Raw genomic sequence first — 72089 nt, 5'->3', positions numbered from 1 at the left:
ACCAGATCGGAGGCATGAACATCAGAGGCAGTCACCCAAGAATTATCCTCCTGACCGTATCCCTTCCATTTGACCAGATACTGGAGTTTCCGTCTGGAAACACGGGAGTCCAAGATTTTTTCCACAACGTACTCCAACTCGCCCTCAACCAACACCGGAGCAGGAGGCTCAACGGAAGGCACAACCGGTACCTCATACCTGCGCAACAATGACCGATGAAAAACATTATGAATAGAAAAAGATGCAGGGAGGTCCAAACGGAAGGACACAGGGTTAAGAATCTCCAATATCTTGTACGGGCCGATGAACCGAGGCTTAAACTTAGGAGAAGAAACCCTCATAGGGACAAAACGAGAAGACAACCACACCAAGTCCCCGACACAAAGCCGAGGACCAACCCGACGCCGGCGGTTGGCAAAAAGCTGAGTCTTCTCCTGGGACAACTTCAAATTGTCCACCACCTGCCCCCAAATCTGATGCAACCTCTCCACCACAGCATCCACTCCAGGACAATCCGAAGATTCCACCTGACCGGAGGAAAATCGAGGATGAAACCCCGAATTACAGAAAAAAGGAGACACCAAGGTGGCAGAGCTGGCCCGATTATTGAGGGCAAACTCCGCTAAAGGCAAAAAAGCAACCCAATCATCCTGATCTGCAGACACAAAACACCTCAAATATGTCTCCAAAGTCTGATTAGTCCGCTCGGTCTGGCCATTAGTCTGAGGATGGAAAGCAGACGAGAAAGACAAATCTATGCCCATCCTAGCACAGAATGCCCGCCAAAATCTAGACACGAATTGGGTTCCTCTGTCAGAAACGATATTCTCCGGAATACCATGCAAACGAACCACATTTTGAAAAAACAGAGGAACCAACTCGGAAGAAGAAGGCAACTTAGGCAGGGGAACCAAATGGACCATCTTAGAGAAACGGTCACACACCACCCAGATGACAGACATCTTCTGAGAAACAGGAAGATCCGAAATAAAATCCATCGAGATGTGCGTCCAAGGCCTCTTCGGGATAGGCAAGGGCAACAACAATCCACTAGCCCGAGAACAACAAGGCTTGGCCCGAGCACAAACGTCACAAGACTGCACAAAGCCTCGTACATCTCGTGACAGGGAAGGCCACCAGAAGGACCTTGCCACCAAATCCCTGGTACCAAAGATTCCAGGATGACCTGCCAACGCAGAAGAATGAACCTCAGAAATGACTTTACTGGTCCAATCATCAGGAACAAACAGTCTACCAGGTGGGCAACGATCAGGTCTATCCGCCTGAAAATCCTGCAAGGCCCGCCGCAGGTCTGGAGAAACGGCAGACAATATCACTCCATCCTTAAGGATACCTGTAGGTTCAGAATTACCAGGGGAGTCAGGCTCAAAACTCCTAGAAAGGGCATCCGCCTTAACATTCTTAGAACCCGGTAGGTATGACACCACAAAATTAAACCGAGAGAAAAACAACGACCAGCGCGCCTGTCTAGGATTCAGGCGTCTGGCGGACTCAAGATAAATAAAATTTTTGTGGTCGGTCAATACCACCACCTGATGTCTAGCCCCCTCAAGCCAATGACGCCACTCCTCAAAAGCCCACTTCATGGCCAAAAGCTCCCGATTCCCAATATCATAATTCCGCTCGGCGGGCGAAAATTTACGAGAAAAAAAAGCACAAGGTTTCATCACGGAGCAGTCGGAACTTCTTTGCGACAAAACCGCCCCAGCTCCGATTTCAGAAGCGTCGACCTCAACCTGAAAAGGAAGAGCAACATCAGGCTGACGCAACACAGGGGCGGAAGAAAAGCGGCGCTTAAGCTCCCGAAAGGCCTCCACAGCAGCAGGGGACCAATCAGCAACATCAGCACCCTTCTTAGTCAAATCAGTCAATGGTTTAACAACATCAGAAAAACCAGCAATAAATCGACGATAAAAGTTAGCAAAGCCCAAAAATTTCTGAAGACTCTTAAGAGAAGAGGGTTGCGTCCAATCACCAATAGCCCGAACCTTGACAGGATCCATCTCGATGGAAGAGGGGGAAAAAATGTATCCCAAGAAGGAAATCTTTTGAACCCCAAAAACGCACTTAGAACCCTTCACACACAAGGAATTAGACCGCAAAACCTGAAAAACCCTCCTGACCTGCTGGACATGAGAGTCCCAGTCATCCGAAAAAATCAGAATATCATCCAGATACACGATCATAAATTTATCCAAATAATCACGGAAAATGTCATGCATAAAGGACTGAAAGACTGAAGGGGCATTTGAAAGGCCAAAAGGCATCACCAAATACTCAAAGTGGCCCTCGGGCGTATTAAATGCGGTTTTCCACTCATCCCCCTGCTTAATTCGCACCAAATTATACGCCCCACGGAGATCTATCTTAGAGAACCACTTGGCCCCCTTTATGCGAGCAAACAAATCAGTCAGCAGTGGCAACGGATATTGATATTTAACCGTGATTTTATTCAAAAGCCGATAATCAATACACGGCCTCAAAGAGCCATCTTTCTTAGACACAAAGAAAAAACCGGCTCCTAAGGGAGATGACGAAGGACGAATATGTCCCTTTTCCAAGGACTCCTTTATATATTCTCGCATAGCAGCATGTTCAGGCACAGACAGATTAAATAAACGACCCTTAGGGTATTTACTACCCGGAATCAAATCTATGGCACAATCGCACTCCCGGTGCGGAGGTAATGAACCAAACTTAGGTTCTTCAAAAACGTCACGATAGTCAGACAAGAATTCAGGAATCTCAGAGGGAATAGATGACGAAATGGAAACCAAAGGTACGTCCCCATGCATCCCCTTACATCCCCAGCTTAACACAGACATAGCGTTCCAGTCGAGGACTGGGTTATGAGATTGCAGCCATGGCAATCCAAGCACCAACACATCATGTAGGTTATACAGCACAAGAAAGCGAATAATCTCCTGGTGATCCGGATTAATTCGCATAGTTACTTGTGTCCAGTATTGTGGTTTATTACTAGCCAATGGGGTGGAGTCAATCCCCTTCAGAGGTATAGGAGTTTCAAGAGGCTCTAAATCATACCCACAGCGTTTGGCAAAGGACCAATCCATAAGACTCAAAGCGGCGCCAGAGTCGACATAGGCATCCGCGGTAATAGATGATAAAGAACAAATCAGGGTCACAGATAGAATAAACTTAGACTGAAAAGTGCCAATTGAAACTGACTTATCAAGCTTCTTAGTACGCTTAGAGCATGCTGATATAACATGAGTTGAATCACCACAATAAAAGCACAACCCATTTTTTCGTCTAAAATTCTGCCGTTCGCTTCTGGACAGAATTCTATCACATTGCATATTCTCTGGCGTCTTCTCAGTAGACACCGCCAAATGGTGCACAGGTTTGCGCTCCCGCAGACGTCTATCGATCTGGATAGCCATTGTCATGGACTCATTCAGACCCGCAGGCACAGGGAACCCCACCATAACATCCTTAACGGCATCAGAGAGACCCTCTCTGAAATTCGCCGCCAGGGCGCACTCATTCCACTGAGTAAGCACAGACCATTTACGGAATTTTTGGCAGTATATTTCAACTTCATCTTGCCCCTGAGATAGGGACATCAAGGCTTTTTCCGCCTGAAGCTCTAAATGAGGTTCCTCATAAAGCAACCCCAAGGCCAGAAAAAACGCATCCACATTGAGCAACGCAGGATCTCCTGGAGCCAATGCAAAAGCCCAATCTTGAGGGTCGCCCCGGAGCAAGGAAATCACAATCCTGACCTGCTGAGCAGGATCTCCAGCAGAGCGAGATTTCAGGGACAAAAACAACTTGCAATTATTTTTGAAATTTTGAAAGCAAGATCTATTCCCCGAGAAAAATTCAGGCAAAGGAATTCTAGGTTCAGATATAGGAACATGAACAACAAAATCTTGTAAATTTTGAACTTTCGTGGTGAGATTATTCAAACCTGCAGCTAAACTCTGAATATCCATTTTAAACAGGTGAACACAGAGCCATTCCAGGATTAGAAGGAGAGAGAGAGAGGAAGGCTGCAATATAGGCAGACTTGCAAGTGATTCAATTGAAAGCACACTCAGAACTGAAGGAAAAAAAAAAATAAAAAATTTTTCAGCAGACTTCTTTTTTCTCTCCTTTCTCTGCCAATTAATTTAACCCTTTGTTGGCCGGTCAAACTGTTATGGTTCTCAATGGCAAGAGAACATAGCCCAGCATACATAGGAACTAGCTCTTGGAAGGATGGAAACTTAAACTGACCATGAACTAAACCTGCCGCACAACTAACAGTAGCCGGGTAGCGTAGCCTGCGTTTTATCCCTAGACGCCCAGCGCCGGCCGGAGGACTAACTAATCCTGGCAGAGGAAAATATAGTCCTGGCTCACCTCTAGAGAAATTTCCCCGAAAGGCAGACAGAGGCCCCCACATATATTGGCGGTGATTTAAGATGAAAATGACAAACGTAGTATGAAAATAGGTTTAGCAAAATCGAGGTCCGCTTACTAGATAGCAGGAAGACAGAAAGGGTACTTTCATGGTCAGCTGAAAACCCTATCAATACACCATCCTGAAATTACTTTAAGACTCTAGTATTAACTCATAACATCAGAGTGGCAATTTCAGATCACAAGAGCTTTCCAGACACAGAAACGAAACTGCAGCTGTGAACTGGAACAAAATGCAAAAAACAAACAAGGACAAAAGTCCGACTTAGCTGGAAGTTGTCTGGTAGCAGGAACATGCACAGAAAGGCTTCTGATTACAATGTTGACCGGCATGGAAGTGACAGAGGAGCAAGGTTAAATAGCGACTCCCACATCCTGATGGGAACAGGTGAACAGAGGGGATGATGCACACAAGTTCAATTCCACCAGTGGCCACCGGGGGAGCCCAAAATCCAATTTCACAACACCAAGGCTAATTTAGCAACCGCTGTGTTCACCTACTAATCACCTTGCTTTTGCCTTGCAGCGCTGTTTTCACAGCGATCTGCAAGGTCTGTGTGTGTGTGTGTGAGTGCAGCCCACTCTCTAGTCTGTGTGCAGCCATAGGCCATAGCTGGTTGTATTCAGTTCAGGGAGGGTGGTTCATTGCCTCATACTGTTCTTTTTTTTTAATTTTTTTTTCAAGTAGTGCAGGCTGCTGCACATTTTTTCTAATAATTCCTATTAGTGACTTTCCACCCGTATCCAGCTAACTTGTGGAAAAACACTACATAGGATAACATAGAGGAGGGTTTTTGGGCCTTGCAGTGCCGTTTACGGCTGTCTGCACGGTCTCAGTGTGACTGCAGCTCGCCCTGTAGTCTGTGAGCAGCCATAGCCTGGTTTTATCCAGCTCAGGGTTCTTCACTGCGTCATACCGTAAAATCAATTTTCCTTTTGTTTTAAGTAGTGCAGGCTGCTGCACATTTTTTCAAAAAATTCCTATTAGTGTCTTTCCACCCGTATCCAGCTAACTTGTGGAAAAACACTACATAGGATAACGTAGAGGAGGGTTTTTGGGCCTTGCAGCGCCGTTTACGGCTGTCTGCACGGTCTCCGTGTGAGTGCTGCTCTCTTTGTTGTCAGTTCAGCCCCCCCAAAAAAAATAAATAATAAAGTTCACCAAACACACCACTTTACATTTGTGTAGGCCACATTAGCTCATATTAAAGTCTAGTCCACACTTTAGAAAATGATTGTTTCTTATACCTGTTAGGAGCTGTTCAGGAATAAGCACACAAAGCCGTTAGTACTTTTCTGCTTATCTTTATCAGTCAACCAAGAAGAAGAAGGCAGGGAGTAAGGCACGTGGGCGTGGGCGCGGAGCAGGGAGAGGACGTGGGGATTCTGTGCCTGCTGCGGGCACCGGTGACTCATCAGCACCCAGTTTCACCAGGGAACAGTCCTTCATGCGCAGCTTTGTCGTGGAGCGCCGTACACCGCTGTGCGTGAAGACCAAATTGAAGCCGTTGTCGGATGGATGGCAGCTAACGCATCGACTTCAATTAGTGCCACATCCTCTCAGACACAGAGCACTGGAGAGCACCCATCTGTCTCTTCACCACCTGCCAAATTGCCCAGGCAGACAGAGAGCCCAGGACAGGAGCCATCTCTACTTCTGTTCTCTGAATCTCTTGGCTTGAAAACAGGGGGCCAGCGAAACAGCATTGGAGAAATGGAAGAAGAGGCAGGGTGCAGTGATGCCCAACAGATTTTTCTCTCTTCCTCTGAAGAGGCGGGTGGGCCAGTGCCTCCGGTCACCACATCGCAGGACGCATCCGCTGATGACACTCAGGTGCAACTTTCTGGTGCATGCTCTGCTGCTGAGACAACCCAGGAGGAGCAGTTGGTGGCAAAGGGTAGTGTAGATGATGAGGTCCTTGATCCATCTTGACGTGAGGGACAGGAAGGTGGTGGGAGCAGCTCTGAGGAAGAGATTCCCCGAACGGGCCAAAGAGGGAGAGGGAGGGGGAAGACTGCGGATCCTGCAGCCTCCACTTTGGCACCCGTTAGGAGCATGTCTCTTCCAAAAGCCAAAAAGGGCGCTCCCAAGACTTGCAGTGCCTGTTCCTTTTTTGACACAGTTGCAGATGACATTTGCTATGTCAAATGCAAGGTGTGTCATCACAAAGTCAAAAGAGGTCGAAATGTCAGCAACCTCAATACCTCCAACATGTGGAAACATGTGCGCACCAGGCATGCGGCGGAGTTAGAAAAACACACTGAAGAGCTAGGCCAACCAACAGTGGCAGCTACCACCTCTTCAGCTCGTGTTGCCTCTTCCTCCAGCTCACACGCAGCTGGTTCGGCTTCCTCCCAGGATCGCCGTGGAAGAACCTCTGGCCCTGTTGTCCAGAGACCCACTGTAATTCCACCTGCAGCACCACGTTCCCAGTCATCCACACACTCCCAGCCCAGTCTACAGCCATCGGTAGTACAGGCATGGGAGAAAAGGCGGCCTTTCTCGTTAAACCACCCACGAGCACAGGCTCTGACTGCAGGCATTGCCAAACTTCTGTCACTGGAAATGCTGTCATTCAGGCTGGTGGAGACTGACAGCGTCCGTGACTTGATGTCATTGGCAGTCCCACAGTACAATGTGCCCAGCCGCTTTTACTTCAGCAGGCAAGCTGTCCCTGCCCTGCACAAGCATGTGGAGGGACACATAAAACACGCGCTACTGAACGCCGTTAGTAGCAAGGTCCACCTCACCACCGATGCGTGGACCAGTCAACATGGACAGGGGCGATACCTTTCCCTCACAGCCCATTGGGTTAATGTTGTTGAGCCGGGTACAGATCGTGCGAGTGGCGCAGGACGTGTCCTGCCCACTCCAAGGATTGCAGGAATCCAGTCTGTACGCATTGACTCCTCCTCTTACACCAGTTCCTCAGAATCATCGCTGCAGGAGCCGTCACAGTCCATCTCCACATGGACCCGTGAACGTTTACCTGTTACGACCGACATGAGCACAGCCATGGCCAAACGTCAACAGGCCGTCTTGAAATTAATTTCTTTGGGGAATCGAAGCCACACAGCGCAGGAGCTCTGGAATGCCATCAAGCAGGAGAGCGATGTGTGGTTTGTGGCAGCGAATCTCCAGCCAGGCATGGTAGTGTGTGATAATGGCCGAAATCTGGTGGCAGCTCTGGGCCTCGGCAACCTCACTCACATCCCATGCCTGGCACATGTGCTCAATTTGGTTGTGCAGAGTTTTTTGAGGGACTATCCGGATCTTGATGCACTGCTGCACAAGGTCCGCCTAGAGTGTGCTCACTTGCGGCGTTCCAGCACGGCAAAATCGCGCATTGCGGCTCTGCAGCGCCGACACCACCTTCCGGAACATCGCATCATATGTGACCTACCTACCAGGTGGAATTCCACGTTACATATGTTGGAGCGGTTGTGTGAGCAGCAGCAAGCTGTAATGGAGTACCAGCTGCATCAGGCGCAAAGAAGTCGCACTCAGCGCCGTTCACAACCACAGAGTGGGCCACTATGAAGGAAGTCTGCCAGGTTTTGCGTCCCTTCGATTATTCCACGCGGATGGCGAGTGCAGATGATGCACTAGTCAGCATGACTGTCCCCCTTATCTGCCTGTTTGAAAAATCACTGCAAGCGCTAAGGGATGATGTTGTGGAAGAGGTGGAGGATGAGGATTCACCATTTCCATCATCTTCTGGACAGTCAGCGCCACGTGGTTCCTCACAAACGCGTAGGCAGGGGACACTTTGTGAGGAGGATGAGGAGGAGTCAATGGAGGAGGAAGACATCCGTCCACAGGAGGGAGTTACACAATTGTCCAGTAGTCAGTGTGTACAGCGAGGGTGGGGTGATGACGAGCGGGCAGAGATCACGCCTCAAGCATGGGGCAGCGTTTCTTGGCCAGTTGGCAGTCTGCAGCACATGGTGGATTACATGCTGCAGTGCCTGAGAAACGACCGCCGCATCGCCCACATTCTCAACATGTCTGATTATTGGGTGTTCACCCTCCTCAATCCTCGCTACCGGGACAACGTAGAAAGCCTCATCGCACCGTTGAACCGGGAGCGAAAAATGCGGGAGTACCAAGACACACTGGTGAATTCCATCATCTTCTCCATTCCAACTGAGAGAAGTGCTGCTAGTGCATTACAAAGCAGCTCAGTGCGTCCAGGCAGTGGAGGAGGCTCTGCACAAAGAGGGAGCAGAAGCAGTGCCTCTGCCCAAGGCAAGACCAGTATGGCCCAACTGTGGCACAGTTTTGTGTGCCCGCCACAAAAGTCTACACCATCACAGACAGCTCCAGTCAGCAGAAGGCAACGGTTCCGTCAGATGGTGACAGACTACATGTCTTGCCCTCTTGCTGTACTCCCAGACGGCTCTTCCCCTTTCAAGTTTTGGGTCTCAAAGCTGGATACATGGCCAGAGCTAAGCCAGTATGCATTGGAGGTGCTGGCTTGCCCTGCGGCTAGTGTATTATCGGAACGCGTCTTTAGTGCTGCAGGTGGTGTACTAACTGACCGTCGCATGCGACTATCCTCCGATAACGTTGACCGGCTTACTTTCCTGAAAATGAACAAGGCCTGGATCTCGCAGGAATTTGCCACTCCTCTTCCTGATTAAATAATTAGGTGACTGTCTACAGTATCCAGGTCTCCTGTTGTGTTCATCTTTCTACCACCTGAACTTTAATTCCTGGGCTCCAACACTGCCAGTTGAGGCTCAGAAGTGCCGTCTGCACAGTCAAAACATACGACCCAGTGTTATTGGGTTTCAGTAACGTCAGCTGATCCCCAGCTGTGTAGCCGGCAATGTGTCCTGCGACCGCCACGCTGACACAACAACTGAAATGTAAGGGAACCTGTCCCCCCCCCAAGGCGTTTGTTACTGAAAGAGCCACCTTGTGCAGCAGTAATGCTGCACAAGGAAAAGGTAGCTATTTTTGTTTAGCTCCTTGCACACGCAGAACTTAACACTTATAAAATGTGTCCACTGATACCGTAAAACCGTCCCGGAGGTGGGACTTTCCTTCGTAATGTGACGCAGCACAGCCGTCATTCTTACCCCCCCGGCGCGGTGCGCCGGCTCCTCAGCGTTGTTTGATTCTGTCTCGAAGCCTGCGCTGTTATGTTATCCCTTGGCCAGGCACACTTAGCGCTGCCCCTCTTCTGACATCATTTGGTGTCAGGCTGACTGCGCTTGTGCGGCCGCGCTGGCCGAGATCCCGCCTCGCAGTGTCTTCTGATTTAATCCCACTGGGGGCCTGAGATCCATGGACATGCGCAGTGCATATCTGAACCTCCACCTTTCACTCATCTCCCTCCGCCTTCTTCACACTGTGCTCCATCAGCTGATCCCTAATAGCATGCCACGGCCGTGACGCCGCACAGTCTGAAGAAGCCGGCGGGAGGGGAGTGAGAGGCGAGGATATGCACTGCGCATGGCAACGGATCCCAGGCCCGCGGTGGGATTACATTAGACGACACTGCGAGGCGGGCTCTCGGCCAGCGCGGCCGCACAGGCGCAGCCAGCCTGACACCAAATGATGTCAGAAGATGGGCAGCGCTAAGTGTGCCTGGCCAAGGGATAACATAACAGCGCAGGCTCCGGGACGGAATCAAACAACGCTGAGGAGCTGGGGCACGGCGCCAAGGGGGTAGGAATGACGGCTGTGCTGCGTCATATTACAAAGGAAAGTCCCACCTCCGGGATGGTCTCACGGTATCAGGGGACACATTTTATAATATGTGTTTAGTTCTGTGTTTGCAAGGAGCATAATGAAAAGAGCCACCTTTTCCTTTTGCATCCTTTGTGCTGCACAAGCTGGCTCTTTCAGCTACAAACGCCTTTGGGGGGGGTTAAAGGTTCCCTTTTGACTTTCTCCAATCGGGCTTCGGCCTACACTGTGTTCCTCTGCTCCTCCTGCTGTCCCTGGGCTCCAACACCGCTAGTTGTTGTCCGGAAGTGCTGTCCGCACAGTCAACAGTTGCTCCTCTGTTATTGGGGTTCAGTAACGTCAGCTGTTCCCCAGCTATGTGTGTGGCAATCCCTCCTATCTCCTCCACCTCCTCCTCCTGCTGTCCCTGGGCTCCAACACCGCTAGTTGTTGTCCGGAAGTGCTGTCCGCACAGTCAACAGTCGCTCCTCTGTTATTGGGGTTCAGTAACTCCAGCTGTTCCCCAGCTGTGTGTGTGGCAATCCCTCCTATCTCCTCCACCTCCTCCTCCTGCTGTCCCTGGGCTCCAACACCGCTAGTTGTTGTCCGGAAGTGCTGTCCGCACAGTCAACAGTCGCTCCTCTGTTATTGGGGTTCAGTAACGCCAGCTGTTCCCCAGCTGTGTGTGTGGCAATCCCTCCTATCTCCTCCACCTCCTCCTCCTGCTGTCCCTGGGCTCCAACACCGCTAGTTGTTGTCCGGAAGTGCTGTCCGCACAGTCAACAGTCGCTCCTCTGTTATTGGGGTTCAGTAACGCCAGCTGTTCCCCAGCTGTGTGTGTAGCAATCCCTCCTATCTCCTCCACCTCCTCCTCCTGCTGTCCCTGGGCTCCAACACCGCTAGTTGTTGTCCGGAAGTGCTGTCCGCACAGTCAACAGTCGCTCCTCTGTTATTGGGGTTCAGTAACGCCAGCTGTTCCCCAGCTGTGTGTTTGGCAATCCCTCCTATCTCCTCCACCTCCTCCTCCTGCTGTCCCTGGGCTCCAACACCGCTAGTTGTTGTCCGGAAGTGCTGTCCGCACAGAGCCAAACACCTCGCCAATGTGTTAGTGGGGTTCAGTAATGCCTGCTGCTCCCCTGCTGTGTATACGGCAACGTGTCATGCGACCGCCACGCAGGCACAACAACTTAAATTTAAGGGAACCTGCCCCCCCCAGGCGTTTGTTACTGAAAGAGCCACCTTGTGCAGCAGTAATGATGCAAAAGGAAAAAGTGCCTCTTTTCTTGGTGCTCCTTGCACACTCTGAACCGAACACTTCTGAAATGTGTCCCCTCACACCGTTAAACCGTCCGGTCGGAGGGACTTTCCTTTGTCATGTGACGCAGCACAGCCGTCATTCTTACCCCCTTGGCGATGTGCGCCGCCTCCTCAGCATTGTTTGAATCTGTCCCGGAGCCTGCGCTGTTATGTTAGCCCTTGGCCATGCACACATTTTGCGCTGCCCGTCTTCTGACATCATTTGGTGTCAGGCTGGCTGCGCTTGTGCGGCCACGCTGGACGAGATCCCGCCTCGTAGTGTCTTCTGATTTAATCCCACTGCGGGCCTGTGATCCATGGACATGCGCAGTGTATATCTTAACATCCGCCTCTCACTCATCTCCCTCCGCTTTCTTCAGACTGTGCTCCGTCAGCTGATCCCTAATAGCATGCCACGGCCGTGACGCCGCACAGTCTGAAGAAGCTGGAAGGAGGGGAGTGAGAGGCGAAGATATGCACTGCGCATGCCCATGGATCCCAGGCCCGCAGTGGGATTACATTGGACGACACTGCGAGGTGGGATCTTGGCCAGCGTGGCCGCACAGGCGCAGCCAGCCTGACACCAAATGATGTCAGAAGACGGGCAGCGCAAAATGTGTGCATGGCCAACGGCTAACATAACAGCGCAGGCTCCGGGACAGATTCAAACAACGCTGAGGAGGCGGCGCACATCACCAAGGGGGTAAGAATGACGGCTGTGCTGCGTCACATGACAAAGGAAAGTCCCTCCGACTGGACGGTTTAACGGTGTGAGGGGACACATTTCAGAAGTGTCAAGTTCAGCGTTTGCAAGGACCATAATTAAAAGAGCTAAGTTTACCTTTTTCAGCATTAGTGCTGTACAAGATGGCTCTTTCAGCTAGAAAACGCCTGGGGGGGGGGGGGGTTAAAGGTTCCCTTTCAACTTGCTCCAGTGCAGGCTTCAGCCTACACTCTGCTCCTCCTGCTGACCCTGGGTTCTAACACCGCCAGTTGGTGCCCGGAAGTGCTAGCTGCACAGAGCAAAACACCCGCCAATGTGTCAGTGGGGTTCAGCACCGCCAGCTGTTCCCCTGCTGTGTAGCTGGCAACGTGTCCTGCAAAAGCCACGCAGACACAAAGCTGCCTCCAGTGCAGGCTTCGGCCTACACTCTGCTCCCTCTCATCTTGCTGACCCTGGGCTCTAACAACGCCTGTTGGGGCCCGGAAGTGCTGGCTGCACAGAGCAAAACACCCGCCAATGTGTCAGTGGGGTTCAGCAACGCCAGCTGTTCCCCTGCTGTGTAGCCGGCATCGTGTCCTGCAAACGCCACGCAGACACAAGAACTGAAATTGAAGGGAACCTGTCCCCCCTCCCCCAGGCGATTGTATGTATAACAGCCACCTTGTACAGCAGTAATGCTGCATTTGTACAAGGTGGCTCATTATGTTACTCTCCTTGCACACGCCGAACTTAACACGTCTAAAATGTGTCCCCTGAGACCATTAAAACGTCCCTCAGGTGTGACTTTTCTTTGTAATGACACGCAGCGACCCCCTTGGTAGCGCTGCCCGTCTTCTGACATCATTGTTTGGCTGCCTGCGCCTCTGCGGCTGCCCTGCCCGACACAACGCCCCTCAGTGTCTTATTTATTTTGACTGCGAGGGTGTGATTGATGGGCATGAGCAGTGCATATCTTCGCCAGGCTGTCACTCATCTCCTTCCGCCTTCTTCAGACTGTGCGGCTTCATGGCCGTGGCATGCGATAAGGGATCAGTTGACGCCGCACAGTCTGTAGCAGGTGTAAGGACACGAGCGAGAGGCGAACATATGTACTGCGCCAGGCCATGAATCCCAGCCCCGCAGTGTGAAACACTGTAAAGGCACTGCGGGGCTGGGATTCATGGTCATCGCAAACCGCACCGGCCGACATTAAATGATGTCAGAAGACGGGCAGCGCTAACAGCGCAAGGCCAAGGGATAACACGACAGCGCAGACTCCTGTACAGCAAATAACAACGCTCAGGAGGCCGCGCCCAGCACCAAGGTGGGATTCTTGACATCTGTGCTGCGTCTCATTAAGAAGGAAACTCCCGCCTCCAAGACAGTTTTGACTGTAAAAGGGGCTAAATGTCATACGTTTTTCATTCAGCGTGTGCAAGGAACAGAATTTAAAAGAGCAACCTTTGACTTGTGCAGCATTACTGCTGCCCAAGGTGTGGCTCTTCTAGTTTGTAACCCCTGAGGGGGGGTTAAAGGTTACCTTTGAAATTGGTTCAATTAGGCTTCGGCCTACACTCTGCTCCCTCTCCTCCTGTTGACCCTGGGCTCTAACACCGCCAGTTGGCACCCGGTACTGCTAGCTGCACAGAAAAAAACACCAGCCAATGTGTCAGTGGGGTTCAGCACCGCCAGCTGTTCCCGTGCTGTGTAGCCGGCAACGTGTCCTGCAACCGCCACGCAGACACAAAGCTGCCGCCAGTGCAGGCTTCGGCCTACACTCTGCTCCCTCTCCTCCTCCTGCTGACCCTGGGCTCTAACAACGCCAGTTGGGGCCCGGTACTGCTAGCTGCACAGAGAAAAACACCAGCCAATGTGTCAGTGGGGTTCAGCACCGCCAGCTGTTCCCCTGCTGTGTAGCCGGCAACGTGTCCTGCAACAGCCACGCAGACACAAAGCTGCCGCCAGTGCAGGCTTCGGCCTACACTCTGCTCCCTCTCCTCCTCCTGCTGACCCTGGGCTCTAACACCGCCAGTTGGTGCCCGGAAGTGCTAGCTGCACAGAGCAAAACACCCGCCAATGTGTCAGTGGGGTTCAGCACCGCCAGCTGTTCCCCTGCTGTGTAGCTGGCAACGTGTCCTGCAAAAGCCACGCAGACACAAAGCTGCCTCCAGTGCAGGCTTCGGCCTACACTCTGCTCCCTCTCCTCTTGCTGACCCTGGGCTCTAACAACGCCTGTTGGGGCCCGGAAGTGCTGGCTGCACAGAGCAAAACACCCGCCAATGTGTCAGTGGGGTTCAGCAACGCCAGCTGTTCCCCTGCTGTGTAGCCGGCATCGTGTCCTGCAAACGCCACGCAGACACAAGAACTGAAATTGAAGGGAACCTGTCCCCCCTCCCCCAGGCGTTTGTATGTATAACAGCCACCTTGTACAGCAGTAATGCTGCATTTGTACAAGGTGGCTCATTATGTTACTCTCCTTGCACATGCCGAACTTAACACGTCTAAAATGTGTCCCCTGAGACCATTAAAACGTCCCTCAGGTGTGACTTTTCTTTGTAATGACACGCAGCGACCCCCTTGGTAGCGCTGCCCGTCTTCTGACATCATTGTTTGGCTGCCTGCGCCTCTGCGGCTGCCCTGCCCGACACAACGCCCCTCAGTGTCTTATTTATTTTGACTGCGAGGGTGTGATTGACGGGCATGAGCAGTGCATATCTTCGCCAGGCTGTCACTCATCTCCTTCCGCCTTCTTCAGACTGTGCGGCTTCATGGCCGTGGCATGCGATAAGGGATCAGTTGACGCCGCACAGTCTGTAGCAGGTGTAAGGACACGAGCGAGAGGCGAACATATGTACTGCGCCAGGCCATGAATCCCAGCCCCGCAGTGTGAAACACTGTAAAGGCACTGCGGGGCTGGGATTCATGGTCATCGCAAACCGCACCGGCCGACATTAAATGATGTCAGAAGACGGGCAGCGCTAACAGCGCAAGGCCAAGGGATAACACGACAGCGCAGACTCCTGTACAGCAAATAACAACGCTCAGGAGGCCGCGCCCAGCACCAAGGTGGGATTCTTGACATCTGTGCTGCGTCTCATTAAGAAGGAAACTCCCGCCTCCAAGACAGTTTTGACTGTAAAAGGGGCTAAATGTCATACGTTTTTCATTCAGCGTGTGCAAGGAACAGAATTTAAAAGAGCAACCTTTGACTTGTGCAGCATTACTGCTGCCCAAGGTGTGGCTCTTCTAGTTTGTAACCCCTGAGGGAGGGTTAAAGGTTACCTTTGAAATTGGTTCAATTAGGCTTCGGCCTACACTCTGCTCCCTCTCCTCCTGTTGACCCTGGGCTCTAACACCGCCAGTTGGCACCCGGTACTGCTAGCTGCACAGAAAAAAACACCAGCCAATGTGTCAGTGGGGTTCAGCACCGCCAGCTGTTCCCGTGCTGTGTAGCCGGCAACGTGTCCTGCAACCGCCACGCAGACACAAAGCTGCCGCCAGTGCAGGCTTCGGCCTACACTCTGCTCCCTCTCCTCCTCCTGCTGACCCTGGGCTCTAACAACGCCAGTTGGGGCCCGGTACTGCTAGCTGCACAGAGAAAAACACCAGCCAATGTGTCAGTGGGGTTCAGCACCGCCAGCTGTTCCCCTGCTGTGTAGCCGGCAACGTGTCCTGCAACAGCCACGCAGACACAAAGCTGCCGCCAGTGCAGGCTTCGGCCTACACTCTGCTCCCTCTCCTCCTCCTGCTGACCCTGGGCTCTAACACCGCCAGTTGGGGCCCGGTACTGCTAGCTGCACAGAGAAAAACACCAGCCAATGTGTCAGTGGGGTTCAGCACCGCCAGCTGTTCCCCTGCTGTGTAGCCGGCAGCGTGTCCTGCAACAGCCACGCAGACACAAAGCTGCCGCCAGTGCAGGCTTTGGCCTACACTCTGCTCCCTCTCCTCCTGCTGACCCTGGGCTCTAACACCACCAGTTGGCACCCAGTACTGCTAGCTGCACAGAAAAAAACACCAGCCAATGTGTCAGTGGGGTTCAGCACCGCCAGCTGTTCCCCTGCTGTGTAGCCGGCATCATGTCCTGCAAAAGCCACGCAGACACAAGAACTGAAATTGAAGGGAACCTGTCCCCCCTCCCCCAGGTGTTTGTGTGTTTTACAGCCACCTTGTATAGCAGTAATGCTGCAGGTGTGCAAGGTGGCTCATAAACTTATTCTCCTTGCACACGTGGAACAGAACACGTCTACAATGTGTCCCCTGAGACCATTAAAACGTCCCTGAGGTGTGACTTTCCTTTGTAATGACACGCATCAACCCCCTTGGTAGCGCTGCCCGTCTTCTGGCATCATTGTTTGGCTGGCTGCGCCTCTGCGGCCGCCCTGCACGACACAACGCCCCTCGGTGTCTTATTTATTTTGACTGCAAGGGTGTGATTGATGGGCATGAGCAGTGCATATGTTCGCCTGTCCCTCATCTCCTTCCGCCTTCTTCAGACTGTGCGGCTTCATGGCTGTGGCATGCGATAAGGGATCAGCTGACGCTGCACAGTCTGAAGCAGGTGTAAGGACCCGAGTGTGAGAGGCGAACATATGTACTGCGCCAGGCCATGAATCCCAGCCCCGCAGTGTTTTAACAATGTAAAGACACTGCGGGGCTGGGATTCATGGTCATCGCGAACTGCAACGGCCGACATTAAATGATGTCAGAAGATGGGCAGCGCTACCAGCGCAGCGCCAAGGGATAACACGACAGCGCAGACTCCTGTACAGCAAATAACGATGCTCAGGAGGCTGCGCCCAGCAACAAGTTGGTATTTTGGCCAGCTGTGCTGCGTCTCATTTCGAAGGGAACTCTCGCCTCCAACACAGTTTGACTGTTTAAAGGGCTAAATGTTATACGTGTTTCATTCAGCATGTGCAAGGAGAAAAATTAAAAGAGCAACCTTTGACTTGTGCAGCACTACTGCTGCATAAGGTGTGGCTCTTCTAGTTTGTAACCCCTGAGGGGGGGTTAAAGGTTACCTTTGAAATTGGTTCAATTAGGCTTCGGCCTACACTCTGCTCCTTCCGCAGAGCCTGGGCTCTAACACCGCCAGTTGGGGCCCGGAAGTGCTGGCTGCACAGAGCAAAACACCCGCCACTCTGTCAGTGGGGTTCAGCAACGCCAGCTGTACCCCTGCTGTGTAGCCGGCATCGTGTCCTGCAAACACCACTAAGACACATAGCTGCCTCCAGTGCAGGCTTCGGCCTACACTCTGCTCCCTCTACTCCTCCTGCTGACCCTGGGCTCCAACACCACTAGTTGCTGTCCGCAAGTGCTGGCTGCACAGAGCAAAACACCCGCCACTCTGTCAGTGGGGTTCAGCACCGCCAGCTGTTCCCCTGCTGTGTAGCCGGCAACGTGTCCTGCAACAGCCACACAGACACAACAGACCCAAAGCTGCCGCCAGTGCAGGCTTTGGCCTACACTCTGCTCCCCCTGCTGACCCTTTGCTCCAACACTGCTAGTTGGGGCTCTAGGAAGACAAGCTTGAATAGGTCCCCATCCTGGTTCCAGCACCGTCAGCTGGTTCCGGGCAGAGCCTTTGGCTTAGGTGCCTCCTTCTGGGTATCCGAGTTCCACCAACGTCAGGTGGTCCTTGGTAGTGCTTTCAGGCACGGGTACCTCCTGCTTAGTAACCGTGTTCCAGTAACGTCAGCTGGTCCTCGGTAGTTCCATTGGCTCTTGGACCTTCGGCTACCCATCCGGGTTCCAGTACCGTCAGCTGGTTCTCGGCAGTGTCTTTTGCTCTTGTACCTTCTGCTCCCCATCCTGGTTCCAGTACCGTCAGCTGGTTCCGGGCAGAGCCTTTGGCTTAGGTGCCTCCCTCTGGGTATCCGAGTTCCACCAATGTCAGGTGGTCCTTGGTAGTGCTTTCAGGCACGGGTACCTCCTGCTTAGTAACCGGGTTCCAGTAATGTCAGCTGGTCCTCGGTAGTTCCATTGGCTCTTGGACCTTCGGGTAGCCATCCGAGTTCCAGTTCCATCAGCTGTTTCTCGGCATTTTCTCAGCCTTCTTGTACCTTCTGCTACATTTCCAAGTTCAAGAGACTAAAGACGATGACCCGGAAGACCACCCCTAAGATGACGAAGACACCAGAGATGACAACCACTGAGATGACGACGACCCTGGAGAGGATGACCCTGAAGACCACCCCGATGACGACGACCCCAGAGACGACGACGACCTGGAAGACCGAGAAGCAGAAGAACAAGAGGCTGCAGAACAAAGAGCAGAAGAACATTAAGCATAAGACTAAATATCAGAGCAAAAGATATTATCTAAATTATAAGCAGAAGAAGACTAAGCAGTGTATGGGGGTGAGTCCGTTCCTCCTCGTGGTGCCCCTGGATAAAGGCTGATGCTGCAGGCCAAACTGAACGCGGACAAATGTAACTCTTTTGTGACAGGCAGAACGGAAGGTGTAATCTTCAAACTTTTATAGATAACAACTACGGGAATGCCTGTCACAAATAAGAATATGATGAAGAAGTTGAATATGAAGAAGATAATAGTAAAATAAAAAGAATATGAACAATGTAACAAAAAAAATAATAGGTAGAAGATGAAGAAGAAAATGAATAAGGTGAAGAAGTTGATGTCAAAGAAGCTGATGATGAGGATAATGAAGAAGAAAGTGTGGGAGAAGTAAAAAAAGAAGGTGAAGGGCGTGGAAGTAGTGAAACATCAATATCTGACAAAATAAAAAAAAAATTAACATAGTCAAAATCTTTCTAACGCCGAACGTCATAAAAAAAAATATAATTCCTGCTATTCTATTTGATTGGGCTAAACCTCTGTGCCTTTAATGTCTCCGCCACCTCCCCCAATACATCCTACATTATTCTTAGTTGTTTTCCTTCATGTAGAATGAACCTACAAGGAAAGAAAGGGTTTATTTTAATTCCGATATTTTCGTCCCATTGACTTGCATTGGGATCGGGTATCGGTATCGAATTAGATCCGATACTTTGACGGTATCGGCCGATACTTTCCGATACCGATACTTTCCGATATCGGAAGGTATCGCTCAACACTAGTCAGCACCCATACTACTAAAGAACCGCTATCAGGCTCTCACGGAGGACAACTATGAAGATGTACATCAAAAAAGTGCTTTGCCCATAAAGAACATTGCAGTATGAAATTAGAAGCCTCTTGAAAGGAGCAAAAGAAGCACTGTGGTGAAGAAAGGAGAGTGATGGCTGTGGGGGATTCCCTACTGTGAGGAACAGAAACTGCTATCTGCTGACTGGACATTACTTCATGAGAAGTGTGCTGTCTTCCTGGTCCCCAAATCAAAGATATGTCTGATAGGGTTTCAAGACTCTTCAGTGGTACAAACGACTACCCATGCCTATTAATAAACGTAGGAGGCAAAAATGACACAGAAAAAAAAACCTGGAAACTATTGTATATGCAGAGACTTGGAAGACCTAGGTATTAGAATCAGTTTTGTTTTTGACCATCCGCCATCTTGTTTTGGTTTTCTGTTGCTGATCCTTTTCCCCTGATGCTGGGTTGCCTTAGGTCAGGTGATCACCCTTTATTACCCAGCACCTGCCTCCCATTCCTTGCTGGACAACAGTGTTAATCCACTAGAGTCCTGGCTAGGTGCTTTGATAGCTTTCTGTGTTTGATATTGTGCAGTTCTGGGACCCCCAGTTCTGTTATCCTTAGTTTCTGTTTTCTGGTGGTTTCTGCAGCCGTCTCTATATTTTCTATTAGGAGGTGACCTGCTTTTATACCCAGTCCTTAGATCTTTCAGGGACCTCCTTCCCCCAATCTATAGATCTTCGCTGAGATTAACCTAGGATCGTAGGTGGGTCTGTTCGCAAGGAATGGGGCGCCCACTCCATCGTAGGGTATCAGCCTAGTCTCAGTTCAGGGTCAGTTTTCCCCTTTCTTTCCTAGTTCTGTGTTGCCGTTCCGTAACAGTTTGTCCAGCCATACAAAAAAAATTCTCTCCCAGATTCCTTCAATAGGAATTTTCATAGCTCATGGTTCTAGACTTAAAAAAGAAAGGGCCCAAACCTTAAAGGATACTCTCGTCTTGCTGGGTACCAAAGAGGCGGCCAATAAAGTGGCCTCCAATGATATACTTAAAGCAGAAATCTCGTCTCTAAGACAACAAGCTCTTTCTATTTTAGAACAAAAGACTTTATGTATGAAAGACAAGATGCGTAAAAATTATTTTGAATTTGGGGACAAATGCGGACACTTACTGGCAAGATCGCTCCATCCCAGACTTGCCCAGACGCCAATTCTCAATATAAATTCTTCATCTGGGTTTTTAGTTCACTCTACGTCTGAAATCTTGGAAGAATTCAGAACATACTATGCTAGCTTATATAATTTACCACGGCAGGGTAATATTTCTACTAGAGTTGAGCGACTTTTACTTTTTTAGGATCGAGTCGGGTTTCGCGAAACCTGACTTTGTCAAAAGTCGGGTCGGGTGAAATCGGCCAATTATTGCGAAAAGTCGGTGGAGGTAGAGGTAGAGGTTGATGCTTCTTCAGTAGGGGTGGGGGCAGTTCTGTTCCAGGAGGGAGAGGATGGGGTGCATCCCTGTGCTTTCTTTTCTAAAAAATTTTCAGAGACTGAGCTCAACTATGATGTTGGGAACAGAGAGTTGCTGGCCATTAAACTTACGTTTGAGCATTGGTGACATTTTTCGGAGGGGGCTAGACATCCGATACAGGTTTTTACTGATCATAAGAATCTGATATATCTGGATGCTGCTAAACGTTTGAATGCCCGTCAAGCTAGGTGGGCACTGTTTTTTGCCTGGTTTCATTTCTTCGTAACATATATCCCTGGGACAAAGAATGTTAAAGCGGCCTGGTCTTACTCCTTACACTTCCCCTCTCCTTTAACTCGCCATTCCACAGGCGAGAGTTCATGGTAGCAGGTGGTGACACTCCTCCATGTCTCAAATGATCCGCTGCCAAATAAACTGGTCTTGTTCATAACGGTTGGGAGGTATTCCAGCTGTTGTTTGTTCTGTGCGGCATAAGTCAGGCTGAGTAGTCGAGCCAGTTTGGGCAGTTGAAGACGGGGATGCGTCCGGGCTCGGTGGAGAAGCCATATCGGGAGTTTCAGGTTCTCGCACTTCCCCTGAGTCAGTAGGTAACAGACCATCCAGGTCAGAAGATAAGGTAGTTTCTTCTTCTTCTTCACAATCGAGGGTCACTGAAGTGGACACTTTTTGGACACTTGACACTCCTTCTCTTGTGCCTCAAGGGTGCCTGTCTCAGACTAATACTCGGTCTCCAGCCTTGAGAGCTGTCCCTTGCAGAGGCATCGTCTCGTGGTGCTCAAGTTCCCAAAACCTGGTCTGTACTACTCGATGCAGAGTCTGCAAGCAATGTCGATGTTCACGGACCCAAGTGGAAACCCCCGTCCATGGGTAGTCCTCCTCTGGGTCCAACTCCAGCTCGGTAATCTCTCATCCTTTTTTGCAGAACAGCAGGGTGTATGGCGTGTACATACACGCAGTTGTACTGTGCACTCAGTTGTTGTACACCCAAGCCAACTCAGCTACATACTCGGGCCAGCAGACTTTCTTGTCTTCCTCCAATGTTCTCAACATCTGAATTAACATCCGGTTGAAATGTTCACATGCTCCATTCCCCTGTGGATGGTAAGGTGTCGTTCTGAACTTTTCAATTTGATACAGGTGGTGAAGCTCTTCCATTACTCGACCTTGAAAGCAGGCGCCTTGATCAGAATGAATTATTTTCGGGCAACAGTGCACCCGGATGAAATCGTGGCAGATGGCCTGCGCCACTGACTCAGCCGTCTGATCCCGGGTCTTGTATCAGTACTTCACCATATGGGCCACCCATCTCTGCTCCAGGGCCCCCAGTTTGGCATTTTCCATGTGGGCTAGAGGATTATTATTGGTGCGTACCTGTTATGATCCTAGTGGCTGAGGATCACAAAACGGACTAGCCAAGTCTATGAACACAGACTCGAGCTCTAGGGAGGTGGCAACTGGACTGACCGCAAACCCGATCCCAACCAACACACTAAAGGCAGCCGGTGAACGTGCCCAAAATCCTGGACGTCTCAACGCAGCCCAAGAAACCATCCACTCCTGGAGGGAAAGCAAGACCTAACTTGCCTCAAGAGAAATCACCCCAAAGATATAGGAAGCCCCCAACAAATAATAACAGTGAGGTAAGGGGAAAACACAAACGTAGAAATGAAAACAGATACAGCAAATGAGGCCCGCTAATACTAGATAGCAGAAGACAGATAGGGAACTGTGCGGTCAGTAAAAAACCCGATGCAAAATATCCACGCTGAGAATACAAGAACCCTCACACCAACTAACGGTGTGAGGGGAGAAACTCAGCCCCCTAGAGCTACCAGCAAGCAAGGAAATCACATATTTAGCAAGCTGGACAAGAAACATAAATAAACCAAGAAACATATGACCACTGATGGTCAAAAAATGAACCAAGCAAAACTTAGCTTCTCTTGAAGAGACTGATAACGAAGGGCTGCAGGAGAGCTCCAAAATAGCACTGAAGACATTGACAGCAGGCAACAACTGAGAGTCCAGGTGAACTAAATAGGAAACCAGCTAACAGATAACGAGACAGCTGATCAGCCTCAGACCTGCAGAATGACACAAAGAACCACCAGAGGGAGCCCAAAGACAGCACTCACACAGTACCAGTTGTGACCACAAGATTTAATTCAGAGTTGTGGAGGGATCGGTACGCATAGGCAATCACTTGCTCTTTTCTGTCCTGCATCTGCGACAATACAGCTCCTAGTCCATGTACTGTAAGCTTCCATTGGTGTGAAGGATGAAAGGTTGAGAGAAGTCAGCATAGGCCAACATGGGTGCTTCAGTAAAGGCCATCTTTATGGCTTGGAAGGCTTCTTCCTGACTGTCTTTCCACTGTACGATCGATTCTTTGCATCGGATGGCACTCCCTTCAATAATTCCAGTAGCAGATTAGCAATACGAGTGAAGTTCTTCATGAACCATTGATAATATCCAGTGAGTCCCAGAAAGGCCCGGACATCTTTCACAGTCTTTGGGGTGGGCCAGTCCTGCACTGCTGCTCTCTTCTCTCACCCATGTCGCACCCCCTCAGCAGATACAACATGCCCCAGATATTCCATTTTCTTGTGGAAGAGGTGACACTTTTGGGGCTTCACTTTCAGTCCGTGTTTCTGCAGTCGACTCAACACTTGCTCCAGCCTCTGGAAATGCTCCTCAAAGGTAGCTGCATAGACAATGATGTCATCCAGATAAATAAGGGTTGCTTCGAAGTTCAGGTCTCTCAAACATCTTTCCATTAGTCATTGAAAGGTCCCAGGGGTGTTGGTAAGGCCGAAGGGCATCCGATTGAATTCCAACAATCCCATTGGTAGGATGAATGCCGTCATCGATCGATCATGTTCAGCCATGGACACCTGACAATATCCACTGGCTAGATCTAGGGACGAGAAATACTTTGCTTTCCCCAAGGCAGACAATGACTCTTCAATTCGGGACACGGGATACGAGTCTCGCACTGTGCAAGCATTCAGTCGCCTATAATCGACACAAAAATGCAGGGTTCCGTCCTTCTTCTGCACCAGCACTATGGGAACCACCCACGGACTTTGACTCTCCCTAATGACTCCACTCAGCAGCATATGCGACAACATTTCTTTTACCTCCTGATACATCTGAAGTGGAATCTGGCGGTATCTTTCCTGGATCGGTGCAGCACTTCCTGTGGGTCTCTTGTAAGTTATGGATTTAGTGCATCTGAAGATAACCGAAGGTAACTCTCTAGTACAGCTTTGACTTGTACCTGTTGTGGGGAGATCCCGACTGCTCAGCTCGCATTTGTTCCAAGATTCGACACCCCTCTTTTGTGCTTCCAGGCACGCACTCTGGGGCCAGGGTCACAGCTACAGTCCATGGCCCTCTTGGTCTCACCGCTAACTGGTTGCATCAGTTCTTCGGGCATGCCCAGCACCTGTGCCACTTCACTTTTGGGTGAAAGGGTAAGGCTGTCTCCCCCTAAGTTGACACACCGCACCACTACATTGCCGTCATGGACTATGGCTAAGGTTCGAGCAATGAGGAGTCCCGAGGGTATTTGATCCACTATGATGGGCTCAATCTGGACTTCCACTCCCTCAAGTGGCGTGCAGGCCTGTACAGGCAGAGTGAGCACAGTTTGACCTGACGGTAGGACGAGATTAGCATCAGCGGTGTCTACCACCTTACCCAGGACCTTCCCTGCCCTGGACGTCTCTTGGGCCTGAGCAACCCAGATCGGTTGTTGAAACACTTGCCTCTGGGGAGATTGGGGGCTCCATTGGTCGAGAAAAGCTTCCAACGACTGATCAAAAGAGTTCCAAGTTCTTTTAGTACATTCATTCCCAAAGTCATGGTGGGGCCATTGCCGGAGTCTCCAGCAGTTAATACAATTCCTTTACAGCCCACATTTTTGCCACACACGATAACCTGCATCCAGACCACCCCTGCGACTGGGATAGGCAACTGGTTGGCCACGGTCAACTTAATCACTGTGCCCCATTTGGGCCATGTCGCCCCTGAAGTATGACATCTGAAGTAAGTTTCTGGCATGGTAGTCACTTGGGAGCCGGTGTCTACTAGACAGGGACGACCCGACCATCGATTTTGGCCCATATGAGAGGTCTCAGGGAAATCAAACTTGCAAGATTTCTGTCTCTCGTTCTTGGCTGCTCAGGCTCCGGGCGGCATCCCCCAGCAGGTACATTCTTGGGCATATGGTCCAGTATCCCCGCATCTAAAGCAAATCGGCCATCTCTCTGATCGGGGTTGTCCCGTTCCCTGATGAGCTCAGGGTCGGTTCTGCCTTTGGTGGAGTTCAGAATCACCAGGGGTCTTTTTTAGTTCAGTCCACTCTTCCCGCATGTCCTGGATTTCCTTCCGAATTTCTCTCACCCAACCCAAAGTTGATCTGTTGAGCTCGATCATTCTCAATTGAAAGTAAAGCTAAGCTTCTGAGTCTTTCTTGAGCCATAGTACTTCTCAAGTAGTTTTTTATGAGTTTAAGCTTAGAGAAGGATCGTTCAGCCTTAGACACAGTCACAGGAAGAGTCAAATACATGATGCACGCTGTGCAAACGTCTGGATAGTTGATGAAAGTGAAGAATGCTCGACTATTAGGAAATCAGCAAATTTCTTAACACTTTTCATTTTTTCCAGTTGCTTTTGAAACAAATTTTTTACTAAACATATCTGTGAAGGAAAGGCTGGAGTTACATCATCTGCAAACTTATTAACAAAATCAACAGCTTTTTTGTGAATATCTCGTTCACTTGCACTGGCCAAAAAATCAGGTTGCATTACTTCATAAGAGTCAAGGACAGATTTCATCCCTTCAAAGCGGCGATGAAGTGGAGTGCAAAGTGTGTCTACCATTGGATAGAACACAGTAACTCGGAAACAAGTTGTTGGGTCTGCTAATCTCTCGTCTTTACAAAACTCATCAAAGTGTTTCTTCACTTTCCTTACTCTGTTCTGGTGAAATTCATTTTTTATTCCCCATCGACTACAAACATCTGATACTTCAGAAACAAGTGCTTCGGACCTTTCACGCATTTCGGTTATCTTTAACAATGCATTACCCAATAACTCATATGCAGACAAGAGGTCCATGGTTTCAGATTGTAAGGATTTCGATACAAGGTTGAGAGTCTCTAAGACTTCACACTGCACAACCAAAAGTAATACAAAATCAAAACTTTCCAGTTCTTTAGCTGCTGTGCTTCATTTCTTTCCTTGCTTTTTTTGGAAGTCAAAGTTATGCGAGTAAGACTTTTCATCACGTCACAAAACCTGTGTTTCAGTGCATACACTGCATCATGTCTGCCATACCAACGAGTTGGATTAAGAGTTTTCAGTGCTACTTTCGATTTCGAATTCAGTGAATCGAGCAGAACCTCGATGCAGTACACTGATTTCAAATCTTGCCAGCGAACAATACTATTACCAAAAAAGCAATATACACTTTGAATTGTTTAAAAAAACTGCCTCACCACTCGGTTCTCTTCCACAGCATCCTTCAACACTAAATTAAGGTTATGAGCAGCGCAGTGCACAAAGTATGCGTGTGGGGCTTTTTCTTTAATACTCTGCTGCACTCCATTGTATACCCCACTCATGACTGCAGCACCATCATAGCCTTGTCCCCGACATTTGGTCAAATCCAAGTTTTTCTCTTTTAATGAAGTTATTATTTCTTCTGCAAGACCTTGCACAGACTGATCTTTTATCTCTCTGAAGGATACAAAGTTTCACATATTTTGATTTCAATAGGTTTCCGCTCTTCATCATTAACTATTTTGACATACCGGTAAACTTTACTCATCTCAACATTTACTCACTCAATTTTAGCTATGTCCTGGGTGGTATCTAGGGTCAATAAAAAAACAAGGAATTTTGAAGCTCAACTACAATTTCATCTGTGATTTGTAAGGCTAATAGATTAACCCCTTTCTGACATCAGACGTACTATCCCGTCGAGGTGGGGTGGGCCCGTATGACCACCGACGGGATAGTACGTCCAGCGCGATCGGCGGCGCTCACGGGGGGAGCGCGGCCGATCGCGGCCGGGTGTCAGCTGCCTATCGCAGCTGACGTCCGGCACTATGTGCCAGGAGCGGTTACGGACCGCTCCCGGCACATTAACCCCCGGCACACCACGATCAAACATGATCGCGATGTGCCGGCGGTGCAGGGAAGCATCGCGCAGGGAGGGGGCTCCCTGCGGGCTTCCCTGAGCCCCCCGCAGCAACGCGATGTGATCGCGTTGCTGCGAGGGTCTTACCTCCCTTCCTGCCTGCTCCAGACCCGGATCCAAGATGGCCGCGGATCCGGGTCCTGCAGGGAGGGAGGTGGCTTCACAGAAGCCTGCTCAGAGCAGGCACTGTGAAGCAGCCTGCACTTCTCTCAGATCGGTGATCTGTCAGAGTGCTATGCAAACTGGCAGATCACCGATCTGTATTGTCCCCCCCTGGGGCAAAGTAAAAAAGTAAAAAAATTTTTTTCCAAATGTGTAAAAAAAAATAAAAAAAAATATTCCAAAATAATGAAAAAAAATATATATATTATTCCCATAAATACATTTCTTTATCTAAATAGAAAAAACAAAACAATAAAAGTACACATATTTAGTATCGCCGCGTCCGTAACGACCCGAACTATAAAACTGGCCCACTAGTTAACCCCTTCAGTAAACACCGTAAGAAAAAAAAACGAGGCACAAAACAACGCTTTATTATCATACCGCCGAACAAAAAGTGGAATAACACGCGATCAAAAAGACAGATATAAATAACCATGGTACCGCTGAAAGCGTCATCTTGTCCCGCAAATAACGAGCCGCCATATAGCATGATCAGCAAAAAAATAAAAAAGTTATAGTCCTGAGAATAAAGCGATGCAAAAATAATTATTTTTTCCATAAAATAGTTTTTATCGTATAAAAGCGCCAAAACATAAAAAAATAATATAAATGAGGTATCGCTGTAATCGTACTGACCCGAAGAATAAAACTGCTTTATCAATTTTACCAAACGCGGAACAGTATAAACGCCTCTCCCAAAAGAAATTCATGAATAGCTGGTTTTTGGTCATTCTGCCTCACAAAAATCGGAATAAAAAGCGATCAAAAAATGTGACGTGCCCAAAAAGTTACCAATAAAAACGTCAACTCGTCCCGCAAAAAACAAGACCTCACATGACTCTGTGGACCAAAATATGGAAAATTTATAGCTCTCAAAATGTGGTAACGCAAAAAATATTTTTTGCAATAAAAAGCGTCTTTCAGTGTGTGACGGCTGCCAATCATAAAAATCCGCTAAAAAACTCGCTATAAAAGTAAATCAAACCCCCCCTTCATCACCCCCTTAGTTAGGGAAAAATAAAAAAAATGTATTTATTTCCATTTTCCCATTAGGGTTAGGGCTAGGGTTGGGGCTAGGGTTAAGGCTACAGTTAGGGTTGAGGCTAAAGTTAGGGTTAGGGTTGGGGCTAAAGTTATGGTTAGGGTTTAGATTACATTTACGGTTGGGAATAGGGTTGGGATTAGGGTTAGGGGTGTGTCAGGGTTAGAGGTGTGGTTAGGGTTACTGTTGGGATTAGGGTTAGGGGTGTGTTTGGATTAGGGTTTCAGTTATAATTGGGGGGTTTCCACTGTTTCAGCACATCAGGGGCTCTCCAAACGCGACATGGCGTCCGATCTCAATTCCAGCCAATTCTGCGTTGAAAAAGTAAAACAGTGCTCCTTCCCTTCCGAGCTCTCCCGTGTGCCCAAACAGGGGTTTACCCCAACATATGGGGTAACAGCGTACTCAGGACAAATAGGACAACAACCTTTGGGGTCCAATTTCTCCTGTTACCCCTGGGAAAATACAAAACTGGGGGCTAAAAAATAATTTTTGTGGGAAAAAAAAAGATTTTTTATTTTCACGGCTCTGCGTTATAAACTGTAGTGAAACACTTGGGGGTTCAAAGTTCTTACAACACATCTAGATAAGTTCCTTGGGGGGTCTAGTTTTCAAAATGGGGTCACTTGTGCGGGGCTTCTACTGTTTAGGTACATTAGGGGCTCTGCAAACGCAATGTGACGCCTGCAGACCATTCCATCTAAGTCTGCATTCCAAATGGCGCTCCTTCCCTTCCGAGCCCTCCCATGCATCCAAACGGTGGTTCCCCCCACATATGGGGTATCAGCGCACTCAGGACAAATTGGACAACAACTTTTGGGGTCCAATTTCTCCTGTTACCCTCGGGAAAATACAAAACTGGGGGCTGAAAAATAATTTTTGTGGGAAAAAATTTTTGTTTTATTTTTACGGCTCTGCATTATAAACTTCTGTGAAGCCCTTGGTGGGTCAAAGCACTCACCACACATCTAGATAAGTTCCTTAGGGGGTCTACTTTCCAACATGGTGTCACTTGTGGGGGGTTTCTACTGTTTAGGTACATTAGGGGCTCTGCAAACGCAATGTGACGCCTGCAGACCATTCCATCTAAGTCTGCATTCCAAATGGCGCTCCTTCCCTTCCGAGCCCTCCCATGCATCCAAACGGTGGTTCCCCCCACATATGGGGTATCAGCGCACTCAGGACAAATTGGACAACAACTTTTGGGGTCCAATTTCTCCTGTTACCCTCGGGAAAATACAAAACTGGGGGCTGAAAAATAATTTTTGTGGGGAAAAATTTTTGTTTTATTTTTACGGCTCTGCATTATAAACTTCTGTGAAGCCCTTGGTGGGTCAAAGCACTCACCACACATCTAGATAAGTTCCTTAGGGGGTCTACTTTCCAACATGGTGTCACTTGTGGGGGGTTTCTACTGTTTAGGTACATTAGGGGCTCTGCAAACGCAATGTGACGCCTGCAGACCATTCCATCTAAGTCTGCATTCTAAATGGCGCTCCTTCACTTCCGAGCCCTTCCATGCGTCCAAACGGTGGTTCCTCCCCACATATGGGGTATCAGCGCACTCAGGACAAATTGGACAACAAATTTTGGGGTCCAATTTCTCCTGCTACCCTCGGGAAAATACAAAACTGGGGGCTAAAAAAATAATTTTTGTGGGAAAAAATTTTTGTTTTATTTTTACGGCTCTGCATTATTAACTTCTGTGAAGCCCTTGGTGGGTCAAAGCGCTCAAAACACATCTAGATAAGTTCCTTAGGGGGTCTACTTTCCAAAATGGTGTCACTTGTGGGGCTTTTCAATGTTTAGGCACATCAGTGGCTCTCCAAACGCAACATGGCGTCCCATCTCAATTCCTGTCAATTTTGCATTGAAAAGTCAAACGGTGCTACTTCCCTTCCGAGCTCTCCCATGCGCCCAAATAGTGGTTTACCCCCACATATGGGGTATCAGCGTACTCAGGACAAATTGTACAACAACTTTTGGGGTCCAATTTCTTCTCTTACCCTTGGGAAAATATAAAATTGGGGGTGAAAAGATAATTTTTGTGAAAAAATATGATTTTTTATTTTTACGGTTCTGCATTATAGACTTCTGTGAAGCACTTGGTGGGTCAAAGTGCTCACCACACCTCTAGATAAGTTCCTTAGGGGGTCTACTTTCCAAAATGGTGTCACTTGTGGGGGGTTTCAATGTTTACGCACATCAGGGGCTCTCCAAACGCAACATGACGTCCCATCTTAATTCCTGTCAATTTTGCATTGAAAAGTCAAACGGCGCTCCTTCCCTTCCGAGGTCTCCCATGCGCCCAAACAGTGGTTTATCCCCACATATGGGGTATCAGCGTACTCAGGACAAATTGTACAACAACTTTTGGGGTCCAATTTCTTCTCTTACCCTTGGGAAAATAAAAAATTGGGGGCGAAAAATAATTTTTGTGAAAAAATATGATTTTTTATTTTTACGGTTCTGCATTATAAACTTCTGTGAAGCACTTGGTGGGTCAAAGTGCTCACCACACCTCTAGGTAAGTTCCTTAGGGGGTCTACTTTCCAAAATGGTGTCACTTGTGGGGGGTTTCAATGTTTAGGCACATCAGGGGCTCCCCAAACGCAACATGGCGTCCCATCTCAATTCCAGTCAATTTTGCATTGAAAAGTCAAATGGCGCTCCTTCGCTTCCGAGCTCTGTCATGTGCCCAAACAGTGGTTTACCCCCACATATGGGGTATCGGCGTACTCAGGACAAATTGTACAACAACTTTTGGGGTCCATTTTCTCCTGTTACCCTTGGTAAAATAAAACAAATTGGAGCTGAAGTAAATTTTTTGTGAAAAAAAGTTAAATGTTCATTTTTATTTAAACATTCCAAAAATTCCTGTGAAGCACCAGAAGGGTTAATAAACTTCTTGAATATGGTTTTGAGCACCTTGAGGGGTGCAGTTTTTAGAATGGTGTCACACTTGGGTATTTTCTATCATATAGACACCTCAAAATGACTTCAAATGAGATGTGGTCCCTAAAAAAAAATGGTGTTGTAAAAATGAGAAATTGCTGGTCAAATTTTAACCCTTATAACTCCCTAACAAAAAAAAATGTTGGTTCCAAAATTGTGCTGATGTAAAGTAGACATGTGGGAAATGTTACTTATTAAGTATTTTGTGTGACATATCTCTGTGATTTAAGGGCATAAAAATTCAAAGTTGGAAAATTGCAAAATTTTCAAAATTTTCGCCAAATTTCCATTTTTTTTGCAAGTAAACGCAGGTAATATCAAAGAAATTTTACAACTATCATGAAGTACAATATGTCACAAGAAAACAATGTCAGAATCGCCAAGATCCGTTGAAGCGTTCCAGAGTTATAACCTCATAAAGGGACAGTGGTCAGAATTGTAAAAATTGGCCCGGTCATTAACGTGCAAACCACCCTTGGGGGTGAAGGGGTTAATAAACTCATTCTGAATTTTAGGACTGAGGTATTTCACAGTCCCTTGTGGACACTGAAGCAATTCTTGTAGTACTGGGTCATATTTTGACAAAAGCTCAACTATCAAGAGAAAGTTTCCTTTGTTACTATATTCTAACTTTTCAGTAGATCCACGAAATGCAAGATTACATGTTGCAAGTGTTAATGTCACATTTAGGATTCTTTCAAGAACTTTACCCCAAAAGCTTCCTTCACTCTCCACATTTTTGTCGAAAACGTCTTCTAAAGTACCACGTTTCCGCCATTGCTCATAAACTACACAAGCATGTGTATGGCTTTTGGATGCTTCATGAACTGAAATACGTTCTGAAATATGCTTCCAGTCTTGAACTCCAGTTGTTGAAAACGTTAATACACGATTTCTGTATTCAAGTGCTTTCGACTGTGACTGAGGGAATAGCCAACATGGCAAGCAGTAAACACAATCTAATTTTGTTGAGTAACATAACCAACTTCTTTTAGGGTACTGTCACACAGTGCAATTTTGATCGCTACGACGGCACGATTCGTGACGTTCTAGCGATATCGTTACGATATCGCTGTGTCTGACACGCTACTGCGATCAGACATCACGCTGAGAATCGTACGTCGTAGCAGATCGTTTGGAACTTTCTTTCTTCGCTTGATCACCCGCTGACATCGCTGGATCGTTGTGTGTGACAGCGATCCAGCGATGTGTTCGCTTGTAACCAGGGTAAACATCGGGTAACTAAGCGCAGGGCCGCGCTTAGTAACCCGATGTTTACCCTGGTTACAAGCGTAAACGTTAAAAAAACAAACAGTACATACTTACATTCCGGTGTCTGTCCCCGGCGTCTCAGCTTCTCTGCACTGTGTGAGCGCCTGCCGGCCGGAAAGCGAGCACAGCGGTGACGTCACCGCTCTGCTTTCCGGCTATGGTGCTCACACAGTGCAGAGAAGCTGAGACGCCGGGGACAGACACCGGAATGTAAGTATGTACTGTTTGTTTTTTTTACGTTTACGCTGGTAACCAGGGTAAACATCGGGTTACTAAGCGCGGCCCTGCGCTTAGTTACCCGATGTTTACCCTGGTTACTCGGGGACTTCGGCATCGCTCCAGCGCCGTGATTGCAAAGTGTGACCGCAGTCTATGACGCTGGAGCGATAATCATACGACGCTGCGACGTCACGGATCGTGCCGTCGTAGCGACGAAAGTTGCACTGTGTGACAGTACCCTTAAGCTTCAACCATGACTTTGTGTTGATAAAATAATAGTTACTTGAAAAAGATCGACCTTGTTGATTGATATCCTTGGGAAATGATCCATCAGGCTGTATTGGACCAGACACTATCAGCCTACGTTTCTTATCTAGATTTTCAATCACAATAGGAAAGGCGTCGTAGTAGGCAGAATCTTCATCTTCCAAAAAATGTGGTGTATCATTGGTTGGGTCTGTTATATCTTTTTCCCTATAAATTTTTGCTTTTTCGAGTCATTATCATTATTAAGGTTGTCTTATTCCGACGTATCTGAATTTAATTTTTGTGAGATTTCAATATCAGAAGGATCCCCTTTTTTTCATTTTCTCCAAAGTGTCTTCCAGACCTTGGGTTGTTAATTTATTCGGACCTAAAAAGAAAATAATTAAATTGATAAAAAATAATTTTTTAACACACATTTTTAAAACGTACTAAAAACGTGTTAATATGCGTTAGTATTCAGAAAATGAAAAATTTCAATGTAAAAGTTCAATATAATAAATTATGAACAAAATAAGTAGGCTAGTTTCAGTTTTGGAAATAAGTTTTTCTTCTGCATAAATATTTACGAATAATGAATAATTGAATAAAGACGGCATAGTGGCCGTAATGTATACAAACATCATGCAAATGTAACCAATCAAATCATACACATACATACCTTTCTTATCATCATTCCCTGTCGAGTGGTTTTCAACATCCAGCCATGCTGCTAAGTTCTTTGAACTTTTTTCAGCCTCCAAGTTTCTTCTTTTCGCAGCCTGTCTTTTTTTATTTCCACTTGGCTGGTGCCGAAGTCGTTTCATAATAAACGGTTTTACACACACAATCACAGACTGTCTAGTACCGTATTTTCCGGCGTATAAGACTACTTTTTAACCCTTGAAAATCTCAGAAGTCAGTGGTCGTCTTATACACCAGGTCACGTGCAGGGCGCCACCTACTGGCAAAGAGACAGTGCGGCTGCGCTGCCCAGGATATGTGCACTGTGTCCAGACATCAAATACTACAACCCCGACCACAGGTACAGCAGTCACTATTGCTCCCTCACGGTTGTGAGGAGAGTGGGGGTTGTACACAGCTCTGATTATTGAAAACAACAAGAGGCAGATGACTGAGAAGATAGATACTGCATGACCCGGAGCCGGGAGGAATGTGTGATTATGGAGACTTCCCCCTCCTCCCCTCCCCCTCGCAGCAGTATAGACCTATAGCAGGGCTTCTCACAGTTTGTCACAGACTCACAGAGATATTTGTGTCTGCTGAAACTGTCTCCTCTCAATGATGCTGAGAGCTTGTTACAGTCAGTGGGCACTGTGCCTGCCTTGCCAACTCTCTGTGATCTCCAGACTATTGTTACAAATCTTGTGCTATGAGACTTTCCAGGCCAGTGCAGGTTTCCATTCATTGACAGCTGGCAGAGCTCCTGGAAATTATTGAAATGATAGTCTCTCCTGTCCTCCGGGTGACATTGTCTGACAGGAATATAGGAGCTGGGTATTTTATGAGAAATTAAAGTACTAAAATACAATCTTTTACCATCAGTTTGGGGCCCCGTGGGTGGTTAGGGCCCCGGGGCAGTGCCCCGGCTGCCCCGGTTGTAGTTACGGCCCTGCAAAAAAGTCACACACAGATTGGCTAACAAGCGCTCCCACAGGGCCTGTTTAAGCAGCACATCCTTAAAGCCTGCTCCGATTTGGTCTCTCAAAATTATGAAAATGGGGGGGCCACACCCACATCATCTTGCTTAGCAATCCCAGCATGGACCTCATGCAATGCCTTCATATATTAGCTCCCCCTCCCTTTGGACACGGCTAAACAATCGCATCCGCAATTCACCAATATCCGTGGGGTCTCCATGCATCTCTTCCAAGATCTGTAACACTTTAGTGAATGTGTTCAGCTCGTGCGGGGGCCGGACCATAACAGAACATCTGGCTTCCCCATCTAGGCCATCACAGCAATCCCCGCCTGCATAACGGGGGTCATGCGGTGCATCCTTTGCATGCCTTTAACCTGCTCGGACCAGTCCCATAACAGTGAATTATCCCCTGTAAACTTCGGGAGATTGCTGACTATGGCCCACAGCGATAAGCTGGCCATTGAGACCCCAACGGCCGCATGATCTGCCACCTCTGTGCTTGTGGACTACATCCTGCCGGCTACGCCAAGTGTAAGCAGGTTGCGGGATGCAGTGACAGATAAGAGGCAGAGCAAGGGTTAACAAAATATAACAGTTTAATAAACAGGGAATTCACTCTTCATAGGGAGCTTAATGGTTAAAGGAGGGATAACAGGGGTAGCAACTGTAAAACAATAGCAGTCCAATGAACAGAACTTTCCGTGTTCTGTATGGTCCTCTGCAGCTGATGATCCCGCTGGAGGACAGATTGTAGAACCAGCAGTGGCTGGGTGATGTCCTCAGATGGGGTCCTTTAAGCGATGGTCCATTTTCTTGTGGCAGCTGTCAGTCTCCAGTACCTTCCACTGAGCCCCTAGCCCATAAGCAAGTGCAGCCAAAACTAACAAGGCTGTGGCACTCTCAGAGTCAAATGTAAACAGGTGGGAAGTAAGTGGCAAGTTAGGCTGCAAAAGTTTAGGCATTCGGCATTCTCTCCTCTGCACGTGCGCGGTACTCACAGTTACGGAGCGCACAGCATTTTTGTTTCTGGCAGCTACTGAGCATACGGCGCTTCTATCTCTGGCAGCCACTGAGCACACGGCACCTCGCTCTGCAACAGTACCACTGGAGGTGGCAAGGACCAAACACTGCAGCCCATTGCAGTGCCAGTGCTCAGAGGAGGGAGCACGCTGCTCACCCGGCTGCTCTTGGCTGCTAATTCCTGCCAAACTTCCCGCAGCTGTGCGCGCTTTGCTTTTCAAGCTGCCCTGTTATGGATCTGGTGGTTAGGTGCACCTGGAATGACCTGATGGTTAAACTAGATGACAGGACAAGCTCTGGGAAGTGGAATCTCTGCTGACCGCAAAGCCTAATCCTATAACACACAAACTAGAAATAGCCGTGGAGCGTACCTAACTCTCCCTAGACGCCTCTTCACAGCCTAAGAGCTAACTACCCCTAAAGATAGGAAATGAAGCCTTACCTTGCCTCAGAGAAATTCCCCCAAAGGTAAAGGCAGCCCCCCACATATATTAACTGTGAGTTAAGAGGAAAGTCACAAACACAGGGATTATTGTAAAACAATGGGGAGACAAAGAGCGCAATAGGGTCTTATCCACGTTACACAGAGGAGAATATACACCAAATTTGCTCACCTGGTTAGGATGAGATTAGAGCATGTAGATAGCGGCTGCTGCAGATCCACAGGTCTTCACCGACCAGAGAAAATAATGTCTTCAAAGGGAGATTTGTAGTTAAAATTCTGCGCTGCCGCTAAGATGAATTTCAGGAGAGTATAGTTGATTGACAGTGGTTTTATTCAACGCGTTTCAGGGGTCTCATGCCCCCTTCATCAGGAAATACCAGTGGTATTTCCTGATGAAGGGGGCATGAGACCCCTGAAACGCATTGAATAAAACCACTGTGAATCAACTATACTCTCCTGAAATTCATCTTAGCGGCAGCGCAGAATGTTAACTACAAATCTCCCTTTGAAGACAAACACAGGGATGAAACAGGTTTCAGCAAAGGAGGCCAGACTTACTAAATAGACTGAGGATAGGAAAGGGATCTATGCGGTCAGCACAAAAAACTACAAAAAGCCACACAGTGTGCAAAAAGACCCCCGCACCGACTCACGGTGCGGAGGTGCCACTCTGCACCCCAGAGCTTCGAGCTAGCAAGGCAATATCATATAAGCAAGCTGGACAAGAACTTAGCAAATTCTAAGAAATATATTCAGTACAAAATGAACAACAAATGAACTAGCAGGGACTTAGCTTCTGCTGGAGTAGACAGGTCATCAGAAAGATCCAAGAGAGATCTGAACCAATACTGATACATTGACAGCTGGCATGGAGTAACGATCTGAGTGGAGTTAAATAGAGAAGCCAGCCCAGCCGCAAACGAGAGCAGCTGAGGAAGCAACCTCAGAACCAGCAGTTCCACTCACAGCCACCAGAGGGAGTCCACAGACAGAACTCGCCGAAGTACCATTCATGACCACAGGAGGGAGTTCGAGAACGGAATTCACAACAGTACCCCCCCCTTGAGGAGGGGTCACCGAACCCTCACCAGAGCCCCCAGGTCAATCAGGACGAGCCAAATGAAAGGCACGAACCAAATCGGCAGCATGGACATCGGAGGCAACAACCCAGGAATTATCCTCCTGACCATAGCCCTTCCATTTGACCAGGTACTGAAGTTTCCGTCTCGAAATACGAGAATCTAAAATCTTCTCCACCACATACTCCAACTCACCCTCGACCAACACCGGAGCAGGAGGGTCAACGGAGGGAACCATAGGCGCCACATATCTCTGCAACAACGACCTATGGAACACATTATGGATGGCAAAAGAAGCTGGAAGGGCCAAACGAAACGACACAGGATTAAGAATTTCAGAAATCTTATAAGGACCAATGAACCGAGGCTTAAACTTAGGAGAAGAAACCTTCATAGGGACATGACGAGACGACAACCAAACCAAATCCCCCACACGAAGTCGGGGACCCACACAGCGACGGCGGTTGGCGAAATGCTGAGCCTTCTCCTGGGACAATGTCAAATTGTCCACTACATCAGTCCAAATTTGCTGCAACCTGTCCACCACAGAATCTACACCAGGACAGTCCGAAGGCTCAACCTGCCCTGAAGAAAAACGAGGATGAAAACCAGAGTTACAAAAAAAAGGCGAAACCAAAGTAGCCGAACTGGCCCGATTATTAAGGGCGAACTCAGCCAATGGCAAGAAGGTCACCTAATCATCCTGATCAGCAGAAACAAAGCATCTCAGATAGGTCTCCAAAGTCTGATTAGTTCGTTCGGTTTGGCCATTTGTCTGAGGATGGAAAGCCGAAGAAAAAGACAAATCAATGCCCATCTTAGCACAAAAGGACCGCCAAAACCTTGAAACAAACTGGGAACCTCTGTCCGACACGATGTTCTCCAGAATGCCATGCAAACGAACCACATGCTGGAAAAATAATGGAACCAAATCAGAGGAGGAAGGTAATTTAGGCAAGGGTACCAAATGGACCATCTTAGAGAAGCGATCACAAACCACCCAGATGACCGACATCCTTTGAGAGACAGGGAGATCTGAAATAAAATCCATGGAAACATGCGTCCAAGGCCTTTTCGGGACTGGCAAGGGCAAAAGTAACCCACTGGCACGAGAACAGCAGGGCTTGGCCCGAGCACAAGTCCCACAAGACTGCACAAAAGAACGCACATCCCGTGACAAGGAAGGCCACCAAAAGGACCTAGCCACCAAATCTCTGGTACCAAAAATCCCAGGATGACCAGCCAACACCGAACAATGAACCTCAGAGATAACTCTACTAGTCCATCTATCCGGGACAAACAGTTTCTCCGCTGGACAACGGTCAGGTCTATCAGCCTGAAACTCCTGCAGCGCCCACCGCAAATCAGGTGAGATGGCAGACAGAATTACCCCCTCTTTGAGAATACCAGCCGGCTCAGGAACTCCCGGAGAATCAGGCACAAAACTCCTTGAAAGGGCATCAGCCTTCACATTCTTAGAACCCGGAAGGTAAGAAACCACAAAATTGAAACGAGAGAAAAACAGCGACCATCGAGCCTGTCTAGGATTCAACCGCTTGGCAGACTCGAGATAAGTCAGATTTTTGTGATCCGTTAAGACCACCACGCGATGCTTGGCTCCCTCAAGCCAATGTCGCCACTCCTCGAACGCCCACTTCATAGCCAACAACTCCCGATTGCCAACATCATAATTACGCTCAGCAGGCGAAAACTTTCTAGAAAAGAAAGCACATGGCTTCATCACAGAGCCATCAGAACTTCTTTGAGACAAAACAGCCCCTGCTCCAATCTCAGAAGCATCAACCTCGACCTGAAAAGGGAGCGAAACATCTGGCTGACACAACACAGGAGCCGAAGAGAAATGACGTTTCAACTCCCGAAAAGCCTCAATGGCCGCAGAGGACCAATTCACCACATCAGCACCTTTCTTGGTCAAATCAGTCAACGGTTTAACAACACTAGAAAAATTAGCGATGAAGCGACGGTAAAAATTAGCAAAGCCCAGGAATTTCTGAAGGCTCTTCACAGATGTAGGCTGAGTCCAATCATAAATGGCCTGAACTTTAACAGGATCCATCTCGATAGTAGAAGGGGAAAAAATGAAGCCCAAAAAGGAAACCTTCTGAACTCCGAAGAGACATTTAGACCCCTTCACAAACAAAGAATTAGCACGAAGGACCTGGAACACCATTCTGACCTGCTTCACATGAGACTCCCAATCATCCGAAAAGACCAAAATATCATCCAAATATACAATCATGAATCTATCCAAATACTTTCGGAAGATGTCATGCATAAAGGACTGAAACACAGATGGAGCATTAGAAAGCCCGAATGGCATCACCAAGTACTCAAAATGGCCCTCAGGCGTATTAAATGCTGTTTTCCATTCATCGCCCTGTTTAATACGCACAAGATTATACGCCCCTCGAAGATCTATCTTGGTGAACCAACTAGCCCCCTTAATCCGAGCAAACAAATCAGACAGTAGAGACAAAGGGTACTGAAATTTGACCGTGATTTTATTGAGAAGGCGGTAATCTATACAAGGTCTCAGAGAACCATCCTTCTTGGCCACAAAAAAGAACCCTGTCCCAACGGTGACGACGATGGGCGAATATGCCCTTTCTCCAAGGACTCTTTTATATAACTCCGCATAGCGGCGTGTTCTGGCACAGATAAATTAAAAAGTAAATTTACTACCAGGAATCAAATTAATAGCACAATCACAATCCCTATGAGGAGGTAGGGCAATGGATTTGGGCTCATCAAATACATCTCGGCAATCTGACAAAAACTCAGGGACTTCAGAAGGAGTAGAAGGAGAAATTGACAACAACGGAACGTCACCATGTACCCCTTGACAACCCCAACTGGACACAGACATTGATTTCCAATCCAATACTGGATTATGGACCTGTTGGCATGGCAAACCCAACACGACCACATCATGCAAATTATGCAACACCAAAAAGCGAATATCCTCCTGGTGTGCAGGAGCCATGCACATGGTCAACTGAGTCCAGTACTGAGGCTTATTCTTGGCCAAAGGCGTAGCATCAATTCCCCTTAATGGAATAGGATACTGCAAGGGCTCCAAGAAAAAACCACAGCGCCTGGCAAACTCCAAGTCCATTAAATTCAGGGCAGCGCCTGAGTCCACAAATGCCATAACAGAGTAGGACGACAAAGAGCAAATCAGAGTAATGGACAAAAGAAATTTAGGCTGTACAGTACCAATGGTGACAGACCTAGCGAACCGCTTAGTGCGCTTAGGACAATCAGAGATAGCATGAGTGGAGTCACCACAGTAAAAACACAGCCCATTCTGACGTCTGTGTTCCTGCCGTTCAGTTCTGGTCAAAGTCCTATCACATTGCATAGGCTCAGGCCTCTGCTCAGAGGATACCGCCAAATGGTGCACAAGCTTGCGCTCACGCAAGCGCCGATCGATCTGAATGGCCAAGGACATTGATTCAGTCAGACCAGCAGGCATGGGGAACCCCACCATAACATCTTTAAGGGCTTCAGAAAGACCTTTTCTGAAAATTGCTGCAAGGGCACACTCATTCCATTGAGTAAGCACAGACCACTTTCTAAACTTCTGGCAATATACCTCCGCTTCATCCTGACCCTGACACAAAGCCAGCAAAATTTTTTCTGCCTGATCCACAGAGTTAGGTTCGTCATAAAGCAATCCAAGCGCCAGAAAAAACGCATCAACATTAAGCAATGCAGGATCTCCTGGCGCAAGGGAGAATGCCCAGTCTTGAGGGTCGCCACGTAACAAAGAAATAATGATTTTTACTTGCTGAATGGGGTCACCAGAGGAGCGGGGTTTCAAAGCAAGAAACAGTCTACAATTATTTTTGAAATTCAGAAATTTAGATCTATCTCCAAAAAACAAATCAGGAATTGGAATTCTAGGCTCTAACATAGGATTCTGAACTACATAATCTTGAATGCTTTGTACCCTCGCAGTGAGGTGATCAACACAAGAGGACAGACTTTGAATGTCCATATCTACACCTGAGTCCTGAACCACCCAGAGGTTAAGGGGAAAAGAAAGACAAAACACACAGCAGAGAAAAAAAAATGGTCTCAGAACTTCTCTTATCCCTCTAATGAGATGCATTAACACTTTGTTGGCCAGCTGTACTGTTATGGATCTGGTGGTTAGGTGCACCTGGAATGACCTGATGGTTAAACTAGATGACAGGACAAGCTCTGGGAAATGGAATCTCTGCTGACCGCAAACCCTAATCCTATAACACACAAACTAGAAATAGCCGTGGAGCGTACCTAACTCTCCCTAGACGCCTCTTCACAGCCTAAGAGCTAACTACCCCTAAAGATAGGAAATGAAGCCTTACCTTGCCTCAGAGAAATTCCCCCAAAGGTAAAGGCAGCCCCCCACATATATTAACTGTGAGTTAAGAGGAAAGTCACAAACACAGGGATGAAACAGGTTTCAGCAAAGGAGGACAGACTTACTAAATAGACTGAGGATAGGAAAGGGATCTATGCGGTCAGCACAAAAAACTACAAAAAGCCACATGGAGTGTGCAAAAAGACCCCCGCACCGACTCACGGTGCGGAGGTGCCACTCTGCACCCCAGAGCTTCCAGCTAGCAAGGCAATATCATATAAGCAAGCTGGACAAGAACTTAGCAAATTCTAAGAAATATATTCAGTACAAAATGAACAACAAATGAACTAGCAGGGACTTAGCTTCTGCTGGAGTAGACAGGTCATCAGAAAGATCCAAGAGAGATCTGAACCAATACTGATACATTGACAGCTGGCATGGAGTAACGATCTGAGTGGAGTTAAATAGAGAAGCCAGCCCAGCCGCAAACGAGAGCAGCTGAGGAAGCAACCTCAGAACCAGCAGTTCCACTCACAGCCACCAGAGGGAGTCCACAGACAGAACTCGCCGAAGTACCATTCATGACCACAGGAGGGAGTTCGAGAACGGAATTCACAACACTGCCCCTCCTACCCGGGTCATGAGGTCAGCCCTGCTCATTTCTTCCCCAAGCATTTACGGAGACCACTTATTAAAATGGAAAAAATAAATGTATATGAAATGGGGAGGATATCCAAACAAAAACATAATGATGTTTGCAGGAAATGGATGGCAAGCTTTAGAAGCGCTAAAGCCAGTAATGAAGTAAGGCTCACCAGGGAGACCAAAAGCAATAAAAAGGATTTGGGGGTATGTCGAAAGCAAAAGAAAAGTCAAAGATGCTATAGGATTTTTACAGGATGAAATGGGTGAAGTGGTCAAAAATGATGTTGAGAAGGCCAAACCTTTAAATTCCTATTTTGCATCTGTGTTCTCTAAGAAAGCAATTATAAAATCAACTTTTCTTCACAGTGCCATCAAAGGTATAAAAGAATCCACACTATCCATAAACAGAGAGATGGTGAGGGAACAATTAGCTAATTTAAATGAATTTAAATCTCCTGATCCAGATGAATTACATTCTAGGGTACTGAAAGAGTTAGCAGTGGAAATTGCAGAATCTTTGAAAAATCATGGAAAACAGGAAAAGTCTCAGAAGACTGGAGAAGGGCAAATGTTGTCCCTATCTTCAAAAAAGGAAAGAAGACGGAGCCAGGAAATTACAGGCCAGTGAGCCTTATTTCTATATCAGGAAAGTTATTTGAACAAATTATTAAACAGCATGTATGTAAGTACTTGGATAAGAATACAGTTAATAACCAGAGCCTGCATGGGTTTGTAGCAAACAAATCATGTCATATTAATCTAATTTTCTTCTATGATGGAATCACTGACTGGGTGGATTAGGGAAATGCAGTAGTAGATGCCGTGTATCTTGACTTCAAAAAAGCATTTGATAAAGTATCTCATACAACCATTATTGAAAAAATGACCAAGTATGGGACTGACAAGGCTACGGTTAGGTGGATTCATAACTGGTCATACTCAAACAGTGGTAATAAATGGTTGCACATCCAATTGGAAAAGTGTTTCAAGTGGGGTACCACAAGGATTACACTAGAGAAGACAGAGAAAGGATTCAGAAAAATCTAGATAAACTTGAACAATGGGCAGCGACTAATAAAATGGTATTTAACATGGAGAAAAACAAGATTCTACATCTGGGTAAGAAAAACTAAAATTACATCTGTAGAATGGGAGGAATAGAACTAAGCAATAGCACATGTGAGAAAGACTTGGGTATATGTTGTGGATTCTGTTTGTGGGCTCCCTCTGGTGGTTACTGCTGGTACTGGGTGACTTTGGTGGGTTGCGGCCTTTGGTTTCCACCTGTCCATCAGAGGCTGGGTGTTTCCTATTTTACCTGGCCTTTCTGTCATTCCCTTGCCGGCTATCAATGTATTCAGATGTGCTCTGTTTGGTTCCTGCCTACCTGCTCCCAGATCTTTCAGGATAAGCTAAGTGCTGATTTTCAGTTGTTGTTTTTTTTGTCCAGCTTGCTTATTATGTCTCTATGCTAGCTGGTAGCTCTAGTGGACTGAGGTTCTCCCCATGTGCCATGAGTTGGCACATGGGTTCTTGTAATCTCAGGATGGTTTTTTGATTAGGGTTTTTTGCTGACCGCTCAGACCCCTTTTGTATCGTTCTGCTTTCTAGTTTACAGCGGGCCTCAATTTGCTGAACCTATATATATCATCTCTATGTGTGTGCCTTCCTCTCATTTCACCGTCAATACATGTGGGGGGCAACTATACCTTTTGGGGTTCATTCCTCTGGAGGCAAGTGAGGTCTTTATTTTCTCTGCAGTACTAGTTAGCTCTTAGGCTGGTGCGTGGCGTCTAGAACCAACGTAGGCACGCTCCCTGGCTATCTCTAGTTGCGTTTGTCAGGCGTAGGGCAGCAGTCAGCCCAGGTTCCATCACCCTAGAGCTCGTCCGATATTTTGTATTACTTGCTTGTCCCTTGCTATCCCTAGCCATTGGGATTCATGACAGTATAGCCGGCCCACAAAGTGTTAATTGTTTGGGCTGAAGCAGGAGAAAAAGAAGTGTTTAAGGGAAATTTATTTATTTATTTATTTATTTATTTTTTTTTTCCCTTCAGAGTTTTGCTGCCTAGCCCTTAATTGCTGTCTAGCTGCTTCTTACCTCCTCTTAACCCTTGAATGGCTCTGATATTAGCTGTTTAACATGGATGTCCAGAGTTTGGCTTCCAGCCTGAGTAATCTCGCGGCAAAAGTTCAAAACATACAGGATTTTGTTGTTCACACTCCCATGTCTGAACCTAGAATTCCTATTCCAGAGTTCTTTTCTGGAGATAGATCCACCTTCCTGAATTTCAGGAACAATTGTAAATTGTTTCTTTCTTTAAAATCTCGCTCCTCTGGAGACCCTGCTCAACAGGTCAAGATTGTAATATCTTTCCTGCGAGGCGACCCTCAGAATTGGGCATTTGCATTGGCACCAGGGGATCCTGCATTGCTCAATGTGGATGCGTTTTTTCTGGCATTGGGATTGCTCTATGAGGAACCCAACCTGGAGATTCAGGCTGAAAAGGCTTTATTAGCCCTCTCTCAGGGGTATGATGAAGCGGAAATATATTGTCAAAAATTTCGGAAATGGTCGGTGCTTACTCAGTGGAATGAGTGCGCCCTGGCTGCAAACTTCAGAAATGGTCTTTCCGAGGCCATTAAGGATATTATGGTGGGGTTCCTTACGCCTACAGGTCTGAATGAGTCGATGGCTATGGCCATTCAGATTGATCGGCGTTTACGGGAGCGCAAACCCGTGCACCAGTTGGCGGTGTCTTTTGAACAGGCACCTGAGACTATGCAATGTGATAGAATTCAGTCCAGAAGTGAACGGCAAAATTATAGGCGGAAAAATGGATTGTGTTTTTATTGTGGTGATTCAGCTCATGTTATATCAGCATGCTCTAAACGCACAAAAAGGGTTGATAAATCTTTTGCCATTGGTACTCTGCAGCCTAAGTTCATTTTGTCTGTGACTCTGATTTTTTCACTGTCTTCCATTTCCGTCGATGCCTATGTGGATTCGGGCGCTGCCCTGAGTCTTATGGATTGGTCATTTGCTAAACGCTGCGGTTTTAGTCTGGAACCTCTGGAAGTTCCTATTCCTCTGAAGGGAATTGACTCTACACCATTGGCTATGAATAAACCGCAGTATTGGACACAAGTGACCATGCGCATGACTCCCGTTCATCAGGAGGTGATTCGCTTCCTTGTACTGTATAATTTACATGATGTACTAGTGCTTGGTCTGCCATGGTTACAAACTCATAATCCTGTCCTGGACTGGAAAACAATGTCTGTGTTAAGCTGGGGATGTCAGGGGGTTCATGATTATGCACCTCCGATTTCAATCGCTTCATCTACTCCTTCTGAGATCCCTGCGTTTTTGTCTGACTATAGGGATGTTTTTGAGGAGCCTAAGCTCAATTCGCTCCCTCCGCATAGAGATTGTGACTGTGCTATAGAATTGATTCCTGGCAGTAAGTTCCCTAAGGGTCGTTTATTTAATCTGTCACTGCCAGAGCATACTGCTATGCGGAATTATATTAAGGAGTCCTTGGAAAAGGGACATATTCGTCCATCTTCGTCCCCTCTGGGAGCAGGTTTTTTTTTCGTGGCAAAAAAAAATGGTTCCCTGAGGCCTTGTATAGATTATCGCCTTCTGAATAAGATTACAGTCAAGTATCAGTATCCATTGCCATTATTGACTGATTTGTTTGCTCGCATTAAGGGGGCTAGGTGGTTCACTAAGATAGATCTTCGCGGTGCGTATAATCTGGTGCGGATAAAACAGGGTGATGAGTGGAAAACCGCATTTAATACGCCTGAGGGCCATTTTGAGTATTTGGTAATGCCTTTTGGACTCTCCAATGCTCCGTCAGTCTTTCAGTCCTTTATGCACAATATTTTCCGTGAATATCTGGATAAGTTTATGATTGTGTATTTGGATGATATTTTGGTGTTTTCTGATGACTGGGAGTCTCATGTTCTACAGGTCAGGAAGGTGTTTCAGGTTCTGCGGGCCAATTCTCTGTTTGTGAAGGGCTCAAAGTGTCTCTTCGGAGTCCAGAAGATTTCTTTTTTGGGATACATTTTTTCTCCTTCTACTATTGAGATGGATCCCGTCAAGGTTCAGGCGATTTGTGACTGGACACAACCTACATCTGTTAAGAGCCTTCAGAAGTTCTTGGGGTTTGCTAATTTTTATCGTCGGTTCATTGCTAATTTTTCCAGTATTGTTAAACCTTTGACTGATTTGACTAAAAAGGGTGCTGATGTTGCTGATTGGTCTCCTGCGGCCGTGGAGGCCTTTCAGGAACTTAAGCGCCGGTTTTCTTCTGCTCCTGTGTTGTGTCAACTGGATGTTTCGCTTCCTTTTCAGGTTGAGGTTGATGCATCCGAGATTGGAGCGGGGGCGGTTTTGTCACAGAGAAGTTCTAATGGCTCGGTGATGAAGCCATGTGCATTCTTCTCTAGAAAATTCTCGCCCGCCGAGCGCAATTATGATGTGGGTAATCGGGAGCTTTTGGCCATGAAGTGGGCATTTGAGGAGTGGCGTCATTGGCTTGAGGGTGCTAAACATCGTGTGGTGGTCTTGACTGATCACAAGAATCTCATTTACCTTGAGTCTGCCAGGCGTTTGAATCCTAGACAGGCTGGTTGGTCGTTGTTTTTTTCTCGTTTCAATTTCGTGGTTTCATACCTGCCAGGTTCAAAGAATGTGAAGGCAGATGCTCTTTCCAGGAGTTTTGTGCCTGACTCTTCTGGAGACTCTGGGCCTACTGGTATCCTTAGGGATGGGGTAATATTGTCCGCCGTATCCCCAGACTTGCGACGTGCATTGCAGGAGTTTCAGGTGGATAAACCGGATCGTTGTCCACCAGAAAGACTGTTTGTTCCGGATGATTGGACCAGTAGAGTCATCTCCGAGGTCCATTCTTCTGTGTTGGCTGGTCATCCTGGAATATTTGGTACTAGAGACTTGGTGGCCAGGTCTTTTTGGTGGCCTTCCTTGTCTAGGGATGTGCGTACCTTTGTGCAGTCTTGTGAAGTGTGTGCTCGAGCTAAGCCTTGCTGTTCTCGGGCCAGTGGGTTGTTGTTATCCTTGCCCATCCCGAAGAGGCCTTGGATGCACATTTCCATGGATTTTATTTCTGATCTCCCGGTTTCACAGAAAATGTCCGTTATCTGGGTTGTGTGTGACCGCTTTTCTAAGATGGTTCATTTGGTGCCCTTGCCTAAGTTGCCTTCCTCCTCTGAGTTGGTCCCTTTATTTTTTCAGAACGTGGTTCGTTTGCATGGGATTCCGGAGAATATCGTTTCTGACAGGGGATCCCAGTTTGTGTCTAGATTTTGGCGGACGTTTTGTGCCAAGATGGGCATTGATTTGTCTTTCTCGTCTGCATTCCATCCTCAGACGAATGGCCAGACGGAGCGAACTAATCAGACCTTGGAAACTTATTTGAGGTGTTTTGTTTCTGCTGATCAAGATGACTGGGTTGCTTTTTTGCCACTGGCCGAATTTGCTCTTAATAATCGGGCTAGTTCTGCCACGTTGGTCTCTCCTTTTTTTTGTAATTCGGGGTTTCATCCTCGTTTTTCCTCTGGTCAGGTGGAGTCTTCGGATTGTCCTGGAGTGGACGTGGTGGTGGACAGGCTGCATCAGATTTGGAACCAGGTGGTGGACAATTTGAAGTTATCTCAGGAGAAGACTCAGCAGTTTGCTAATCGCCGTCGCCGCGTGGGTCCCCGACTTCTTGTTGGGGATTTGGTGTGGTTGTCTTCTCGTTTTGTCCCTATGAAGGTCTCTTCTCCTAAGTTCAAGCCTCGGTTCATCGGTCCTTATAGGATCTCGGAGATTCTTAACCCTGTATCTTTTCGTTTGGATCTCCCAGCATCGTTTGCTATTCATAATGTGTTCCATCGGTCGTTGTTGCAGAGGTATGAGGTGCCCGTTGTTCCTTCGGTTGAGCCTCCTGCTCCGGTGCTGGTGGAGGGAGAATTGGAGTATGTTGTTGAGAAGATCTTGGATTCTCGTGTTTCCAGACGCAAACTCCAGTATTTGGTTAAGTGGAAGGGTTATGGTCAGGAGGATAATTCCTGGGTGGTCGCCTCCGATGTTCATGCGACTGATTTGGTCCACGCCTTCCATAGAGCTCACCCTGATCGCCCTGGGGGTTCTCGTGAGGGTTCGGTGACCCCTCCTCAAGGGGGGGGTACTGTTGTGGATTCTGTTTGTGGGCTCCCTCTGGTGGTTACTGCTGGTACTGGGTGACTTTGGTGGGTTGCGGCCTTTGGTTTCCACCTGTCCATCAGAGGCTGGATGTTTCCTATTTTACCTGGCCTTTCTGTCATTCCCTTGCCGGCTATCAATGTATTCAGATGTGCCCTGTTTGGTTCCTGCCTACCTGCTCCCAGATCTTTCAGGATAAGCTAAGTGCTGGTTTTCAGTTGTTGGTTTTTTTGTCCAGCTTGCTTATTATGTCTCTATGCTAGCTGGTAGCTCTAGTGGACTGAGGTTCTCCCCATGTGCCATGAGTTGGCACATGGGTTCTTGTAATCTCAGGATGGTTTTTTGATTAGGGTTTTTTGCTGACCGCTCAGACCCCTTTTGTATCGTTCTGCTTTCTAGTTTACAGCGGGCCTCAATTTGCTGAACCTATATATATCATCTCTATGTGTGTGCCTTCCTCTCATTTCACCGTCAATACATGTGGGGGGCAACTATACCTTTTGGGGTTCATTCCTCTGGAGGCAAGTGAGGTCTTTATTTTCTCTGCAGTACTAGTTAGCTCTTTGGCTGGTGCGTGGCGTCTAGAACCAACGTAGGCACGCTCCCTGGCTATCTCTAGTTGCGTTTGTCAGGCGTAGGGCAGCGGTCAGCCCAGGTTCCATCACCCTAGAGCTCGTCCGATATTTTGTATTACTTGCTTGTCCCTTGCTATCCCTAGCCATTGGGATTCATGACAGGTATACTAATAGATCACAGACTGCACATGAGTCAACAGTGTGATGCAGCAACAAAAAAAGCCAAATACAGTTCTAGGATGTATTAAGAGAAGCAAAGAATCTAGATCATGTGAAGTAAGGCATTGAAAAACTGGAGCAAGTTCAGAGAAGAGCAACCAGGATGGTGAGCGGACTTCAAACCAATGTCCTACAAGGAACGGTTAAAGAATCTGGGAATGTTTAGCTTGCAAAAAAAGAAGGCTAATAGGAGACTTAATAGCTGTATACAAATATCTGAAGGGTTGTCACATTGTAGAGGGATCATCATTATTCTCATTTGCACATGGAAACACAAGAAACAATGGAATGAAACTGAAAGGGAGAATATACAAATTAGATATTAGAAAATCTTTTTGACAGTGAGGGTGATCAATGAGTGGAACAGGCTGCAACAAGAGGCCGTGAGTTCTCCTTCAATGGAAGTCTTCAAACAGAGGCTGGACAGACATCTGTCTGAGAAGGTTTAGTAAATCCGTCATTGAGCAGGGAGTTGGACATGATTATTCTTGAGGTCCCTTCCAACTCTAACATTCTATGATTTTATGATTCTACAGCTTCTGGGACCCCCACCAATTCTGACAATTAACAGTACACATCGATGATGTGGCACAGTGACCCCTTTCTGTTTTTATGCTGTACAGGGTCCCTTGGCAACTCGGCTGTGCAGGTAACTGTGATGTGAGATCAGACCCACACTGATCATAAAGTAGTAACATATCCTGAGCATATACTTTCACTTTATGAGATGAAAAAACATTTAGCCAACTGATAATATTCATTTAAAGAAATCTGCCAGTAAGATAAACCCCTAAAAAGCATATATGGACATGCAGATCTTTGAAATGTAAATCCATCAACATCTTTACATGTTGTACCTGTTGCTGCATTCCTGAATAATTAGCACTAACATCTCATTTGCATATGAATGATAAGTTTTCTGGGTGTGATTGAGCACTTCCCTGGCCTCTGCCTCCCCAGGTTGTTTCCCCACCCAGCAGCATCCTGTTTAGCTTGATTGATAGCTCACTGTCTGTGTGAGGTCAGGAGCTAGGCAAGGAAATGAGAGAGTGAGGTATCAATCAAGCTAAAGTGGTTGTTGCTAGGCATGGTAACAAAGAAGAGAGGCAGAGGCTTAGGAAGTGCTTTGTCATGCCCAGAGCACTTAACACCTCATTTGCATATGAATAATAACACTAATTACTTGAGAATGCAGCAATAGATAGAAGATATAAAGGTGTTGATGGATTTACATTTCTAAGACCTGCTTGTCCATATATGCTGTTTGGGGGGTTTGATCTTAATGACAGATTCCCTTTAAGGAGCATTTTTTGTCACTGTTATAGTTAGATAGCATCAGGCTTGGACTGCCCCTCAGGAGAATAGCAGAATCCTCTTCCGTTGGGCCCCTATGCAGAACTGGGCCTCCACCCTTTTATATGAGCAGTACCTGGCACTATATACTTGAATCACTATGTACAGTCAAAGACAGCATCTTATTCATTTATCAATCTACCCAGTTCATTGTTATATAAATTTGTGATTGAGGATAATGTCACATATGCATGTAATTGAGAAGTGGGGCCCTGGAGTTGGTAAATGGTAGACCCGTGGCACCCCAGTCCGACACTGGATAGCATAGTAGCTGCGATGAAGCCTGTAGGAATTCAGGTAACATTGATCCTCTGCTGAGAACAACATTGGGTAGTGGCCTTCAAGATTGTTGTGAATGAATGGAGACATTTAAACATCGATGAATTGCTGAAGGTGACAAATGTCAGACTCATTACCACAATCATCCTGCAGGATTACTAGTTTGTAGGCCTATTAGGAATAAGCATAGATCGCAGGCTGTGTGTACTAATATCAGCTACAAGTCTTGTGAATAAGATGAATTCATTTCTGTCTTGAAAATATATACGGTAATTAAAATGGATCCGCAGGACATCAGCTCCCAGACATTACATGTGCCACAGACAGGGCCGCCATCAGGGCATTACTGCCCTTACTGCTGTATGGGGCCTGGTGAACAGCAGCACACAGAGGGGCCTGCAGGTCCGGGGCCCCGCTTATGTACCACTGTTCATCGGGAGCTTTCCCGGAGCTGTGCACGGCCGTCGTACCTTGACGGCTGCGCAGCTCCTGTACCTCGGTCTTCTGTGTCAGGTGATGGCGCGCCGCCCGACATGTTCCAGATGTTGGAGGCAGAGCCGCTCTGCTGGGGAGCGACTGTGAGGTAAGTATACAAAACTTTTTTTTTTCTGTACAAAATGAATCAAATGGGTGAGGTGAGGAGGAGGAATTGCACATGATGATGGGGGAAGGAGTAAGGAGGACTGCAAATGATGAGGTGGGGAGGCGTGTTAAAGGGGGACTGCACATGATGATGTGGGGGTTAAAGGGGGACTGCACATGATGATGTGGGGGTTAAAGGGCGACTGCAAAGGATGACATGGGGTAAAGGGGACTGCACATGATGATGTAAGGAGGGGGTTAAAGGGGGATTGCACATGATGATGTGGAGAGGGGGGGTTAAAGGGTAACTGCACATTATGATGTGGGGAGGGGGTTAAAGGGGGATTACACATGATGATGTGGGGAGCGGGTTAAAGGAGGATTGCACATGATGTGTGGAGGGGGTTAAAGGGGGACTGCACATGATGATGTGGGGAGGGGCTTAAAGGGGGACTGCACATGATGATGTGGGGGGTTAAAGGGCGACTGCACATGATGATGTGGAGAGGGGGTTAAAGGGGGACTGCTCATGATGGTGGGAGGTTAAAGGGGACTGCACATGATGATGTGGGGAGTTAAAGGGGGACTGCACATGATGATGAAGTGGGGGGAGGGGGACTGCACATGATAAAATGGGGGAGGGGATGGGAAACTGCAAATGATGAATTGAGAGTGAGGGAAGAGGGACAGCAATTGAATTGCAGGTGGGGAGAGCAAATGATGATTGGGAGAGAGCAAATAATAATGAATTTTGAGGGTGGGGGAGTAAATGATGTATTGAATGTGGGGATAGAGCCGTTGATAATGAATAGAGGGTGGGAGAGAGAAGACATGACAATGAATTGGGGCAGAAGGGCATGTAAATATAATGAGTCGGGGGAGTGAGAGATACATAGTGGGGCGCTTTGAGTATGCAGTGACTGGTAATGAATTGAGGTGCTAATTATATATTAGGTGGGTAAAGTGGCTATGTATAGCTAGAAGGGGCTCAGTGGCGTATTAGAATTTATATTTGGAATGGTGGATTGCATAATAACTAATTATGTATTAATGGTGGGTGCATATCTATATTCAGATGTGTAGTGTAGAAGAAAGGGAAAAAGAGGGGAATGTGCTCTGTAAGCCATGCTCTAGGTAACTGTGTTATTTTATGCAGAGATGACTTCTGGCTGGAAGAAGTGATGGTGGTCTGCGCTGCATGAAAAAGAAAAACAAAGATGAAGGACTTCAGCTACAGACATCACTGGTGAGTCAGCGTGTTACCGTTACACCGACACTATACACTGCATACTCTGTACAGAGCTCCTGTGTATAATGTCACCAGTGATCACTATATTATCTGTACACTGACACTGTATACAGGGGTCCTGTGTATAATGCTACTGGTGATCACTGTATTACATGTACATTATATTCAGAGCTCCTGTGTATAATGTCACCAGTGATCACTGTATTACCTGTACACTGACACTGTATACTATGTACAGAGCTTCTGTGTCTTATGTCACTTAGTATTGTGCTTTGTTTTTTATTATTGATGATCAGTATTGTAGTATTCATTCACTATGTGGTGGCAATATGTGGTCTGGTCATGGTGTGACGGCATTTGTCCCTTGTATGTGGTATTATAAGTCACTATGTGGTGGTAATATGTGGTCTGTTCATGGTGTGACGGTATTTGTATACTTGTATGTTGTATTAATGGTCATTTAAAAAAAATGGATGTGACTCATTCTCTTAAAGAAAAATACATAAAAATATATTTATATTTAATAGGTTAGAGTAGAGTAGGGTCCGGACAAAAGAGTCTACCGTGTTGTTTTGGTGGCTTAAAAATTCTTTTGGCAAGAACAAAAGCTGCTGGTTATGAATGTGATCTGGTGTTTGATGGGAACTGTTAATATCGGATTGATGAGGACGTGGTGGAGAAGTTGAGTTTTTCCAAGAGTGAGCAGTGGGACTGTGGAAGGTTAGAAGGGTGGAGGCGGAGCTGGGGTGGAGCCTGGGCAGAGTCTCAAGGGGGCCCAAAAATGTTGCCAGTATGGGGCCCCAAAATTCCTAGTGGCAACCCTGGCCACAGATCACTGCAATGTGTTCTCAGTAGGATTTGTAGCATTTTGGTTTGGTTCGAAGATTTTAATTTTTGAGAATATTCAATGAGTTCTAGTGATTTTAAGTTACTAACAGATTAACAGTTTGTGATGAGGTGGAGACTATAAAATGGACATACTTATACTGGCCACACACATTACATCTTTTTAATCCGAACCACACCAACTTCGACAGTTTTCCACATGTGGCAACCATTTCCAAAAGGACCAAATAGCAAATCCAACAAATTCTACATTCATGTATCTTTTCTGCCTATGTCTATACACACAATATTCACCATCTTCTATATATCATGGATTTAAAGCAGATAAAACAGAGCAGCACTCCAGACAAAATCGTATAACAAGGTGGTTTATTGCTTCCAAAACATGTGAGATAGGCAGCAGCATTTCACCTCTCCTATGGAGCTATTTTCAAGCTCATTGGATTGAATGGTGCTTTTCAGCCTTACAATATTGATGACGTCCTCAGGCTACTGTCAGATGGCCGTACATTGTCCTATGTGAGAGAATTGGGCCGATTATGCAAATGAAACTTTTATCAAACTCTGATCCGAGTGTCAGCATATGTCTCCATCTTCTCCATTTCATGAGGCTGAACTCAGATGTCTCTCTGTTGGAGTTCCTCAAGGCTCTGTCCTAGGACCCTTACTCTTCTCCATCTATACCCTTGACCTGGGGCAACTCATGAAGTCCCATGGCTTCCAGTACCACGGATATGCTAATGACACTCAGATCTACCTCTCTGGCCCAGACGTCACCTCGCTGCTGTCCAGAATCCCAGAATGTCTGTCAGCCATATCCTCTTTCTTCTCTTCTCGCTTCCTAAAGCTCAATGTGGATAAATCTGAACTCATTATCTTTCCACCATCTCATGCATCTTCCCTACCTGATCTATCTATCACACTTTCCCCTGTACCAGAAATCCATTGCCTCGGAATAACCCTTGACTCTGCCCTGTCCTTCAAACCATACATCCAAGCTCTCTCAATTTCTTGTAGCCTCCAGGAAAAAAATATTTCCAGAATCCGTCCTTTCTTAAACCCTCAATCTACTACATTTTTTGTGCATGCCCTCATTATCTCCCGCCTTGACTATTGCATCATCCTCCTTTGTGGCCTACCTTCTAACACTCTCACTCCTCTCTAGTCCATCCTTAACTCTGCTGCCCGACTAAGGGTACCGTCACACAGTGCCATTTTCATCGCTACGACGACACGATTCGTGACGTTGCAGCGTCGTATGATTATCGCTCCAGCGTCGTAGACTGCGGTCACACGTTGCAATACACGGCGCTGGGGCGATAATTTCATGACGTATTTGCGATGTAGAAGCCGTTGGTTACTGTGCGCACATCGTATACAACCTGTGTCACACGATGCAATCATGCCGCCACAGCGGGACACTAGACGACGAAAGAAAGTTTCAAACTATCTGCTACGACGTACGATTCTCAGCGGGGATCCGGATCGCAGTAGCGTGTCAGACACAACGATATCGTAACGATATCGCTAGAACGTCACGAATCGTGCCGTCGTAGCGATGAAAATGGCACTGTGTGACGGTACCCTAATTCATCTCTGTCCTTGATACTCCTTCACTTCTCCCTTCTGCAAATCCTTTCACTGTTCTCACAATTTCCCAGTGTATCCAGTTCAAACTACTAACACTGACCTACAAAGTCATCCATAACCTGTCTCCCCCGTATATTTCCAAACTAATTTCCTGATATCTTCCCTCACATATTCTCCAGTCATCCCAAGATCTCCTTCTCTCATCTACACTTATTCGTTCCGCACCCAATTGCCTCCAAGACTTCTCTTGAATATCCCACATCCTCTGGAATTCTGTACTCCAACACATCCAATTATCCCCCACATTCGGATCTTTCAGACATAACTTGAAAACTCATCTCTTCAAGAACGCTTGCAACCTGCAATGACCCTGCTGCCATTTCAACACCATCAGAGCTACTGCAACCCCCAACCTACTGTCTCCTTTCCTATCATCCTGTAGACTGTAAGTCCCCAAGGGTAGGGTCCTCTTCCCACTGTACCAGCTTGTCAGTATTAGTATGTTTACTGTAAATGATATCTGTATTTTGATGTAACCTCTTCTCATGTACGGCCCCATGGAATCATTGGTGCTACATAATTAAATAGACTCATTGACTTGCATGGTCAAGTTCAATCCGAATACAACATCAAACTCAGGCATGCAGCAATTTTTTCTTCTGTCCAAGGAAAATATTGTACATTTCCTCGAGCCATAGACTAACATTGGTCCTAGTGTGATACAATGTTTTGTCGGATCGCATTCGGACCTATATACAGAGCCCTTGGGTGTTTTTTGGAGTCATTTGTTTCTCTGAATGACGTAAATAACACATGTCAAAAACACATAAAAATGTTTGAATTAAAAAAAAAATGCCACCAAAAAGGCTTGAAAATAAACCACATGGAAATGGTGTTTATTTTAGAAGGCTAAAAGAAAATGCCGCAAACATTTTTTAAATTGCCTTCACAGTAATTGACCCGTGAGTCACATAAGTGACAACTATGGTCAACAAGTCACTTTAGCGGGCTGCGTTTGGCTGGTCCCCTGATGTGTCATGAGAGCTATAAGTCATAGCAAAAGGTAAGGGGATGTTTCCACTAAAAATCTTAATTTTTACAACATTTGCTGAATGTGTTCCTTTCATCTGAATGGGGTTGTTTCTGCAGCATGTGTATAGATTTCTGCACAAAAAAAAAAAAATGGCATTACCGTAGGTTCAGAGCATGGCTCTTTTTTGAAGAAGAAAACCAAAACCAAAAACGCACAAACAACAATAAAAAAATGCTATGCATGTACACTTTTCAGTAATTTGCTATAGACATTAAAGTAACATCTTGTTTTGTCACAGTTAAAAAGTAACCGTCATTTTATTTTTTATTTCATAAATTAATAATACACGAGCAATTTTTGTAATATACCTTATCAGAGAAATCTGTATTTTTCTACTGGATTGCTTTTTTTTAATTCTGTGAAGACAGATATTCCCATCACTTAGATATAAGATATAACAGTTGGTGTTTATAAGAATCTATGGAGAGAGGAAGGAGGGAGAAGGAAGGACAAGGCAAGACACAGACATTCTGCTGCAAGTTCACCCTGAAATGACAGTTACACTTTCTTGTGAACTTGTAACAGAATGTCTATGTGTTCATAGCTCCTCCCCTCTCCATAGAACTTTATTGGCACCAACTGTCATCTCCTATCTCTGTAATAGGAAAAACTGTCTGAATACAGATTTTATCCCTGAATTGAGAGTGAAAGATCAATCCAGCGGTAGAAAAAAGTAGATTTCTCTTCTAAGATATATTACAATATTGCTTATTTTCATGTGTACTATTGATTTATGAAATAAAAATGAAAACGATGGTTACTCTTTAAGTTGCAAAACGCTGTGTGGTCAATACGATACACTTTTTGGGAATGGTGTGTGACAAAGTAAATATCTATAAACGCAATAAATAATAATTACAATAAACATAGATAATATGAATACAATTAAAAAAATGTTTTCACAAAATATATTTTCCAAATTTCTGCGTGCAGCACGCACATTGTAAATAATTGCATTAATAATAACGGAAATAATACTCTAGTAGAGTCATAGGATGTGATATGTTTTGCACTTGACACCACCTCAGCCAGGTTTCCTCTAATTAAAGAGCGCGGCATTGCGTTTCTATTAGAAATAAACTTGTGCTGACCATAAAAAGGGCCAATAATGATGCTCCCATTTCATGGGGTATTACACCATAATGATAATATCCCTCCCATTTGCATCAGATCTTCCAAAAGACTTAAGGAAATTAGCTCTAACCCCCCTCTCCCCCTCCGGCCACAAAGAAGGGGTAATTTATGGGAGAAAAGAAGAACCACGTGAGGTAGTGAGCGAGAATTTGCCATTTCACCGGCGGAAAAAAAGGAGTATTAACGCTCGGACCCTCTGATTTAAGAAGAATATATATAGATATGTCTGAAAAAACTTGTATGTTTGAGCGGAATGTAAAGTGAAGCCTTTGTGCTCCCGTACGATGAATTTCTTTCTGCCAACCTGAGCTGAAAGAAGCTAGAAAAGTCTGCGTATTTTACTTTCAGAGTTAATGGGAATAAAATACCTCAGTGGATGAGTGCAGATGTGTTTGATACAAATAGTCATTTTCCTATTTGCTGCCTCATTGAGCATGATGAATGATTGGAGTCAGAGAAGCGGTGTGATAAATGGCAGCACCTTGGCTCCATTGCATGGCCTATTGATTCCCTTTCTTTATTACTCCTACAACCCAGCTGCTTGCTTTGCCCTCCCCACAGCCATGGGGGGAGCAGCGATTGCTTCCTAGAAACTCAATTTATGAATAAGGGTGGATGTTTGAATTTTAACATTACCCCCATTTTATATTTATTTTTATATTATTTTATTTCATAATATGTAATAATTAGGATATAAAAAAAACACATATTTTTTTTTTATCAAGCGGTTTTGCAATTTCTTGCAATAAACCGAGCCTCATTTATTTAAATATGATCAAAGCCGAAGATCGGGCTTGTCCACAGTTAGAATAAAACAAATGCATTAGTGTCGCCTTAAATCTAACTTCTAACATTTTCTAGCATTACGCCCTGCGTTACGGAGGAGACAAGTTGCAGTAAGGTCTAATGCCTGTCTGATTGGGTACGAAGATAGGCCAGAAAATTTTTTGTCAGATTAACTTTCATCTGTGCATAAAATACAGCCAGACATGGCTGGAATTATGGGATACACCAGCCTTTAATAGTTTCTCCGATATTGAGAATAAGTATATTTTAGAGGCATCTCAATTTCCCCCCATTCTTCATATATTCTAATAACGGTGTAGTCAGTGTTTCACAGCCTCACATATATCAGGAGAACACATTCTAAGTGGCTGTGATACGGAGAGAGACCATGCGGCAGTACTTCTAAAAAGAGCCTTATTGAATAAAATTCAAGTTAAATAAATTCCAGTACAGCCACAAGCGTGGTATTTGCTTAAAGCGTCCCCCAGCCGCTTCAAAATTGACATGCATGTTGCAATATAAAAACAAACTGACTATGACCATGCACATCCGACCATTTAAAGCTTCATTTCCATAGAGAACAGCTGCACAAAAGAAAATAACTCAGGAACTCTCAGGAAAAACACTGGAGATCATTGGCTCGGGCCGTCGGGCAGAGTCTGACATTGTAAATGTCGCATCGACTCTGGGAAATTAGCAAATGCTGATCGGCTTTTTCACACTCGTTATAGCTGATGCTGAGAACTGGATGGAGAGCACTTTATGTACAAGCAGTTTAGGATTTTTGCAGTATATATTCATTGCCTTCATAATGGATGCTCTTTACTTTCACATTACATTGTCGATTTTTCTTTTTGGCAACACACGGCTTTTGATGCAGGTATTGTAGGTAAAACTAGCAGTGGTTTCACAAAAGCAATAATATGCGTCCTTGAAGCTAGGGTCACTTGGCAGTATTTGCTCTCTTCCAAGATCATAGTGTGATCCGATTCTCTCGGATGAGGAGAAGATGGAAAAAAATGTCTCCATCTTCTCCATTCTCTGAGGCAGCAGAAATTGGACTGAAGTAAGATGTCTCTCCCTTGGAGTTCCTCAAGGCTCAAGGTCATCCAAGCGCAGTCTGATGTTTCCCACAGATTCATTGACGTGCATTGCCGAGTGCGCGGTGTTTTTTTCCTCGGACCATCTCAGTCCAAGGAAAAAAACGATCTTGTGCATAGTCCTACAGAATAACAATGGTCTGGGTGTGTGTAGGGGTCGGCCAGAGCGGTAGTCATGGCTGAGAGTAATCCCTGTATCACGCCCTGGCATCTCCCCACAGTACAATAGTGCCTTTCCTTTGGCATACATGTGTTCTGGGTCTCCATGCCATCAGGGTCCACCCTGGACCGCCAGTGATGCTTTGTAGACGGCACCGCACAAAGAGAGACAAAGTCCAGCTCAACTTTAACAACAACAGCTTTACTTGGTTCTGTATGCAGCATATTCACATTTTGTCCAGCATCAACATCAGGTTTCACAATGTCCAACTCCTCTTCTGTCCCTGTCCTTCTCTCTCCATCGCTAAGCTCGCTTCCGGGACGGACCGTACCTTTAAATCCCTCAGTTTCCTCTCTGCTCAGCATTACTCCATCTGGGGACTCCCTCAGCCATTTCGTACCGGATCTGAGGAGGGCCTTGACCCACGCAATAAGCTGTCACATGATGAGCGAACTGCCCGTACTGCTTAGCTTTTCCTTGCAACTGCAGTCCCACTAATACTGCACCACTAGTACTGTTGCTATTGCTCCTTCTGATGAGGTCCTAGCCAGGGATGATATATGGCTGGGCCTTATACTTCTTCCAACTTTGCATGGCACAATATAGCCCGGGGCTGGCTAGCCCAAGTGAGCTGCACGGGCGCCCTGGTCCCAACTAAGATCTATGAGGAAGCCCTTCCTGTCTTATCCACCGTGCCCCTCCTATGTTAACTATTCACATGTTCCTACTACAGTGTAATGATCTTTAGCCTATCTAGCGGCTAAATTTAGCATTGCGCTTTCCCTATAACATTTCAATATAAACAGTACAATAGTAGCAGAAAAATGTTTTACATATGTACAATGCTAATCACATTTGTATCATAACGAGTAATAAAGAAAAGGGGTTGAACAAGACACTGTACACTGCAATCCCTTACATGTGATCCAGTGTTTTTGTCGGATCACACTGGGACCAAAAATATGGTTGTATGCATGAGCCCTTACGCTTTCTTTTTCTTTATGATGCACTTCTGATTTTGGTTTCAAAATTGCCTCAGAAAACCTGAATAAAACCAGACTGTGGCCACATCCTTTAAATCCTTCCAATCTTAAAGGGAAGGTGCCACCAGTTTTCTTGTAGTTTGTTTTTTTGTGAAATTAAGCTTAAAATAGTAAATAAAATGTATTAATGCAATGTTTGCACTGTTTGCAAACATTTCTATATGAAAAATATTATATATTTTCTTACAAATATATATATTGACCACTAGGGGGAGCATTTTCCGTTTTAGACCTCAAGCAGCTATAGTAAGACTTACCAGCTTTACTGTTAGCTGGAAAATCTGGGCAGTAACTGCTGACATCACCATTTCCCTCCCCTTTTGGGTGGTCTAATATCCCTGGGGCAGAATGAAGAGCAGCATCACAGGGCAGAGCCATTTTGTGTGTGACTGCCCTGTGATCTGCTATCACCAGCAGTTAGTGCATCAGAAGCACAGTTAGTGTATGTGGTGTGTATGGAGCAGCATTGTCTGTGCAGAGCTGTCTGTGACTCATCCCTCAGTAAGATAAGGAGGAGCTCCAGGTCTGCAGTCAATGGCCAGGCAATGTGGAGGGAGGGGAGAGATACATTGTATGGCTGAGAGAGGTGTCAGGTGTCACCTCTCTCTGCAGGCTGGGAATGCAGCTTAATGGAGTGAATGGAGCTCCTGTGATAGAGTAAGTGGAGCTGGGCAGAGAGCACTGGGCTATAATAAAATGGCGGCTAGTCACACCTACAGCAGTGAGTTGTGTAGCCCACAGAGGCGTGCCCAGCTCACTGCTAACGCCTCTCCAATGTTAAAGATAGGGTCAGCGCCGGTCTATTATCTCCTATGTCCATGGGGTGCTGTAAAATGACACTGTTAGTGCCCTGCTACTGCTGCAAAACCAAGATGTCAGCCCCCAGTTCCTTCTTTAAACACATATAACACACGAAATCTGTTTCACATGCATTTAAAACTTGGTTATAGCAGCATGTTATGCTACATTACAGTGATTTATTAATGATCTACAAACGCGGTACCTTACCTTTAAGACACTTCTTTTTCAAGTGAAGCAGAAATGTCGATCAGCTGATCAACACAGGTCTGGGAAAGCTATGTCTTGCCTAACTTGCACCATTAAGACCCCTTTCACACATCAGGTTTTTGAGTCAGGCACAATCCGGCGAAGTTTGAAAAAAACAGATCCGGCAAAAGTTGCTGCCGGATCCTTTTTTTCTCATAGACTTGTATTAGCGCCGGATTGCGCCTGATGGCCTCACATTTCATCCATTTTTTGCCGGATCCGTCCAAAATTAGTATTCTGGCGGCCGGAGAAAACGTACAGAGGAACATTTTTTCTGTCCGGCGGAAAACCGCACAGTGCCTGATGTGGCGGAAAATTAATGAAACGTGAGGTGAAATGACCGAATCCGGTGACCGTTTATGGATTTTTATACAATTCAGGCATTTTCCTTTCTGGAAAATCTCTCACTCTCTCAAGTCCAAACCCTATCCCTGGGATTAAAAAAAAAAATGGACCCAATAGGGTTGAGCAAAACAGATTGGCAAAGTCGGGTTTCGTGAAACCCGACCCGATCCCACTCTGGGATCGGGTCGGCGGTACACGATCTGTAATCCAAAGTCGGGTTTTGTTTTTTATATATATATATATATATATATATATATATATATACATATATATATATATATATATATATATATATATATATATATATATATATATATATATATATATGTCATAGAGACACATATATATACATATATATATATATATACATTTATATTTACTTCAGCGCGATAATGTTGAAAAGCCGGTAATTTAATTGCCGGCTTTTCATTTCTCCTGCCTAAACCCGACATGATATGAGACATGGTTTACATACAGTAAACCATGTCATATCCCCCTTTTTTTTTGCATATTCCACACTACTAATGTTAGTAGTGTGTATGTGCAAAATTTTGGCGCTGTAGCTATTAAATTTAAGGGTTAAATCGCAGAAAAAATTGGCGTGGGCTCCCGAGCAATTTTCTCTGCCAGAATGGTAAAGCCAGTGACTGAGGGCAGATATTAATAGCCAGTAGAGGGTCCATGGTTATTGGCCCCCCCGTGGCTAAAAACATCTGCCCCCAGCCACCCCAGAAAAGGCACATCTGGAAGATGCGCCTATTCTGGCACTTGGCCACTCTCTTCCCACTCCCGTGTAGCGGTGGGATATGGGGTAATGAAGGGTTAATGCCACCTTGCTATTGTAAGGTGACATTAAGCCAGATTAATAATGGAGAGGCATCAATTATGACAGTCACTGGCTTTACCATTCTGGCAGAGAAAATTGCGCGGGAGCCCACCCTTAAATTTAATAGCTACAGCGCCAAAATTTTGAATTGAATTACCGGCTTTTCAACATTATCGCGCTGAAGCAAATATAAAAAAAGTATGCTTCCCCATTGACTTGCATTGGGTTTCGTGTTTTGGCCGATCCCCGACCCCGACTTTTCAATAAGATCGGCCGATTTCACTCGATCCGACTTTTGAGAAAGTCGGGTTTCGTGAAACCCGACTCGATCTCAAAAAATGAAAAGTCGCTCAACCCTAGGACCCAGCAAAAAAACGGATCCGTAGCATCAGTTTTTCACAATTTGCAACGGATCCGTTTTTTCCTAAATTAGCGGGATTTTGCTTAACGGCTAAAAACTGATGTGTGAAACAGGCCTAAGCCTCATGCAAACAGCCATGAAACACAGTTCGTATACTGACCAAAACTGACTACAGGTCTCCAAACCTGAATTTGATAGCCGCGAGTCTTCTTACTCAGCCTCAATACTGTCGCGTTCGGGTCAGGAGACCAGCGGCTTGTCTCTCTCTCTGCATTGCAGTACATACTCCGATCGTGATACATTCGTCCTTAGAGAGTCCTAAAAGGCAGACCAACCTCAATGGTGTCCATATGTCTTCATAGCAGCTATTATGGACCTTGAGGACAACACATTTTTTTTGGTTTGTTTTTGTTTCAAGAACCATAACTTTTTCAGTTTTACGCCATTGTAGCTGCATCAGTGCTTGTTTTTGTGAGACCAGTTGTACTTTCAATGGCATCATGATGGGACACATATAATTTAAAAATTGTATTACCTTTTTGTGGGGGACTGGAAGTCAGAGAGAATAACAGAAATCCTGCTGCCATTTTTTTGCTTTGTCTCTTCCGCTAAGACCAACATTCTAGTCCTCCTGCATCCAAAATGGCAGCATGGCGAGCACTGTGGTAGGTCTGAACCTCCTGCCTTTCCTGATCTGTGGAGCTGTCGATCAAACTTACCATGTTGGATTAAGGAGGACTAGAATATTGATCTGAGTAGAGGAGGCAACGGGAGGCAAACTGAGGACAGCTGATAGGGTGGCTATACATTACAATTCTCTGGTCACTTTCTAGTGCCAGGATGGACAGTTGCTTTTATACGTAGGGGCACACAGATTTTTTAAGGTGGTCAAAAACGATAAGCTTTTCAAGTAGAAACCATTGGTGGAAATGCGCCTTCTATTTGCTGTTTTCTAGGGGTTTTTTGTCCTGAAAAGTTTTCTGTTAGGCGACGTGCTCACTATCAAGAAATAGCATCGGTTTGGACTTTACGCTGCATCGAAAACGCTGCGTTCTAATCATGCAGTTAAATCTGCATGTGTTCACTGAACCATGCGGATTTACCGCATCTAATGTATAGCTATGGGTGAGACTAGCGTCTCCACTGCAGATAATTGACATGCTACAGCTTGTAAGCCCGCACCTCAGGTCAGTTTACGCAGTGTAAAATAGAAACACAGTGGGCATGAGATTTCTATAAATCCCGTCCACTGTTCTTCTAATGTAGAACGCAGCGTTTTGGACGCAGTGCATGTGAGCTGCATCCAAAACGCTGCTCTTCCTTATCGTGGGCACATCCCTTAGCGTTTTTTAAGCCCTTTTTTTCTGTCAAATTTTCTCAAGTCTTTGGAAATCTATTAAGTGATGAACGCTCAAAAAGATGACCTGGCACTTCTCTCTTCCTTCATTATCTCCTCCTTTATGGTATCTCTTCCTTCTCTTTCCCTCAATTCCTCTTTCTTAACGTCAAGAACGCTATCTTATAACAGTCCACATTTTATGAGTTTTTCTGCTGCCTCCTTCTATTCGATAAGTAGAATTTCTGAATATATTCAAGTACAAAGCAAAAGCACACAAGTGGTCCTATGTTGTGAATTCGGTTTGTGGGCTCCCCCGGTGGTCTGTTATGGTAGTGTCTCTTATGTGCCTTCCTCCATCTCTGATTACCTGTCGCCACCCTCTTGGGGAGTTTCCTATTTAAGGCTGCTTGGCTGTTAGTCACATGCCGGCCAACAATGTGCTAGTAGCATTCTGTTGCATTCACCTGCCTCAAGTTCCAGTTCAGCTAAGTTGAATTTTGTTTCTTGTTTTGCTATTTTTGTCCAGCTATCTGCAATGTGACTCTTCAGTGCTGGAAGCTCTTGTGGACAGAAAATTACTACTCCAGTGGCATGAGTTGTCACTGGAGTTTAAAGTAATTTCTGGATGGTGTTTTTGAATAGTGATTTTTAGGTCGACCGTGAAGTAACTCTTTCCTGTCCTTCTGCTATCTAGTAAGCGGACCTCACTGTGCTAAATCTGCTGTTCATCCTACGTATGTCATTTCCTCTGAACTCACCGTCAATATCTGTGGGGGTCTACTATCATCTTTTGGGGTTCCTCACTGGAGGTAAGGCAGGCCTGTATATTCCTCTTATAGGGGTAGTTAGATCTCCGGCTGGCGCGTGGTGTCTAGGGCATCGTAGGTACATCCCCCGGCTACTGTAAGTGTTGGGTCAGGTTTAGGTCACGGTCGACCTTAGTTTCCATCACCCGAGAGCTAGTCCGTTTTGCATTTTTTTCCCATGGTCATTGGGGTAACCATAACAGTTTGGCCGGCCTATAAAAAATCTATGTGTTAAAATATGCACTAAAGTAGGAAGGAGAAGAAAAGGTTTTTTTTTTTTTTTTTTTTTCTGTGTTTGAAAGTGCACCTTAGTTTGATCATTTGTATTCCTTGCTTAAACTGCAGTCTTCAGCCTTTTTTTTTTCTCCTCTCCTCTTAACCTCTGAATGCTTGGGTTACACCCATCTGAAACATGGATCCACAGAGTTTAGTTGCGGGTTTGAATAACCTTGCGACAAAAGTACAGAACCTACAAGATTTTGTTATACGTGCTCCAATGTCTGAACCTAAGATTCCTCTGCCTGAATACTTTACCGGAGACAGATCCCGGTTTTTGAGTTTCAGAGAAAATTGCAAATTGTTTTTGTCTCTGAGATCTCACTCTGCTGGTGATCAGACTCAACAAGTTAAAATTGTTATCTCTCTACTGCGCGGCGACCCACAAAGTTGGGCATTTGCATTATCGCCAGGGGATCCTGCGTTGTTAAATGTAGATGCGTTTTTTCAGGCTTTGGGGTTGCTTTATGAAGAACCTAATTTAGAGATTTTGGCTGAGAAAGCCTTGATAGCTCTTTCCCAAGGGCAAGATGAAGCTGAGATATACTGCCAGAAATTCCGTAAATGGTCGGTGCTTACTAAATGGAATGAGTGCGCTTTAGCAGCTAATTTCAGAGAAGGTCTCTCTGATGCCGTGAAGGATGTCATGGTGGGGTTCCCTGTGCCTACAGGTCTGAATGATGCCATGAAATTGGCTATCCAGATTGATCGGCGTTTGCGGGAGCGCAAATCTGTGCACCATATGGCGGGGTCTTCTGAGGAAGAATCTGTGCACCATATGATGGTATCTTCTGAGCAAAAACCTGTGCACCATATGGCGGTGTCTTCTGAGCAAAGACCTGTGCACCATTTGGCGGTGACCTCTGAAAAGGCATTGGAGCATATGCAATGCGATCGTGTTTTGTCTAGAGGCGAACGTCAAAATTACAGGCGCAAAAATGGATTGTGCTTCTACTGTGGAGATCCAGCTCATGTTATATCAGCATGCTCTAAACGTATAAATAAGGTTGATAAAAAGGTTGATAAATCTTTTTCTACAGGTACCTTGCAGTCAAAATTTCTTTTGTCCGTGACATTGATTTGTACCTTGTCATCTGTGACTGTGAATGCTTATGTGGATTCTGGCGCCGCTCTGAGTCTCATGGATTGGTCCTTTGCCAAGCGTTGTGGGTTTGATTTGGAGCCGTTGGAAGTTTCTATTCCCCTGAAGGGTATTGATTCTACACCTTTGGCTAGCAATAAACCACAATATTGGACACAAGTGACTATGCGTCTCACCCCAGACCATCAGGAGATTATTCGTTTCCTTGTATTATATAACCTACATGATGTCTTAGTGCTTGGATTACCATGGTTACAGATTCATAATCCCGTCTTGGACTGGAAATCTATGTCTGTGTTGAGCTGGGGATGTCGGGGTATTCATGGGGATGCACCTTTGGTTCCTATTTCTTCATCTACTCCCTCTGAGATCCCAGCATTTCTGTCAGATTTTTATGATGTCTTTCAAGAGCCTAAAGTTGATTCTCTCCCTCCCCACAGAGAGTGTGACTGCGCTATTGAATTGATCCCCGGTAGTAAGTTTCCTAAGGGTCGCTTGTTTAATTTGTCTGTACCTGAACATACTGCTATGCGGGAGTATATCAGAGAATCCTTGGAAAAGGGTCATATTCGCCCCTCGTTGTCTCCACTAGGGGCAGGATTTTTCTTTGTAGGTAAAAAGGATGGTTCATTGAGACCTTGTATCGACTATCGACTTTTGAATAAGATTACAGTTAAATACCAGTACCCGTTACCTTTACTGACTGATCTGTTTGCTCGTATAAAGGGGGCTAAGTGGTTCACTAAGATCGATCTACGTGGTGCGTATAATTTGGTGCGGATTAAGCAGGGGGATGAGTGGAAGACCGCATTTAATACGCCTGAAGGCCATTTTGAGTATTTGGTAATGCCTTTCGGTCTCGCAAATGCCCCTTCCGTTTTTCAGTCCTTTATGCACGATATTTTCCGTGAATATCTGGATAAGTTTATGATTGTGTATTTGGATGATATTCTTGTTTTTTCGGAGGACTGGGAATCTCACGTTCAACAGGTCAGGAGAGTTTTTCAGGTTTTGCGAGCTAATTCTCTTTTTGTAAAGGGCTCAAAGTGTAGTTTTGGAGTTCAGAGAATTTCCTTTTTGGGATATATTTTTTCCCCTTCATCTATGGAGATGGACCCTGTCAAGGTCCAGGCTATTTGTGATTGGATGCAACCTACTTCTTTGAAGAGTCTGCAAAAGTTCTTGGGTTTTGCTAATTTCTATCGCCGATTTATAGCGGGTTTTTCTGCCATTGCTAAACCTTTGACTGATTTGACCAAAAAGGGTGCTGATGTTGCTAATTGGTCCTCTGCGGCTGTGGAGGCCTTTCAAGAGCTTAAGCGCCGCTTTTCTTCCGCTCCTGTGTTGCGCCAACCTGATGTGTTACTTCCGTTCCAGGTTGAGGTGGATGCTTCGGAGATCGGAGCAGGTGCAGTTTTGTCGCAGAAAGATCCTGACTGCTCAGTAATGAGACCATGTGCGTTTTTCTCCCGAAAGTTTTCGCCCGCTGAGCGAAATTATGATGTGGGAAATCGGGAACTTCTGGCCATGAAGTGGGCGTTTGAGGAGTGGCGTCATTGGCTTGAGGGTGCTAGACACCAGGTGGTGGTCCTCACTGACCACAAGAATCTAATTTATCTTGAGTCGGCCAGGCGTCTGAATCCTAGACAGGCGCGCTGGTCGTTGTTTTTCTCCCGATTTAACTTTGTGGTGTCATATCTGCCTGGGTCCAAGAATGTGAGGGCGGATGCCCTCTCTAGGAGTTTTGAGCCTGACTCGCCTGGTGATTCCGAACCTACCGGCATCCTGAAGGATGGGGTGATATTGTCAGCTGTCTCCCCAGACCTGCGGCGTTCTTTGCAGGAGTTTCAGGTGGATAGGCCTGATCGCTGTCCGCCTGGTAGACTGTTTGTCCCTGATGATTGGACCAGTAGAGTTATCTCGGAGGTTCATTCTTCCGCGTTGACAGGTCATCCTGGAATTTTTGGCACCAGGGATTTGGTGTCTAGGTCCTTCTGGTGGCCTTCTTTGTCTCGAGATGTGCGCATGTTTGTGCAGTCTTGTGATGTTTGTGCTCGGGCCAAGCCCTGCTGTTCTAGGGCCAGTGGGTTGTTGTTGCCCTTGCCTATTCCTAAGAGGCCTTGGACGCACATCTCTATGGACTTTATTTCTGACCTTCCGGTTTCTCGTAGGATGTCTGTCATCTGGGTGATTTGTGACCGTTTTTCCAAGATGGTTCATTTGGTACCTTTACCCAAATTGCCCTCCTCCTCTGAGTTGGTTCCTCTATTTTTTCAGAATGTGGTGCGTTTGCATGGTATTCCTGAGAATATAGTGTCTGACAGGGGTACTCAGTTTGTGTCTAGATTTTGGCGGACGTTCTGTGCCAGGATGGATATCGATTTGTCTTTTTCGTCTGCATTCCATCCTCAGACTAATGGCCAGACTGAGCGTACTAATCAGACCTTGGAGACTTACTTGAGGTGTTTTGTGTCCGCTGATCAGGATGATTGGCTTGACTTTTTGCCATTGGCAGAGTTTGCCCTTAACAATCGGGCTAGTTCTGCCACTTTGGTTTCTCCATTTTTTTGTAATTCAGGGTTTCACCCTCGGTTTTCGTCCGGTCAATTGGAGTCTTCGGATTGTCCTGGAGTGGATGCTGTGGTTGATAGGATGCATCAGATTTGGGGACAGGTTGTGGACAATCTGAAGTTGTCCCAGGAGAAGACTCAACAGTTCACTAATCGTCATCGGCGTATTGGTCCTCGTCTTTGTGTTGGGGACCTGGTGTGGCTGTCTTCTCGATTTGTTCCTATGAAGGTCTCGTCTCCTAAGTTTAAGCCTCGGTTTATCGGCCCTTATAGGATTCTGGAGGTTCTTAATCCTGTGTCCTTTCGTTTGGACCTCCCAGCATCTTTTAATATCCATAATGTTTTCCATCGGTCATTATTGCGGAGGTATGAGGTACCGGTTGTTCCTTCTGCTGATCCACCTGCTCCTGTGTTGGTTGAGGGTGAATTGGAGTATGTGGTGGAAAAGATCTTGGACTCCCGTGTTTCCAGACGGAAACTTCAGTATCTGGTTAAGTGGAAAGGTTATGGCCAGGAGGATAATTCTTGGGTGACAGCATCCGATGTTCATGCTCCCGATTTGGTTCGTGCATTTCATAGTGCTCATCCAGGTCTCCCTGGTGGTTCTGGTGAGGGTTCGGTGCCCCCTCCTTAAGGGGGGGGTACTGTTGTGAATTCGGTTTGTGGGCTCCCCCGGTGGTCTGTTATGGTAGTGTCTCTTATGTGCCTTCCTCCATCTCTGATTACCTGTCGCCACCCTCTTGGGGAGTTTCCTATTTAAGGCTGCTTGGCTGTTAGTCACATGCCGGCCAACAATGTGCTAGTAGCATTCTGTTGCATTCACCTGCCTCAAGTTCCAGTTCAGCTAAGTTGAATTTTGTTTCTTGTTTTGCTATTTTTGTCCAGCTATCTGCAATGTGACTCTTCAGTGCTGGAAGCTCTTGTGGACAGAAAATTACTACTCCAGTGGCATGAGTTGTCACTGGAGTTTAAAGTAATTTCTGGATGGTGTTTTTGAATAGTGATTTTTAGGTCGACCGTGAAGTAACTCTTTCCTGTCCTTCTGCTATCTAGTAAGCGGACCTCACTGTGCTAAATCTGCTGTTCATCCTACGTATGTCATTTCCTCTGAACTCACCGTCAATATCTGTGGGGGTCTACTATCATCTTTTGGGGTTCCTCACTGGAGGTAAGGCAGGCCTGTATATTCCTCTTATAGGGGTAGTTAGATCTCCGGCTGGCGCGTGGTGTCTAGGGCATCGTAGGTACATCCCCCGGCTACTGTAAGTGTTGGGTCAGGTTTAGGTCACGGTCGACCTTAGTTTCCATCACCCGAGAGCTAGTCCGTTTTGCATTTTTTTCCCATGGTCATTGGGGTAACCATAACAGTCCTATATGATCTGTAAGCCTTGTACTATATCTATATTTCTTATTTGTGCATCACAAATCATGGTATGTGTTCTTTTCTTTGTAGGTCTCATTCCGTTTTCAGTAAACAGTAGAATGATGTGCTTTACCAAAAAGCTCTATCTTCATCTCATCTATCCACATGACGCTTTCCCAGAAGGTTTTTTGTCTTACTCATGTACATTTTGGCAAACTGCAGTCTAGTTTTTTATGTCTCTGTGTCAGCAGTTGGGTCCTCCTGGGTCTCCTGCCATAGCGTTTTATTTAATTAAAATGTCAACGGATAGTTTGTGCTGACACTGTTGCACCCTGAACCTGCAATTTCTCTCTTTTTTTGTTTTGCTCCAAAGCAAACAAATGAAATAAACATGTGTATAACAAAATGCTTAATTGTAATAATTTTGGGGGAGAAATACTTCATTTTCCTGAACAATTTCAAGTGGTCAGACAATCATAGGTTCAAATCCCCTGAGGAGACTAACAAAGGCAATAAAAAATAAAAATAAAAAAAATTTGAATCACCCACTTTTTCCATCACTAAACATAAAGATATTAAAAAAATAGAAAAAAATACACATATTCGGTATTGCTGCATCCATAAAAATCTAATCTGTCAAAATATACAATTAGTTAACCCAATTGCTAATCACCATAAACAGAATAAAAATAAAAAAAACAAAATTGTGGGTTTTTTTTGGTTGCTGCAGTTCTGGAAAAAAATTGCATTAAGAAGCTATCAAAATGTCATATTTATCTCAAATCTAATATATAAAGCTGAATGTGTGTGTGTGTGTATGTATGTATGTATGTATGTATGTCCGGGATTGGCATCTGAACCGTAGCAGCTACAGCCACAAAATTTTGCACAGTCACACGTCTGGACCCCGAGAGCGTCATAGGCTATGTTGTGAGGTGAAATTTTAACCCCGCGCTTTCCAATTCACCAAACAATTTTGCCCCTATCTACATAATGGGGAAAAAGTGAAAGGAAAAGTGTTGGAGGCGTCGCAGCTACAGGCACAAAATTTTGCACAGTCACACGTCTGGACCCTGAGAGCGTCAAAGCTATATTGTGAGGTGAAATTTTAACCCCGCGCTTTCCAAGTCACCAAACAATTTTGCCCCTATCTACATAATGGGGAAAAAATGAAAGGAAAAGTGTTGGAGGCAAATTAACAGCTGCCAGATGTGAACAAGGGGGACTTAAAGAATGACAGCGATGGCACCAAAGAGTATATACTGTACAGTTGCTAAGGTGGGGCCCCAACATGGGATAATCACACCACCACGGGGATATGAACACACACACAAAATGCGCCACACACTACCACGTGCTCGAACACATATACCACCCTCAGTGCACATTTCACCACACATACACCAACCTCGCCACATAAAAGTAGAAACACAAAAGTCGCCGCTCAAAACTCGCCACGCGCAAAACTCTCCACATGCAAAACTCGCCACACGTGCAAAACTCGCCACACGCAAAACTTGCACACGCAGAAAAATTGCCACACGCAGAAAAATTGCCACATGCACAAAAGTTGCAACACATGCAAAAGTTGCCTCACACAAAACTTGCACATACTCAAAAGGCACCACACATAAAACTCGCCACGCGCAAAACTCGCCATGCGCAAAACTTGCTGCACACAACTTGCTACACTAACCTGTCACATGCAACTCGACACACAAAAAGTTGCTACACGCATGTCGCCACACAAAACTCATCTCACAAAAGTCCCTACATGCATGTCGCCACACGC

Source organism: Ranitomeya variabilis, chromosome 1 (assembly GCF_051348905.1).
Source record: "Ranitomeya variabilis isolate aRanVar5 chromosome 1, aRanVar5.hap1, whole genome shotgun sequence".
NCBI lineage: Eukaryota > Metazoa > Chordata > Amphibia > Anura > Dendrobatidae > Ranitomeya > Ranitomeya variabilis.
Note: the sequence above shows the minus strand (reverse complement) of the source record.